This window comes from Schistocerca nitens, chromosome 1 (assembly GCF_023898315.1).
Source record: "Schistocerca nitens isolate TAMUIC-IGC-003100 chromosome 1, iqSchNite1.1, whole genome shotgun sequence".
NCBI classification, from domain to species: domain Eukaryota; kingdom Metazoa; phylum Arthropoda; class Insecta; order Orthoptera; family Acrididae; genus Schistocerca; species Schistocerca nitens.
The window spans coordinates 1,247,405,407-1,247,477,495 of record NC_064614.1 but is presented as its reverse complement, the minus strand read 5'-3'; positions in this window follow the sequence as shown (position 1 = coordinate 1,247,477,495).

The window sequence follows — 72,089 nt, the reverse complement described above, 5'->3', positions numbered from 1 at the left end:
AGGCAGAAGGGATAGATAACATTCCATCAGAATTTCTAAAATCATTGGGGGAAGTGACAACAAAACGACTATTCACGTTGGTGTGTAGAATATATGAGTCTGGCGACATACCATCTGACTTTCGCAAAAGCATCATCCACACAATTCCGAAGACGGCAAGAGCTGACAATTGCGACAATTATCGCACAATCAGCGTAACAGCTCATGCATCGAAGCTGCTTACAAGAATAATATACAGAAGAATGGAAAAGAAAATTGAGAATGCGCTAGGTGACTATCAGTTTGGCTTTAGGAAAAGTAAAGGGACGAGAGCGGCAATTCTGACGTTACGGCTAATAATGGAAGCAAGGCTAAAGAAAAATCAAGACACTTTCATAGGATTTGTCGACCTGGAAAAAGCGTTCGACAATACAAAATGGTGCAAGGTGTTCGAGATTCTGAAAAAAGTAGGGGCAAGCTATAGGGAGAGACGGGTCATATACAATATGTACAACAACCAAGAGGGAATAATAAGAGTGGACGATCAAGAGCGAAGTGCTCGTATTAGGAAGGGTGTAAGACAAGGCTGTAGCCTTTCGCCCCTACTCTTCAATCTGTACATCGAGGAAGCAATGATGGAAGTAAAAGAAAGGTTCAGGAGTGGAATTAAAATACAAGGTGAAAGGATATCAATGATACGATTCGCTGATGACATTGCTATCCTGAGTGAAAGTGAAGAAGAATTAAATGATCTGCTGAACGGAATGAATAGTCTAATGAGTACACAGTATGGTTTGAGAGTAAATCGGAGAAAGACGAAGGTAATGAGAAGTAATAGAAATGAGAACAGCGAGAAACTTAACATCAGGATTGATGGTCACGAAGTCAATGAAGTTAAGGAATTCTGCTACCTAGGCAGTAAAATAACCAATGACGGACGGAGCAAGGAGGACATCAAAAGCAGACTCGCTATGGCAAAAAAGGCATTTCTGGCCAAGAGAAGTCTACTAATATCAAATACCGGCCTTAATTTGAGGAAGAAATTTCTGAGGATGTACGTCTGGAGTACAGCATTGTATGGTAGTCAAACATGGACTGTGGAAAAACCGGAACAGAAGAGAATCGAAGCATTTGAGATGTGGTGCTATAGACGAATTTTGAAAATTAGGTGGACTGATGAGGTAAGGAATGAGGATGTTCTACGCAGAATCGGAGAGGAAAGGAATATGTGGAAAACACTGATAAGGAGAAGGGACAGGATGATAGGACATCTGCTAAGACATGAGGGAATGACTTCCATGGTACTGGAGGGAGCTGTAGAGATCAAAAACTGTAGAGGAAGACAGAGATTGGAATACGTCAAGCAAATAATTCAGGACGTAGGTTGCAAGTGCTACTCTGAGATGAAGAGGTTAGCACAGGAAAGGAATTCGTGGCGGGCCGCATCAAACCAGTCGGTAGACTGATGACAAAAAAAAAAAAACTTAAGTAATTCGAAGTGTACTGTAGCATTTGGCTTGTAAAGCGGTGGAATCTTTGTGTCAAGTGAATGACACGAGATATCAGTAGGCTAATATGATTTCGTACGTCTACATACTGAGTCATCAATAGTAGTTTCATTTACGGAAGCTGTTTCTGTTCCATTTACAATATTCTGCCTGTAGTTCTTCAGTGTGCCACGGCGGACTTTACTGCTTGGTTTGCATCAGACTGGTAACGTTTGTTGGTTTAATATCCAATACATGGTCCTTATGTAATCTGTTTCTAGTAGCAGCGGAGCTGGCTGGAGCAGTTGCACTTTATCTGCAACAGATTCACAGAAAGTGGAAACTGTTGGCATGCACATGCCAATATGTAATGTTTACCTGATACGTACAGTCTGACATAAAAGTGACCGCCGGCCGGCTGCCACAGAGACTAAGTCCGAGTCGTTCACTTAAGGTGGCCAATAAAACTGACCGCCCCTGACAACTGTCCGGCCATCTGCACAATCTGGCAACACTGTAAGATGTGGAAGTGTTAGGAGAAAGTGTTGTCTACTTCCGAGATGTTGTCAGAACCACTAGCCCGTGGTCTAGTGGTAATCGTCATGCATTCTAAACTTATAGTCGCCTGTTTGCGTCCAACTGTCTGTTTTCCGCCCTCGTCTAAAGTTATGAGTCTGAACATAAAAGATAATTCGCTTCACATTCTACCCACCAGCAATGTACTTCCAGAAACAATTCCGCAGGACAGCTTGTGGCTGCGTCGCGATCATAACAGCTTACGCTCGAGCGTTTCCCCGCGCTGCAGCGGCTCCCGGACACAGACCAAACGCCACCCGCAGCCTGAAATCCGGCGCCTCATGAAAATCGTGAACTACGGTTAAACGTTGTAAAATTGAGTCGCAAGTGGAAAACGGTTTAACATCTGCAACACAATGTTTACTTTTGGTATAACAGAGGGGTAAATGCAGAGGAGGCAGCTGGAAAGATTTGAACTGTGTGTGGAGCGAGTGCTTTTGGGAAAAATACGCCAGAAATAGATATTCTTGTTCCAACAAAGGTCGTTCTGGCATGAATGATTTTCCACGTTAAGGAAGTCTCGACTACTGATATATGTGACGGATTACCATTTAACCATCGTGCGACATTTGCATTCAACAGGCAAAGTCGAGAAGTCTGGTGTAGGAGTACTTCATGCTCTAATTCAAAACAACAAAAATTTACGGAATGACTATTATTGAACGTCATCAGGTCGCTCATTGAGCATTCGTATGTAGTACTGTTACTGGTGACTAGTCATGCCGCCTTTATCATAAACTTCCTAAGTAGAAATGAAAGGCTGAGCCCCACCAAAAGAAGTAAACTCGAGCAAAGAGTTGAGTGAACATAATATTTCACATCTTATAGCTCCAAAAGTGTGATTTGGGCTACGAATTCTGCCCCAAGGGGTGTGTGCATCACAGCTGGAATTTTTTGCCAGAAACTGAGACACCTTTCAGTCGCAGCGTAAGAAAATCGAGCGACAAAACTACTTCACCTGTGCTACTGCATGATAACGCACTCTGTTGATTTGAGAAACAAAACTATCCAGGATATTGATAGGAAAGTCGTCTCTCAGGCACTTGTATTGATAGGGAAGCCCTCTCAAGCACTTGTCCCTCTCGTCATATACTCGTAAAATTTTACCTTTCCCGCCCTTGATCGATCAACCGTCAAGACATTGGAATGCGATGGAGGCCTATTATGTTTCGGTGAGGTTAATAGTTGCGGCTAAGTCTTCTTAGTTCAAATGGTTCAAATGGCTCTGAGCACTATGGGACTCAACTGCTGAGGTCATTAGTCCCCTAGAACTTAGAACTAGTTAAACCTAACTAACCTAAGGACATCACAAACATCCATGCCCGAGGCAGGATTCGAACCTGCGACCGTAGCGGTCTTGCGGTTCCAGACTGCAGCGCCTTTAACCGCACGGCCACTTCGGCCGGCAAGTCTTCTTAGTATTTTTGGTTTCGAGTGAGGTTCGAGGAGACTTGGTACTAAAAGCAAATACGAAATGGGGTGGTTTCACTGCACTAGACATCGTTAAAGAAAACAGCAAGTGTTTCTTGACGTATTCCCGTCGCTCTGTGGTGTATGAGGGGGCGGGAGGTTTAAATTACACGTATTCGAGTGATAATCATCACGTGCAGTACAAAATTGTGATCCGGGAACATCCAGTAATACTAATAAGCTTACTGAGATACTATGGAAAGAACTTTTTGAAGGGATTTTTGCTGCCGAATTTGTCCGATAATGTATGTGTAGAGCATGAGTGTGTCTGAAATAGTGTGTGTTGTTAGCGTATCTGCCTTGTGAAGTTACTATTTAGATTAGTTTTATTGGTAGAGGGGGGGTTGGTTGTTGATACCTTAGTATGTCATAGGGGCGGGGATGTGAAAAGGGGGTGGAAGTGAGGTGATGTTTTATTATTTTGGGCTCATTGCGCGAAGGGGTAAGGATAGTGCAGTTGAAGGAAAGTTCACTGGATTGCACTGCTCATTAAGAATATTAATTTTAGGTTGCACTCTGCAGGACTTATGGAGATTAATTCATTACACTTTGCACATGGATGTTAGTCCCGTCCTCCTAAAACCCACTTTTCACTGTGTTCCTTACATTCAGGTCTTTAATTAAACTGAGTAACTTTATTAGGAAGCTACAGTGTCGTCGTATGTGCCGTATTGTGGTCATTGTCACAGCCATGTTGGGTTTAAATGACGTGTTTGCATTCGCCGTTTTCAAGACGTAAAGGGTAAAACTGACCCCTGTTATTAAGAAGTTCTGTACTTCTGCAGTGTTAATTATTACTGTGGTGTCACCGCCAGACACCACACTTGCTAGGTGGTAGCCTTTAAATCGGCCGCGGTCCGTTAGTATACGTCGGACCCGCGTGTCGCCACTATCAGTGATTGCAGACCGAGCGCCGCCACACGGCAGGTCTAGAGAGACTTCCTAGCACTCGCCCCAGTTGTACAGCCGACTTTGCTAGCGATGGTTCACTGACAAATTACGCTCTCATTTGCCGAGACGATAGTTAGCATAACCTTCAGCTACATCATTTGCTACGACCGAGCAAGGCGCCATTATCATTTGCTATTTATCTTGTGATGCATGTACCGTCAGACCGATGTTCACCAATTATGGATTAAAGTTAAGTATTCCAGAAGCTACGTACCTTTTTTGCTAGTCTCTATTCCTCTAACTGTTCCAGACCTCACGCCAGCCTGCGTGAGCTTAAACGCGTGCCTTTCGTCTTCCTCTCATAGTGGCTTGGCTGTCTTGCCAAGTCACAACAATTACAAAGCTGATTTCTGACGCTCTGTAATATATAAATGTTATCCTTATACTCACCTAGCATTGTTGGTGAAAATAATGCAGGTAAGTATTTAAAAAATCGCAAGTGCATGTTAAGACTTATATAGCATTAGTAATGCAAATGCATATTTGAAAGATAACATTCACGACACTGAATTATAATTACTTCACAAATCATTAGTTATATCGAAGCATATGGAAAAACCGACAATTGTACGATCAGTCACACAATTTTTTTGTATATGTGGCAATAATTCACTGCTCCCAGTGGTAGGCGATTATATACTTTGGGGGTTGAAAAATCCCATTCTTGCAAAATCAGCAGTAGGACAGTGACTTAGCCATAAACTACCAGTATTTACGTATATTTATTCGTGTCTTGTAACTAATCGTTGGTTACTTGTCTGGTGGTAACCTGAGGTGTAAAACTGTCACCGTGCACTGCACCAAAGTTGGCTTGTTCAGAATGCGGTTCCAAGTCCTCTATCCGGTAGCTAAACGCGTCCCGCACCACTCTGTACAGACAGGGTCCAGGGTTCGCACCCAGTCCAGCGGCAGGCAGCAACTTGCCGTCGGCACCTCGGGGCGTCCAGCTCCACGTGTTCTGACGTGGGTCCCGCACAAACGTGAGGCAACAGGTGTGACTGAGTGCTTAATATTGCTCAGTGTTCATTTAAAAATTACGTCCAGGAAAGATTATCCAACCAAAAAGATAAATCTACTTAACTATTGGTTTAGGACGTTCTTGTACTGACATCAAAATTTGATTGGCAAATTCCCGTCTTACTCGTTACGTATTCGAATAAAAATTATGTAACCAAAGCGCCATGTAAGACACGATACTTCCCTAAGAAACATAAAATCAGAGAAATCGTAAAATCCAGTCTCATCCACACTGCACATCTCATACACGTAACGTTTATAGAAATACCTAAATGGGACGTATTAGGTCGTTTTTCTGCTATTGCACAAACTGAAAGAAAGGCGAAGTAAATCATGGATGCGGGAAGAATTCGTTGTTCCAAGTGATAAATATTAATACTGTTGTGACTTGGCAAGACAGCCAAGACACTATGAGGTAGCCGAAAGGCACGCGTTTAAGCTCACGCAGGCTGGCGTGAGGTCTGGAACAGTTAGAGGAATAGAGACTAGCAAAAAAGGTACGTAGCTTCTGGAATACTTAACTTTAATCCATAATTGGTGAACATCGGTCTGACGGTACATGCATCACAAGATAAATAGCAATTGATAATGTCGCCTTGCTAGGTCGTAGCAAATGACGTAGCCGAAGGCTATGCTAACTATCGTCTCGGCAAATGAGAGCGTAATTTGTCAGTGAACCATCGCTAGCAAAGTCGGCTGTACAACTGGGGCGAGTGCTAGGAAGTCTCTCTAGACCTGCCGTGTGGCGGCGCTCGGTCTGCAATCACTGATAGTGGCGACACGCGGGTCCGACGTAAACTACCGGACCGCGGCCGATTTGAAGGCTACCACCTAGCAAGTGTGGTGTCTGGCGGTGACACCACATATACTCTGACCAGTACCATACCATGAGCGGATATTTCTCAATGACGCCTTTGGATGCTTATGTCAGAACCCGACTTTAAAATCTAAAATACTGGTTAGCATATATTTCAGTAAAAGGCGCCCTATAGAAATTTTCTCGTGTTTGAGTGTGATGTAAGTTGTCACACGTATTATTCCGAAAGTAGGATTAAGTTCTATTCCTTGTCCCACCCAGTGTCGCCTTCTGTATATTAAGCAGTTACGTACTGCATAAGGTCTGCCACACATCTTTCACTATTATCCCGATAGCTAAAGTCTATAACTACGACTGGAGAGAACGTTAATTGTATCAGTGACTCTTCTTTCTGGTACGTGAGCGCCCATTCCACATTGACAGCATATGCCACATTCCGTGTCATTTAACAAGTCACTGCGTGATCACTGTCTCAACTTAAACAATTTAGCAATAAGTTAAGTGGAATGACACCACCATAGCGCATACTGTAGTGAATCATATGAGCAGTTTCTTAAAGGTTTGTGACGTACAAAGCTGATTAAATATGTCTGATCATAGCTTAAAATCACACTTTCAAAGCAAATGCCAAAGCTGTGAATTTCACTAGGCTCAACACAACAGATTGGTAATATTTAAGCTTGAAATAATCTGCTAAAATAATCCCATTTTATATAGCGTCGTTGTCACATTATTTAGCAGCCGTTTTGATGGTATACAGTGGATACATGTTGTATCTTCACAGATAGGCATTGTCAGGTCTTACACACTAAAGGTGGTGATAGATTAAGGTTTTGCGTATATAATTGCCAATTAATACTAATGTACAGATAAATCATCATACATGTTAAAATCACATACGTTTTTAATCATGTTAGTCTATAATCATAAAAGTTTATAATTATACACTCATTTATTCATAACTTTGCTGTCATCAATAAGTTCCTGCAGTGAATAAAATGGATTTTCTGTCAATATTGTCGAATACATTCTTTAAATTCATTTACAGTCCCTATTTGCGTAATGAGATTCGGAAAACAGAGGTGCATTCCTACAAGTATGCATGTAATCCCTGGCTGGTTCAATGCTGAATTGCCCTTAGTTTTCCAGCAATATCTGGTTTCATATTGGTGTACTTCTTCATTTATTTACTATGTTCTTTTGTTAGTATTAGTTATGTAGATGTAGACATTGGCGCTAGTATGTCCAGTTCTTTGAATTTTGGTCTAAAAGTTGTAAAACTCTTTTGCCTCATCACTATGTGGATGGCCTCTTCCCGTATAACAGGGATTTTATTCATATTTAATGCACTCCCCCAAAATCCACAATTTAATTCTAACGTTTTTCGGCCTCGTAATTTTAAAACAGATGAAATAGATTTCCTTGTAATTTCATACTAACGTTGTTGCAAAACCATTTACCATAACAAAACCACTTCAGCATTTCGAGCATGTTCTTCTAAATTTCCACTGCAACAGAATATTAGCATCAGCATAAATGATGGTTTCATTTTGGATGCCATTAGGAAGATAGTTTACATAAATCAAGAGAAAAAATGGCTAAAGAGCACTTGGTTCTGGTACACCATGTATACATTTATTTGTATCTGAATAAAAATTTATTTTATTTTTTATCTTACATTTCCACTTTTTGATGCCTGTTTGTCAAACAGGATATCAACAAGTCACGTGCAGTACCTCTTACCCCATAGAATTCTAATTCCTCCAAAAGTGTTTCAGACAGGTCGCAGTGTGTCCCTATTGTAGTTTCCTCCTTTTCAAAAGCATCTAGCACATATTCGGTGACATCCTGCGCACCAGTGGTGGTGGACTTAGTTTTTGATAACCACACTGACTTCTGGATAATTTGTGTGTTGTGAAAAATTTATCAATCTGTTGTAGGTTTTGATAACCATACCGACTTCTGGATAATTTGTGTGTTTTGAAAAAATTTATCAATCTGTTGTACAGAACACATTCAAAGGTTTTGTCTATTGTGGGTAAAATACTCAGGTTTGTAATTTTTTGGTTCTCTTGTATCACTCTTTCTAAATAAAGGTATTAACTTTGCTATTTTTAGGATTTCTGGAAACACCCCCCACCCCTCTGTCATTGGCTCATTCTATACTTCAGCCAGTGGCATACTTATAAAAATGGAAGACAGTTACAGGAGCATATTTGATATCGCATAAACATCCTGAGACTTACTGTTTTCCATGCTGTTTACAAGTCCAATTACTTGATGTTTGTTTCTTCAGCTTTAACCCATTTAAAGCATTAGTTGCTGAGATTGACACTATCTTATGTTCGCAGATATTTATAGTTATTAAAGACATTTGCTATTGATTCAGGACTTTTTATTAAGGTGTTACTCCAAGAAATTTCTTCGGGACAGTCCTTTTTATACCATTCATGACCTGTTTCTCCATTTAAGATCTGCCATGCTGTCCTTGCCTTTTCTTCCGAAAGGCCAATAGGCTTCTCAATAGCCATCTTCTTAGCAAACATAATTACTTTGTTATATATCTTCTTATACCTAGTATATATGTCGATATTTGAGCACTCTCTTCAGCATTTAACATATGCAGCTCCTTGAGTCTGCTACTAGATACCTTAATGCCCCTACTTATCCAGTTATTTTTGTCTTAGCAGACCCACATTTGTTTTTATATGGAAAAGCCTCACTGATATGTTACGAAGTGTTAGTTGTAGAGATACTAGCATTTTCCCATTGTTTTTATCTAGTAGTTCGATCCAACTTTTCTAAGCAAGAGTGTTAGTGAACTTATTTTTTTTTATTTTTTTTTTGTGTAGAGGTTGGTACTTAACATTACATTTCTTGTGCTTTTAGCTCATAGTAATTGTTCTGTACAGTTAGATAAATAGTTTGCAGCAGTGTTTACTGTGTACTTCTGACTGAATATTTGTGACAATATAATCAACTGCAGTGGCATTTTTTCTAGAAACACTAGTTTTGACTCATTGTATTGTGCATGGTGAGGTGAATCATGATTGAAGTTATGTTCAGAATCGTTGAGGTAATCATCGAAGTCTCCAGAGTACTAATTTGCATTTAAATTCAATAGTCTTGTTTAATGCTATATGTAAAGTGAGGAATATGATTACTATCAGGTTGTCTGTAGACAATAATGATTACATATCGTAGATTAGCAAGTACAGTTTCGATGGCAGAGCACTCACATTCTTTTTCTATAAGTAATTTACGTAAATCTGATCTATTTCTTACACACCCATTAGTCTATTTTGCACATAGATGCAGCGAATTTCATTTTTATGGATTGTTTTACTAAAATATGAAGCTAATGTATATTTGAAACGCGTTTTTCAGTACCATTAGCGAAACTCGTTTGTATGGTGTTGACAAAAAGTGGATGTATAGTTACGGATAGAATTTCTGTTTTTGAGTTAGTTACACGTGTGATCCTGAGTAATGAAGGTTATTAATTGCCATGAGCAATGCCTAACTGAACGACTTTCGTTTTGGTGACTTTGACCTCTACGCAGTTTCTTCTATAGTTTCACCCTCCTTGGAGTATGCTGAATCATTTCTTTGTGAGCTGTTCTTTTCTTAGGGTCCAGGATTTCTTCATTCTTTCTGATCTTCTTTTCCTCTCTTCTTCCGAGATGAAGGATTTGGACTTTCGTGTAGATTTGTCTTGGAACCTTACGTTTACCTCTTTAGCAATTTAGCTGTTCGATCGACAAGTGAATTTTCAGAAATTTTTAATTCTACTAGGTCTTCCTCAGTTTCTTTAAACCAGTTGGGTTTCATTTTGCGGTTACGGAAAAAGCAAAGATTTGTTTGTTTAATCTGTTAGAATTCATTATGAAAAGATGATAAAAATTTATCCTTTTTCGCATTGTATTTGAAAGATTTCAGTTTTCTTACAGCGTTTAATTTTTTATGTATATGATCTTATTGTCTTGAAATTTTGGTCCTATGGTTTTTCTTAAAATTATACTCTTTTAACTCAAGTTCCTCCATTTGGCCTTTGAAATTCATGTTTAGTATTCCTGCTGCATACAGTGCTTCTGGCTTTATGACTGTCTTGTATTGTGTAATTTTGGCCCCCCATGAAAGGTGTTTTTTGTTTTATTTTTGTTAGTTGGAAGGCCAATTCAAGTTTATGTTTTCTGGATTCCATTGCTATTTCTTCCCAGCATTCCAACTAATCTGTTCTCAGAGATATTTGAATTCTTTTACTATTTAAATATTTTGTTCTTGAAATTTTAGGTACTTACATGAGCGCTTGATGTTTGTCAATATGTTATTTATTTCAAAGGAGATGTAAGGACCTATTTTAGCTGCTTGTTTCTTTCGTTCACGGATTTGGTCCTGTGCTTCTTCCATTGTTTTCAGTAAACAGGTCCATATCGTCTGCAAAAGCAGTGCAATTTACTTTAAGGTTCTTCCTTAAGAAACCCAGTCTTATATCACTCTTGATGATAGTTCCATTCTCTGACTACTTTTTCTTTCGTGTCAACTAAAGTGATAGCCGATTTCGTGCATACTGTGTCAGTAAGCAAGAATAACCGGTTTTGAGCATTAAGGTACAGGCATCACTTTTAGTGGAATTTACTCAATGCCTTATAGTTGTTAGGGCAACGGCCTTGCCACAGTGGATACGGCGGTTCCCGTGAGATCACCGAAGTTCAGCGCTGTCGGGCGTGGCCGGCTCTTGGATGGGTGACCATCCAGACGTCATGCGCTGTTGCCATTTTTAGGGGTGCACTCAGCCTCGTGATGCCAATTGAGGAGCTACTCGACCAAATAGTAGCGGCTCCGGGCAAAGTAAACCATCTTAACGACCGGGAGAGCGGTATGCTGACCACACGCACCTTCTATCCGCATCTTCAACTTGGGGACGACACGGCGGTCGGATGGTCCCGCTGGGCCACTTGTGGCCTGAAGAAGGAGTGCTTGTGCTTTATAGTTGTTAGGTGTATGTAACAGCTGTTTAGGTTGCTTAGTGTTAAACTGGTCCCATTTTTTATTCGACAGAGGGCAATAGGCCCACAACCGGATAAGACTGCCATCAGCAACTGATTCGCGAGGAAGGTGACCAAGCGGCGTCACAGTGCAGAGTCCTCCGAGGGTGAAAGGTTGGAGAGGAACACCGTCTGCCTGAGAGTCGCTCGGAGGGAGGGCAAGCGGCCACGATCTCGAGTCGTCAGGGGGGCGAGGAACAGATGCAGGACAGTGAGTACGACCCGCGCACGAGGTCGTTTGGGAGTACGTGCGGAGGACATGCCCTGTTGGTGGCACTGGGAGTTCCTCACGCACTGGGCCGACGGCGAAGGGGTCAGTGGGGCCGTGGGGGCACCTGGCCAGCGAGTGCCGCAGTGGTGACTGTCCGGTAGTGGTCAGCCTGCCCAGCGACGAAGGCGAACCCATCGTGTCCCTCGTCAGCAGGTGGCGAGCGAGTGCCCAGGCGGCGGCGACTGCTGCTGCGTCCCCGTCTTGCTGTCCGACGAAGGAGCGGCCAGCGAGTCTGCCGGCTGGCGATACCAGACGCCAGGGCACTCCTCCCCGAGAGAAGGCGACGGCAGCTGAGAGCGGAGACCACTGCGACTGTACAAACGCACCAGGTGAGGCTCTCATGGCTTTTGGCTCTTCTGCTAGCGTATCACCACATCAACTTCCTCGGGTAATGTTCTGTGTTTGCACTGCTATGGTCTTCACGCAGTGCTGCTTGTCTGTTAACACTGACAGCTTTGTGCAAACGCCGCTGCTCTGGGTCGTTAAGTGAAAGTCTTCGGGCACTGCATTGTGCTTTGTGAGAGGTACTGTCAAATTCGGTATTCTCGGCGAACCATTGACACTGTATATCTCTAAATATTGATTTCATAGATTTGCGAAATCTAATGTTCCATGTGTCAAGCTCCAACTACCATTCCGCGATTAGAATGTGTTAATTTCCGTCGTGCGGTCATAATCGTGTGTGAAATCTTTTTCACATGACTCACCTGTGTACAAACTACAGCTCCGTCAATGTATTGCCATTTTCTACCACGTGTACGCGATATACCGCAATCTATGTACGTGCATATCGCTATCCCGTGACTTTTGTCATATCACTGTGACAGTGACTGCATAACAGCCAAGGTGAGAAGCAGAAGTGTCTGAAGTTTTTAGCAACAGGTGGCTGATGGCTGTACTACAAGTAAAACGAAGAGGTGTCTTGCATAATGTTACAGTAATATGTGATCTTTGCGACTGAGCAGAGCACTTTGTTGTCCACAGTGAACCGACGAGGGCTCAGGTTCGTGGGAGTAGAACAAGCGGCAATAGCAGGACTGTTGCACCTCGAGCGGCAGGCGCTGCTGCGGTTTGCCATCCCCAACAGCGCGGGTGAACGCGCCGCACGCTACTAGCACGTCCTCGGTAACAGCCCGGGCTTCTTCAGCAGCCAGCCGTCTGCAGAGGTGCCCGCAGTTGCCGCCGCTGCACATGCGCCTGTCGCTGTAACTGGGCCGTCGTGGCGGTGGGATGACGCCGTGGAGGACCTCTTCAAGCTAACCGTCGAAGACCGAGGAGCAGTGACAGCGCTGTAGAGCTCGCCAAGTAGTTTCGGACGGAGACACTAGCCCAGACAGCGATTCCTCAGACAGCAGCTCGGACAGCGAGGCCTCTCACAGTGACTCAGACGACAGTGAGGACTTCTGCAGCTCCTCTGACAGTAGGTCAGACGACTGTGTCCTCAACGAGATGTCTTTCGAAGTTCCCAGAGCCATCAATAGGATGCGTCTGGAGTAAATTTCGTCGGAGGTAGGTGTTATTTCTCTCAGTAACTTTCCTCATCTTCATATCCTTCCATCATCACACAGCTTTTCATTTTTGTCCTGTATTATTAGCATCTGTTTCGATAGCTTAAACTTAAATTCGATAATCTAACCATGCAGGTTCAAAAAACTCATCTGTGTAAAAAAATTTCTTAGATCGTTGCTGAGCAGCGACCACCTGATATTTCAAAGAATACTTCACACGATATGGCGCAGAATACGAATTGTTCATAATTTGTATCGTTAGATAGTTTGTTTATTTTTTGACAGCTGAAGAATTGTAATTCTCTTCTGTTAAGTCATGATATTTTTTAAAGGCGATGGACGAATATATGGCGTGGTCCGCAATCACTAATTAGTTATTATAAAATATTGTGCAGTGCTATGTAAGAATATATCGCTGCGGCTAAGATGAAATGTTAAAGGACTTTATTTAAAGAAACAGCCAGAAAGAAAGAAAATTGAGATTGTACGGAACCTGTTGTTAGCAATACTAAGGTAACTAACTTATTGTGCTCTCAAATGCATTAGTGCCTATTTATTACTTAAAGTATTTCTATGCTATCCATCTCATATTAATAGCAATAGAAATAACGGTGTTCTTATAGTTTTCATACAGCTACCAGGAACGGACTGCATGTCGGCTAACTTCATACTTAAGGCAGAAGGCTCATTGCTATTTACCTTGTTTGTGATTCAAATCCAACTTCTTTTAATGTGTGATGTAGTATAGCAAAGAATTTCCAGCTCTGTCTGGTCCCTTAGGTTTCTCTGTTCGTAGTTGCTGTCTCATATCCGGACGTGATCGATCATCACGACACACACAAATTAAGTGGCAATGCGAACTCTGTTCTTAATCTTGAGAACGCTACGCCTTCTGCAAACGTTTTCAGGTGAAATATAAACTATAACCTACAGTACTAAAGTTTTTTGGAAAGTCTTTGCTCTTCCCGCCAGGAAGTGGTTCAAAACTCAAAAGATTCCTGAGTCTTCACAAGAGAATAGTAATTTGATCAATATATATTTTTAAAAAAAGTCCCCCGTCTCTCCTGTGGATTTCTACAGCTGTCGCTAAATCCCAGATACCTGTCGCTATCGTTTTCTATCTTCATATTCTTCCCTGTCTCTTCCCTTATTTCTTTTTAAGACCTCCTTTAATCCAGGTCTGGACAATCTTCGGTCTTCCTCTCGTTTCCTGAGGTTACCTAGTAATATTACATTAGTATCACACACGTTAAACTTCTATGTAGTACATATAGCAAAGTCTAACAGTTCACGTGGCGACCGTAATTCCTCAGCAGAGCACTAGCAACGCGCTCCTCTTATCTTCCGCGCTGTTCCATCTCCTTAACGTTCTCAGTACCCGGACCGCAGCCCCACACACGCTCCGATAATACACTGGGCACCTCGTGGGTTGTGTTGTCAAGTGCTATAGTTACTGTGTGTTGGAGACAAACGCATATAAACGTCAGATTCTGATAAATTTGACTGTCACCGTGAGCTGCTTCCTTTCGGTCATTGTGGTCCCCAAAACATTAAAAATTTTTCAGTGTACTTCAATAGATTAGTATTATTACTTTTCGTGAGGAACTTTATTTCTCATTCGCCAAAGGACCCGGATAACTTCTACGAGGGCCATCTTCTGTTGCTCGACATAGGCTGACTGGAACATTTTTATCGGAAAAATAGATTGTTCATGATTTTAACACAAATCAGACCCATTTTTGGCATTTGTTCCAACAATTTCCCTTAACTGAAAATTCATAGTACAATTCTCACATATTTCCCGTACATGAACATCGTAGGCACATGAATCATTATTATTTTTTTCATTGTCACTTTTCTTTTTGTCGACAATATTTGTTTATCACTCGACAGTGATCGTTTTTTACTTTTACGAGGTAATGGTACAGAAGTATAATAGCATCCTCTAAGCCAAAGAAAAGACACATGCAGAAATATGTAGGTCGAGACCAACCGTCTGCAAGAAACGTTAACATTTCACGCACTGTTGACGGCGGGGTCGTTATATGCAGAGCACAAACGCGGACTGGACAAAGACTCAATAAATCAGCCGTGGTTCTTTTAAGAGGAACGAGGGAAGACGCAAGTCTGGGTGGCCGGAACAGTCATGCTTAAGTGAAGCCTGTTTGTGATCTATAAAAATAGAAATGTAGAGACATACTGTGTGTCCCTACATCCGCAACCACCACAGTAGATATTCATAAATGAAAACTCTGATCGAAAACTATGCTTCAACTGCAGTAAACTTAAGACGGAAAAACCAATAACAAATGGTGATAACAGCTGTCGCAGATGAGGATGCTTAGAAACGTATTGTGTACCTCCTCTTTATAGCTTGGTGGTTATGTTATTTAACTGGCTCGTCTTTCGTTTACCGCCATTACCAGATCTATCTACACCAATGGTTCCCAACCCCAGTATACCTCAAGCTTTCCTATATTGCCTTTATTTATTTTCGTTTTTTCCAAAACTTTTGACCATAATCTGCCATATTTTGGTAAAAGAGGGTTATCAAATGTAGAGTAATACAAAGCTACAGTGCTTCAAAGAACTTGGTGCACATGACAGAAATGCTATTAATGTTACTGGTACTCAAAAGTGATGTCAGTTCTATTTTCATTCGATGTGTTAAATTTCACATGGGTATAGTAGATTTTTCAAACAGTAATTGGTGTTACGCCAGAGACGTTCAAAATGGTTCAAATGGATCTGAGCACTATGAGACTTAACTTCTGAGGTCATCAGTCCCCTAGAACTTTGAACTAGTTAAACCTAACTAACCTAAGGACATCACACACATCCATGCCCGAGGCAGGATTCGCACCTGCGACCGTAGCGGTTACAGACTGTTGCACCTAGAACCGCTCGGCCACCCCGGCCGGCCCAGAGACTTTCTCACATACAAGCACATAAGAACCGTGATCATTGGGTGCTAGTAGCATTGCCGTTGCAGTAAGCATTCCAATCGTAAGATCAGTAAGTGTCGGGTGTTAAGTAAGCTACTGAGTCGGTGGAAATGGCTTGCAGAGCAGAGAGGGAGATATACAGAGAAGGCTGAATTTTCAGTAGTTAACAAATACCTCTACTATGGTACAAGTAATCTTTATCATGGCTAGTCCCCTAATTCTGATACTATAGTTCACACTTTCTATCAGGTTTGACATGGCATTACTTCAGTATCACCTTTCAGCACTGCGGTAAGTGGCGTCGCCCTGCCGTTGCGTTTACTGTGAACACACCGCTATCTGACAGTTAAACCTTGTTGCGTTCCGTTCCGTTGACGTCCGCCTTGAAGCGGCCCTTAACAGTCCCACGTCTTTTGGGCGATCTTGTTGCGAAGTCTACTACTTTACATAGGTCGTCGAACGAAATATCAGCTTAACAGAGATATTTGAATGAATACATATTGAAAATCACTAATTTCCAACGTGTTCTGTGTCACCGCTTTGTCATCAAGACGATGGTCAGTAACTGGATGTAGCTCCCCATTAGCGTTCACTTCACATAATTTAACAGACGCTTGGGATGCTGGCTATAAATAGATTAACTCAGCCTGTTGCATCAAACATGCGATACATTCTCGCTAAACTGTAGTTGAGGTGTTTGTGGTACGAACAAATAACTCTCGCTAGGAAGTTCCCTTAGCTGTCAATGACTTGCCATTGCTAGCACGACTAACGCACTCTGCCGCGGTTTTCACTACCGACCTGGTCTCTCGAAATCAGGTGTACTGGTTGCATTGCGATGCTCACCACCATTCTTTCTTGTATGAATAAAGTGTCCCCGTAAATTGAGCATGAAGTTCCTGTTTCACGTCTTTCTTTCCATTATGTTTAGAGTCGCTATTTGGAGTTTATTAAACGTAAACATCGTCCGCAGTAGACTGTAGTGCGATACTTGTTTAAACGTGCGATTAGCTGATTTCGAGTAACCGTAATTGTCAGTTACCTGTAAAACCAACATTAAAAAGCACAGAATTTTTATTTTGGCGCCTGACAATGATTTAGTCCAAATCAGCTGATCGCACGATTAAATGAACATCGCATTACAACCTACTACAGACAATGCCTCAACTGACCTCCTTAGAAGCTCCAGTCCCTTACATTTGGAGCTTCCGATCCACGTACTTAATTTAAACAACTTGTGGTTCACTAGCATACATGGTTTATGGAATGAGTCAGCCTTTTCCTTTGTGGATATGATACGTAGTGTGTTGCTCAGCAGGCACGATTAAGTTTAATGATGAGCTATAGTAATAAAATTAATCGTATGTCGCCCTTTCCATTTTACAGGTGTCTGGCATTCCCCAGATTGACTGAGCCACCCAGAAATTTGGCAAACGGACTGAAGATTTCCATCTGTGCTGTCTGTTCCACTATACATTATATAATTTCACTGACTTCCGAGACGTCATGTCGGTAGCGGCGGCAGAGTGTACTAGTACTGCAACCCAAGGCCAGTTATTGACAGCCAAGGGAACTTACTAGCGAGAGTTCGCATCTTATGCACGTTTCTTTAATTTTAATAAAAAAAATTCATCTAACTTTGTCTCTTATTTGGAATTACACATTTTCACCTCCGATCGTTACGTCTGTACACTATAACCTGAAGATAACCTACGTGACCTTACAACGCGCCCAAGGACCTGACCACAGAGCGAAACAGTCCATGACAAATTTCTGTCGACTGTAGATTTTATTTCTATGTAAAGTAGAACAGTTTCAACATCTGTCTTTCCAAGTTATTACTTACCTGTCAAACACGTATCGGTTAGTAAGTATTTTAATGGTACTTGAGAATACACTATGCACTAATAAATGCATACAGTTATCGACAAGGTCAGTCATGTAGAAATATCAGGTGTATTGCGTATCGTAATTATGACAAAGCTGGAAAAGATAGATCAAATAATGTTTCCCACGATATTGAGTATGAATATACATATATTGACTGTATTGTGAACATTGACATTCTCGGATGGTATTTACCACAGGGTACCAAAACCGAAGGAAACTATCTTATTATAAGTACTATTTGTCCTGCATCATTCCAATGCCTACAGATTACTTTTAGTTGCCGAAAAACTTACTCACAGGACATTTTCGTGTCAGATGTGAGGATATCTGCCACACAGCTGTGTGTCTTATTGACGAGGCAATAATTTCCACCGTATTTCTGTTGTTGGCTGACATGCTTTGTTTTCCACCAACTAACTCGCTTTTTCATGCTATGGCTGCAGGCAAACATAATTGCCACGCATTTCCAACAAATTACTGCACCGTGTGTGGCACAGCTTTCTTAGAATACTTAGTTGGTAATATCATGGAAGAACCCATGTCATCGCAGAGACGCCATCAACACTACACAACAGTTCTGAGGGAATCTGCTGGACGAAATCTGCTGAAGTTATTTGTAATTGTAGAATTATGGTACACTGAACTCTTCCAACCTATCCACAAGCAAGGTTTGAAGACAGGCCCCAACAGTTACAGAGGAATATCACTGCTGGATACAACATAAAAGATTCTTTCTATAATCCTTTTGAACAGGGAAGAGCCGCAGTTGGACCAGCAAATCGAGGAATAGCGTGGAGGTTTTAGTAAGGGTAGATCAGTTCGGAACAACTATTAAACCTCAAAAGCACCATGGCATACCGATAATAAAGGGCAAAGACATAAGTTATCTCCTTCATTGATTTTAAAAAAAGCCAATGGTTCGATTGATAGAGAATGCTTATCAGTCCTGTAAGAAATGAGTTTCGATAAGAAAACAAACATTATAAAAGCTACCCTTACAAATATATTTTTCGAATGTTAAATTTATGAGCGAATTATCGGAACCCTTTGAAATGAAAACGGGAGTGCGACAGGGGGATGGGATCTCACTAGTCATTGTAGATTAGTGATACCATTCACCTTAACGTATGAGTTCGTTCGCAGGCATACATGTGGAGTCGTCGCAAACATGTGAATCTCAGAGTACGACAGTACACCGCTGCAGGAGCCAAAACTGTATAGAGCAGCCCAATCTTAAACTGGGGATTGACAGCGCCATTTTTTTGGCTCCCATAACGGCGTGCTGCGATGCTATCACTCGACAGTAAAACATGCAATAGGGGGCACTACAGTCGAGATGACATTAATAAATGGATGTCCAAAAACTGAAAACCCCTCACAGACCGCAAATTCTACAAAATAATTACATTTTCCATAATAATGTCCTAATATTTAACAGTCTTTGAAAAACAAATCCACTTCATGTTAAGTAAAATATATTATACCACATCCAGCAAGCAGTAGTACCAGACATTGATCGTCAGCCAAGACATAAAGAATTCTTCAAAGTAAAGGCAAAACCTATTCTCACATACAAAAGTGAGTCCTGGACAGTAACTAACAAACGCCAGAGAAGAATGAAGTCGGCTGAAATGAAATGTTAAAGCAAAAGCATGTAATCATAGATCAAATAAAGTATTCTGTAATATAGAAAGAATTAAATATATTTTGGATGGAGGATAAATAAGATTGTTTACAAAATGGAAGAAGCATATTGAAAGAATGGGGGCAGAAGGAAGAGACGCATTCAGAAGAGTATATAGACCTAAAGGGAAGACATACTGGAAGACAAGTAGAATGTGGATTTCATGAAGACGGAACAGACTATAAGCTTACTCTACAAAGTTAGGCATAACAGACCAGCCAGCAGCTTGTAACATTAAATTTGTGCACTCTGATTCAGTATCCATGCAGCGTAACACCTCACGTAGATAAAAATTGTTGTAATGATTTATTCCTTGACTTCTGTTTAATTGCATTTTCCATTGAGGCGCCTTCAGTTGACTTATTCCGGAATAATAGAGGTCCGTTTCTACATGCTATACTCAGATTAGAAAACTGGCTGCGCCATCATTTTTACATAAGTAAATCATTACTTATTCGTTTTTACGGTCGAAATTTAAGTTTTCAACTTATGTGGTCATAGGCTGGATGTCATAGTCTCAGTTAACTTACGAAACGTCGACACATTTTCACGACACGATCTTTTTCTTAATATGTTATGACATTTGGGAGGGTGTGACAGTAGCTAGACATGGAGGGATGGCAGAAAGATTGTGGACCAAATAGCTTCCAGAGATCGGAACGGTTACCTGAAGGGATCATGGAAGATGATGTGAAAGGGGTGAGTGATATTCTAAAGATCATCTGTTGGGTGTCATACTATTTTTGTCTACTAATGTAAGTAAAGTGATCTTTTTTTCATCTCCACAAGAGTTAAGCAGTTTCTTGAGTAAAGTTGATTTTCAAAGTGAAGAGTAAGATTTTGTGCTAAGTGTTCCTCAGTGGCTGTGTCCAGTGTTTGTTAGATAGTTCATTGTGCAAATGAACGTTAATGAATATGTGGTAAATTGTCGAGGCTGATGTTTTTGGGACTCATATTGTTTCTATGGTAGCTTCTAAGGTAAAAGTTGGGAAGCTCAATAAATCTCGTTTGTTTCGATTATTTTACAAATACTACATACAAGTCATCAAATTGAATTAATCTTCTATTTCTATGCATTAGTCTTGCGATGACTCAGTCTAATCTTTTCAGAAAGTTGTTGGTATCACTAGTTGGTGCTCTGTACAAACAAATCACATCTATTCTAACATCTAATATTTCAACTTCTCTTATCTCCTCATCTTTATCTTTAACGACTTTTTTAGGGAAATGTATTGTTGCAGAATGTGTGTTTTTCTTATAGCTAGAACTACCACCATGTCTGTAATTTCTCGACAAAAATGAGCACCTGGTGCATGATTTGGAAAACCCACCCTCTAAAACATTTACTCATCAAGGCAGTGTTCTGTTAGACATAATAATGCATTTTTATAATTCATTTTCCAACAAGCCTTGAATATCACCTACTTCACTTTGTAGTGGCTGCATATTCTGATGAAATTAAACCAGATTGGAATTTAATGTTCAACTCTGAAACTTGTTTGTATTTATTTCGGGTTAAGCATTTCCTTGATAATTTATCTGCGGGTTTTCGTCATGTGTCGCCACTGAAAACCCTTAGTGCGTGCTGCGGGCGTAGATTAATTGTGCGATGATTTCGTAGTCTTGTGGATGATGGGAGTTGTCATCCCATATGGAAGGTGGTCTCCTGTTGCTGGAACAGGACGCCATAACCAACGTACAGCGGTAGGTGGACACTTGGCAAAAATCGAAGCGCCTCTTCAAGACCTGACGCCCAGGAATGCTGACAGAAGGCTTCCTTCTACCGCAGGGTAATGCACGCCCACGTGATGCCAAGGCTCTATTGACTATGCTGCAGAAGTTTGGCTGGGAAGCCCTTACCTACTGTCTATACATCCCGGACCCATCCACATACGATATCCATATTTTTGGAGCTCTGAAGAAACGCATTAGTGGCAGTCGATTTGCTTCGGACGAAGAGGTGCGCGCTTGGGCACGTTCATGGTTCCGTAGGCAGCCGCAAACATTTTCAATAAAGGCACTGACCGCCTTGTGTCACAGTGGGATAAATGTTTTAACTGCTATGACAATTATTTTTGAACAGTTTACTTTCCTTTTGTCCATCCGTGTCGTTTTCTTTTGATGACTTTAGCTGATGGGTCCTGCAATTACTCGTCAGATTCTTATCTCCTGCGTTCAGAAACCAAGGGCGTGAGGGAAGCTGACTGAACAAACGGCAAACGCCCACGAAATAGACCCGTGTCTGCTCAATCGACAAGGCAATCTGCGAAAATTATTGGAGAGACTGGCTGCTGCAGGCACCGGTATTTGTCTCTACTTGAAGGAGACTGCTAAGGGTGTCGGGCATAATATTTTTTATTCGCTCTATTTAGGGGTTTAAAACCTTCTATTGCAGCTTGTGGTCTTGCGGTAGCGTTCTCGCTTCCCGAGCACGGGGCCCCGGGTTCGATTCCCAGCGGGGTCAGGGCTTTTTCCTGCCTGGAGATGACTGGGTGTTACTGTGTCATCATAATTCATCCCGATCACCGCCGGAGGAATGCAATGGCAAACCACCTCCACTAGAACCTCGCCTAGTACAGCGGTGCGGGTCTCCCGCATCGTACCCTACGCTCCTCGGAGGATGGGGCCTCACATAAACTCGGTATTCGGGGGTGCGTCTGAAATCGCTGTTTGCGTAACTGAGTCCCTGTGTCTCAGGTTTCTACGGCTTGCTAATGGCAAGTGACACGCAGAAGTTCATCGCTGTTGCCAGAATGAGCGAACACCATTTGCAGCGAAGCATCTCGTAACGAACTATTCTCACGCGGCAGCTGTCAAATTCCGGTGCGAGGTGTGTCCTTTCATCTCTGCCGCGGGATCCAGCGAGATATGGAGGGGGATAGTCTTAAATAAACAACAGCCTCTCCACTGGCAGAGGTCAGGTTTCCCTGGCGCTATAGTCTTTCATTGTGTTGCTGTTAGTGTTCATTATGATACTACTTTGTTGTTGTTCAGGGACGGTGAAATCTCACTATTTTATGCAGTGCAAAAATTCAGACATTCTTGAAAGGAAAACTGTGTGGCCAACAGAGGAGAGAAACAAAACAAAAGCATGCAGTTTGGGCTGCTAAACTCGTAGTTATTCCACTTCAGATAACCCAAGTAAACAGGCATTACAGGACAACAGTGAAGGCAGAAAACTGAATCTCTTACACAGCCTGTGTGTCTATCCTGGTTGCAATGATTACAACTGTGGAAACAGAATATGAAGCTGCAAAATGGAATGGATTAACTAGCTTGGCTTTTTCACTAGAGTAATGAGTAAATACAATAAAATGGAAAATCATAGTCTTGGGTTCACCTTTTGTCACCTGAATTTTTTAGTATTCATGACCAACACTTCTAAAATGCCTGGTTTAGTACATAATTGTAAAATGTTGCTGCTCCGACATAGCATGGATATTTTACAGACTTAGTTATCTGTCAATAATAGGATTATATGAAGGGCATATTTCAATAGTGGTACCTCCACTTTTCTGCCTATGATGCTTCTGCAATTAATGATCCAAACAAATAGAAAGGTTCATCTCTAGCAAGAAGTCATATGCTTGGATATTTCTGGTAATTCAACTGCAGATTTTTCAGCGCTCATTTAACTTTAGGATTCTGTATCTCACAATGAACAAAAATGGACTTGTACCACTACTGAAATAAGCCCTTCGTATAGGTGATTACCGTTGTTTGTAACACAGAACATATAGAGAGCTTATGTACGCTATTCTTAACTACACGAGCGACATATCTTCAGAAGCACTGTTCCCTACTGTGTCGCACAAACGTATTGCTTCGGCAAAGCTTTGTGGCGAAAGTTAACGCTTAGCAGCAGTTATGCTGAAGGCCAACACTCAATTTGGAGTCGCAACACATGGGAATAGGGTGTTAATGATCCTGTAACACAAAGATTTATACATATTAGGAAGTCCTGCAAATGTCAGCCATTCTGGGAAGGGAGGGGGAGGGAAAGAAGAGGAGAATTTCACTGCACGTCGACATAGTGGGAAGAAGGGGGTGGGGGGGGGGGCGGGGAGGCTTGGGGAAGCAAACACTCGCTTTATCCGATTCGTGAAACCATACGGGACATCGGCCGCGATGCATTGGTGGGAAATTCGGGTTTGTCTATCTGGAAAAGGAGTCCAGCATCCTAAACCACTGAGACACCTCGGCCAGTAATTTGTTCGAGGCACACCGGAACTCCAGTATTAGCAATGAAAAGAAATAAGTTCTCCACGTGTTGTGGTCAAAGAGGGTGTGGCGCGATGCGTTAAGAATTTGATGCGATTGGGGAGTGGGGACGCCGTGTCGAGGAAAATATAGGTGGACACGGGGATTTGCGGTCGCAGCCGGTTCACGGAAGACGCTGCCAGGGTGCGTCTCCTCTGTTGCGCGTCATGTCCAGTACATCCCGCCCTCCCCCAGCACTCTGTAGCTGCGTCAACGTCGCGCTGGGGGGGGGGGGGGGGAGGCGGGGGAGATACTAATTCCTGTGCTTACTTTGCTTCCGGATCCACAGCGCGGCATGGTGGTGTTTAAAATGGAAAACGCAAATTGTTCATGTATTAGTCAACGTTTTCTAGTCTCTGAATAAGCAGAAAGCAGATTTGGGCCTCGGAATGTGTTTGAAATCGCAGTACATGAATCTATGCATAATTTCTTGCTACATATTTAAAACGAAACAAAAAGAGTTTCTCATATTAAATTGTCTTGAATAACATATCGATTCAAAATTCTTAGTTAGCGCACGTTTATACAATAATAATTATTTTTAACACTTTGGAGCGCAGTTTGCATATGATTATGAGGGAAACTTTTTATTTTAGATACTTATTCAGAGTTTTAGCTTATCGAATTAAATCTCAACAGTATTTTAGAAACCTTGTTCCTGTCGTACAATAAGACATTATAGATGAATAAGTTTACTACTGTCAGACACTCCAGTTTAGTGAACAGAGGTTTACAATTTTCTGCTTATCGGAATCAGTTATATTTTTATTTTCTTCTGCAAAAGTAAAATATCATTTACACAACTACTATTCACCAGCAATAAAATTACATATAGTATGATACTCCGGAAGAAAGCAAAATATGCTAACATGGTTATTTCGAAAAAACTTTAAATTTATAATTAAATAAATAACACTTGAAAGCCTAGCAGACAAATTTTTGTCTGGTTCCCAGGTAAGTTTATTACCTACAAGAATACCTAATAATTTATGTTTCAAATTCATAATGGTTAGGAATCCATTTGAGGCTGAAGTAAAGTACTTGTGTTTTACTTTCATTTAGTAGGAAACTATTCACTCCAAACCATAATGAACAACGAGCAAGGGTATTTTCGGTTAATGTTTTCATTGTGCTTGGATCTGAGCTTCTATTTAGAAAACTTATGTCGTCAGCATACCATTTTGTGTCAGAATTTATTAATAAAGACAGGTCATTAATCACTAATAAAAACAGAGGTATGAGCATCGATCCTTGGGTACTCCCATCCTGACTTAAACCAAATTTGACTTCTTGCTGCCAATGCACGCAACTTGATGGCGCTTCCCTAGGAAACATTTAAACATATTTTTGCTGTTACACTCAAAACCATAATAGAAAAACTTATTCAACAATGTATCGTGGTCTACGCAGTCAAAAGCTCTGCTCTGGTCACAGAACGTAACATACGCGTAGCCCCTAGCCATGAAAAAATCTAAAACAAATTTTACTAGGGAATCCATTGCATCAGTTGTGAATTTACGTTTTCTACCTCAATATTATCACTAGTTGTATTTAATTTATCCAAACATACGCTAACTTGATAATAAATAATTGTTTCAAAAATTTCAGGTAGTACAGGGGTTGTGGATATAGGACTGTAACTAGTGAAGTTGTTCTTTTTCCTTTTTTTATATGCACGGACAACTCTAGAAATTTTTAGTATGTCAGGCAATTTTCTATCAACAAGCTATTTACCTCATTGGAAGCTTAAATTATATACTGATCCAATGGACCAATTGACATAAATTTCAGCTTGATACCTCTACCCCTTCCTGAACAGACAGACGGATAAAAATGTGATATAAATACAAACTAACGATTTTAGGATTTGTCCTTTATTTTTGCAGTGAAAACTCGCTTCTTGTCAAATTTCATGATTCTAGATCAAGGGGAAGTACCCTATAGGTTTTTATTACGTCATAAAGTCAAGCGTAGGAACGCCAGTCGGAAACGATTGAGGGGAAAACGCCGTGACGTCAATCAATTCCAGAGGTTGAATTTGTCCAGAGGTTCCATGTGGTATGGCTTGCAATGTCACACTTAAAAGACGTGACATATTTCTCTAAAGGAGTTACATTTTTATACACAGACCAGGAATCATGCAAAAGCAAGTTATTTTGACCATCTACTGGCCAAAAGCAGTGGTCATACTGTAGTTATTTCCTTATGCCCATTTTCCCACTCTTGCTTGGTGTGACGTAAATATTCCCTACTGCCATTACAAGATCACGCACACGAGAAAGAATCTTAGGTGGCAGAGCAGCTCCATCCAGATTAACAGTCGGCGTAATTGTATACGAATGCGTTAAGGCACTGACGCCACTTGATAAATCTCTCTTGGTACCACCAATTTGCAGGGATGCTTTAATATACGTTTCCTCTTCAGATCCCCATTGCTCGGAGTTGAAAATAAATTCCTTACGGGACAATGGGAAAGGTTTCCATCTACTAATTTTCGGTCCGACTCCGCAGTTTCCCATGCATCGTGAAGTTGATGAATTGCCTGAAATTTAATTAACTTACGTCTTCCAATTCTGTAGCAATGTTTGAAGTTCCGCAACCATCCACTGGTTCTCTTTAAATCACTGTAATCTATATCGTGCGCAATTTGATGTTGATAACGTAGTAGGCCGTTATCACGCATATCCAGTAAACTGCATCGACCATCCTTCAAATTCCCAAACACGAGTTTTTGTAAAAAGTGCACCCTGACTTTGGTTTTCCTTACGCACAACACGGTCATACTCCTGCTGTCTTAACTGTCCTTAATTGCTTTTTTTTTACTACGCTGCGGATGATTTGCATATCAGTAATTATGTTTAGCACCTGCTCCCTGGACAAGTATTGACCTTTACTACGTTTCACTGGGGGTGGAATTTGTGGCTCCCTCTCTCACATCGATAATTGACTACGTGGCTCGACACCTGTTTCAATATCACTTTCACAGGTTATGTACGAATCGTCATAACTGTAGTGATCATGTACATGGACCAAACCGTCGAAAGTATTAAGACACAACCCATTCCACTGACCCGTCTTACAGAAATGCTGATATTTCATCTTTCACGTCACTACTATGAGAAATTTCGTGGCTTCTTTTGACGAAATGTCAATTTCGGCAACTGTTGTAGATTTAACACAATATTTGCTTTGTTTACCGTTGCCATAGCCCTGCTTTTTATCAACAACACTAGCGTTGTAGCAGTGTTGTGAGTCACTCGTCGACTAAACAATTCACTACGCTCTAGAGCATCATGCTGTGCTCACCATTGGGTACCTACATTCCCGCCCCCCTCTTGCCATAAGCTGCCAGTCTTGTGGTTGCATAACAGTCAATATGTAGGGCGCCGAATGCCGTAAACGTCATCGGCCTTTTGCGACCTCGCTGTCAAGCGGTTTCTTGCTAGGAGCTTAAACTTACACAGCCGAGGAACCGTAGACCTTAGTATGTGACATAAATCTCAGCTTGATACCTCTATTAGTTCCTAGGAAAAAGGGCTCTTAAGTGCCAGACAGAGGGGATTATATTTTTATCGACTGAGCTACGCAGCCGTAAAACCCGACTACTACAATGAGTATCTCAGAAACGAAGAAGCTGACAGCCTACTTGTGTGCTGCTGTCGTTAGAATCCGTGGAAAAGTGGTTGAAAGACTATGTATCCACGAATACGCGACAAAATGGGCTCTCGCGTCTCATCTCAAATCGGAGGTTTACTCGGTCTGTAAAGCAGGATAGGCGGCGATCTGTGGCAGATCTGGCAACAGAGCGCAATGCTGATGCAGGTACAACAGTGTCTCGGATCAGCCGATTGGCGCACGTTGTCAAACTTAGGGATCTGCAGCAATTCTAATGTGAATCGGACAATGTAGTCAACTGCGATAGCAGTGGGCACGGCATCATCGAATTAGACCATGGATAAGTGGAAACGCGTCACCTGGTCTGATGAAATTCATTTGTTACTCCACATCGATGGCTGTGTCTGGATAAGCCATCATACAAACGAACAACTGCTCCAAGTATGTATCGCGCCACCCACGCAGGACTGTGGGTGCGTGTTACGCTGAAGGGGGATGTGGGGATGGGGGCACATTCGTCTGGGGTTTCACGGGACCATCGGTAGTAATCGACGGCATCTTGACGTCTCTGGGCTACGTGATCTTAACAACATACCATTTGAATTTCTTTTTGCTTATGTTCCCGACACGATGACATTTTCCAGCAGGACAACAGCCCCTGTCGTAAGGTACGAATCATGGAACAGTGGTTAGAGGAGCGCGATAGCGAAGTCATCAAATTCTCGGTATCGTATGTGCGACGCTATCGTGGGGCGAGCTCCGCTCCCATATTACACCGGCCGAAAACTGATGCAAATTACGTGACCTGTGCATAGGCGTCTGGCGCTATGTAACTCCGCAAACGTACCAGGGTTTGGGCGAATCCAGATCACACGGAATAGCTTATGTATTTCGTTCTAAGGCAATATTAAGCAACTGGTCGTAATTTTTCGGCTCGCCAGTACCTGTGCAGATGGTTCCAGCAACGCAGTTGACATACGCAGTTAAATGCGCAAAAAATGAAACCACCCCACTGTTTCTTTGTTGACGTGCATATTTAAACTCGTCTCACGTGAAATACAGTACTGCACTAGAAACTGCAGAAAACTGTGATGTGGTAGGTGCTCACCAGAGTCCAACTTAAAGTGAAAAATATTTTTGGTCCCCAGTAATTGACGTGATTAGGAAATATTGATCTGGAAAACCAAATGACCACAGCCTTAGAAAAAATGAAGTAGAGTAGTTGATGCAGACCAGTTGTAAATGCAGTTTGTATTCAGTAACTTGATACATTGCGAGTACAAATGCGCACGGAAATCCCGCCACTGACTTGACACCAAAAGAGGTATCAAGCCTACTGATTTCCGCCTGTCTGTGGAGCTAAATGTCAGTAAAACAGTCTGTATACACTGGTTTTACTTTTGAATTCCCTTTCAATTTCAAAATCACAAAACTTTTCAGTATTTCTCCTTTTCGTACCACAGATAATACCTAGTTATTGCCTGAAAAGAAATCTGCAGCTGTCCAAAATTACTCAGTGATAGCAGCACCTCTTGCAGTAGTTTGTTTTTAATGTCACACATTAGTAAAGATATTGGTGCTGGTGTCTATTCGTTAATTCAACATAAAATATACCACTTTCTCTCTTGTCTTAAGAATTCCAATCACACCTTTGATATGTTTCCGTAACTTTAGGACCCAAGAAAATTGCTGCATTCGAAGTATATCTATCTACATTAAACCGAGAGTTCATCATTCCTGTGTTTGCCATCTTTGTGTTTTTATGAACCTTACTAACAAAGTTAATATATGGCTTTCAATCGCTACGAGGAAAAGTTCAAATTTCGTTCAGTCTTACGCAAATGAACTCTCAAATTCAACAAGGCAGGAAATAATTTCCGCTCTTACTTCCAGTGAAATCATTTAAATAAAGTGGAATTCACCAATACAAAATAAAATCTACACATTCTGTCTGCGCTGCTGTTAGTTTGAGACGTAAAGAGCGCCAAATAAAGTGATAGCCACACCTCCATTAATATGGAGACCCCTGCCCCCTGGACTTTTCAGGTTCGAACATCGATTTATTTCTACGTAGTACGGTAGTTCATCAGATTCCACAAATTACGAGAGAAATTGTCACCAGACCCCACATGGAGAGGTCAGACCTCGCAATCCATCGATCTACACGAGCGTCGGCGTGCTGCACGGGGGCTGCTCGTAAGTCAGTCATGTGTCGTTTTTCGAATAATTGGAGATCAAAGTTAGCGACGCAAAATCTCCTCCACACCTGCCGAATCGTTACAAAACTCTAAAATAATAAAATATCTGAAGGTATTTAAATCCGTTTTCGCAGCTACGAGGAAACGCGTATCACTTTCGTTTTATTCAAGTAAGACATCATTGCTCTGTAATGAAAGTTGTCTATGTCGAATTTGGCTTGCTTTCTAAATCGGTATTTCGATATTCCTTGTGCGATTTTTGTTCACATCAGGAACGCCGTCTGCTTGCAGTTTTCTTTATATGTTTCCTCATTTGGCATTGCTGTTTTCATCAAATCCCATATTCCAGTGCGGAGCTATATATTTCTTGATGTGAAAAACGGCGTTGTGAAGCACCACTACCGTTTCTTTATATCTTTCTGGCTGAACATGTTTGTGTGTTCTGTGAGTAGCGTTGCCAACCTAACCAATATGTTTCCTTTTGATCTAAAACCTTGCAGTGCGTCAGGGGAAACTGCCATACCAGGTACCATTTTTTAAATTTCTTTTACGGGTTGGCCTACAAGGCGACTCACTCCGTACGTCGCGGTAAGAGGACAAAATAAATTTTTATATTGTCAACACTTTCATTGTCGAGTACTGCAAAATAGGTTTGTATCGCAATTACTGACCTTCATGTGGCTGATATTTACTGTTCTACAGTACAGTCGTTAAACATATCCGATATGGAATCCCACGCTACTGAGAAGCTCGAAAACTTCATGCCCAGTGTGTTCTGTACTCGGTTGCTACTGCACACTTTTACTCCACTGGCCTTTGTTTGTGGTTTCCTCGTAAGTTCTAGGCATCGTCTGCAAATAAATAAACGTAAAAAATGTACTACGAGTGTCCGTGTTACCCCAAAGAAAAAAGGCAACTTTCCTGGATGTCGGGGTGAGACATGTTAAAATTTGTCTTCCAGTACGGCAGCAAACGAGATGTAACTGGACTTATACATCCTCATACAGAATACAAGATAAACAGACGATTAAAGCTAGTAAAAATGCACAAGTCACTATTTTTGTTTTTAAATACATCTGCGAGTATTTTGCAGGGTCAGTTTTAATACCTACCACAATTTCTTTCTTCAAAAAGACGAAAAATATTTTTACGACTGCCCCTACCGCTTGCCGCTCGAGACTTTGACAATACGAAGCAGTGAACAACTGAGTACTGTACTCTCTTGACACAGTGAAGTAGCACGTGGAATTAGAGACCATTGACCAATAACTATCTACCCCCATTTCACCCTGTCTTCAGTTGCGATTCGTCATACATGGTATCAGGTCGTTGAATGATGTTATATACTTATTCAATGTGTAATGAAGCTGAATTGTGACACAGTTGATCAAATTGGTGTATTGCTTGGGATAGGGCCAAACACCAGTGACGAGTGAACGCAGGGGAATGGAGAGTGAGTTTGTAATGGGACGAAGAAAAGGGTGAGTTAGAAGAGGTGAAAGGAAAGGGGGAGTGATGCGTAGAGTGAGAGACTGGGAGAGGTAAAGCATTTTTTCCATTTCGTTACTTTTTCCAGTAATTTTAATTACTATTTACCAGCATTTATATGGCCATTAAGAGAGTATTTATTGTATAACAGTGCTTCGCGTGTTGGAAGATTTTTTTGAAACTGCAGGTGGTTTGCAAATGTTAAGCGGTTTCTGTTGCATTTCCGTGTCCTGGTATGTTCTTTACAGAGGTGACAAGTCATTTGTAGCTATATGCACGTATACAGACGGCTATAGAATCGTGTACACAAGCTATAAAAGGGGAGCGAATTGGCGAAAATGTCATTTGTACTCCGTTGATTCATTTTAAACGGTTTCCAACGTGATTATTCCCGCATGGCGGGAAATAACGGGCCTTGAACGCGGAATGTTACTTGGAGCCAGACGCCTGCGACATTTCATTTTGGAAGTTAGAGGATTCAATATTCCGGGTTCCATAACGTCAAGTGTGTGCCGAGAATATCACAATGCATGCATTACTTCTCACCGCGGACAACGCAACGCCCGACGCCATTTACTCAACGGCTGGGAGCAGTGGCGTTTGCGTAGAGTCAGCACTACATGAAATAACTACAAAAACCAAAGTGAGACATACACCAAACTTATCCGTTAGTACAGTGCTGCGAAATTTGGCGTTACTGTACTATGGGACGACGCTAGTGCCCTCACTGACAGCGCGACGTCGCTTGCAGCGCCTCTTCTGGACTTGTGACCATATCGGTTGGATCCTAGACGATTGGCAAACAGTGCCCTGGTCAAATGAGTCCCGATTTCAGCTGGTGGGAGCTGATGGTAGCGTTCGCGCGTGGCACAGACCCCAAGAAGCCATGGCCACAGGTTGACAACAAGGCAGTATGCAACCTGCCAGTGGCTCCATAAATGAGTGGCCTGTTTCTACACGGAATGGACTGGTCCAACTGAATAGATAATTGACTGGAAATAGTTACGTTTGCCTATTTGAAGGACCGTTTGCAGCCGTTCATGGATAATGAAGGAATTTTTGTGTATGGCAATGCGCCCTGACACCGGGCCACAGTTCTTCGCGACCGGTTTGAAGAAAATTCTGGACTGTTTGAGCGAATGATGTGTCGACATAGATGGCCCAACATGAATCACATTGAACATTTATGCGGCGTAATCGAGACGTTAGTTCGTGCACAAAATCCACACTGGCAGCACCTTCCCGATTACGGACGGCTATAGAGACAGCATGGCTCATTATTTCTGCAGGGGACTTCCAACGAATTGTTCAGTGCAAGCCACGTCGAGTTGTATACTACGCCGGACAAAAGGTGGTCTGACACGATGTTAGAACACATTGTGTAGACTGTTTCAGATATCCTGCCTACTATTCCGCAGTAGTTCTGTCTCAACAAAACGAAACGCTTTCAGTCACAAATTCACGTTTTCTTGTAGTTGCAAAAACGGATTTCAAAATAAGATTTTAAACCATTACGTAGTTATAAAGCAGCTACGGGCAGTAAGGTCATAAATGTGAAAAATATGTCTATGATAACACGTCCGCAACCTAATAGTTGCCGAGAAATGGTTAGTGATTTCTGTCTTTGCAGGTACTAGTGACGAGGAAAGAAGTTGCTGCAGCGGTGGCCACTCCTGAAAAGTCTGCATCAAGATCACAGCAATCTTCACTGGGCTTGCGTTCGAATTACACGGGTTGCAGTTCTTTTTATTTCTTTGTAAGAGAATGTAACATGTCGCTAAGCTTTTGAATAATACTTTTCTTCTGAAAAATCAAGCGTTGTGCGTTTTTGCTGACCCCGGACTGTGCATGCGCACCCAGATATTTATCTCATTTACAAGTTACTTGATGCCGTTGAAACTTTTAAATTCTTAGGTATTTTGTTTGAGAACCAGCTAGCTTGGATGGCACACCTGCGCCGGCTCAAGGCACCTTACGTGAAGAAACTAAATTCTCTCCACTCCTTAGTAACTCGTGGCCGTGGATTGCGTAGTTCTTTTGAGATTTCACAATGTGCTGATTCTGTTCAGCTTGGACTACGGCAGTGTTGCCTACGGGTCGGCGGCACCGTCCACGCTGTGCTTGCTGGACTCTGTTCACCAGACCGGCGTGCGGCTGGCAACGGCGGCCTTCTGTACGAGCCCTGATGACAGCCTCCTGGCGGAAGCCGGGACCCACCACTGCGGGTTAGACGACACACCAGCTTCTGGCTAGTTACGCAGTCACACTCTGTCAGTTGCCTGTCGACTCATGGCACTCAGCTCTGTTCCATAACCATCAATTCAGACTGATACTTTCTCGAGTTCGAGTCTCGGTCTGGCACACAGTTTTAATCTGCGAGGAAGTTTCATATCAGCGCACACTCCGTTGCAGAGTGAAAATCTCATCATTTCAGACTGTTACCGCATCGCCAAAAACAGGGTAAACAAGCTGGGATTCGACTTAATATTCTGCTGCAGGACCACCAACAGCCTCCTTTAGTCAGTGTTCCTAGGGCTCCCTCTCGACATACCCCGTGGTGTGTACCCTGTCCTCTGATGAGAATGGACCTCTTTCGCGCCCCCAAGAAGGACGCTCACCTTCCCCTCCTCCTACACATGTTTCGTTTAATAGTCCACAATTATTCTAATGCGGAATCCGTCTATATGGGTGGATCGAAAGTCCGACATGATTGGTTACGGTTTTGCACATGCAGAGGGGCTTCGGAAGCAGTCTCTGAAGAGTGGCGGCAGTATATACATTGCAGAGTTGCTTGTCGTATCTCAGGCTTTGCGGTGCGTCAAATCACTGGCCGCGACGAACTTTGGTATGTAGAGTGTCTCTGAGTTGTTTAAAGGGCGTATCCCTGTGTTGCCCAAAATTCTTTTGGTGGCCAACATCGAGGACCTACTGCCAGGCCTCTACAGTCCTGGAAAGCTAACAACCACTCATCTGGTCACCAAGCCACGTAAGCGTTCCTGGAAATGAACTCGCCGACTGTCTAGCCGAAGACGCAAGTACAGGAGATCACCTTTACGTCGGAATACTGGGTTCAAACTGAACGATTGCAACTTTGGTGGAATATTTTCAGCCTCTGGAAATCGGAATGGCAGGCTACTGCGATCCAAAACAAGTGCTATTAAGGTGTGGCATACATCTTTCCAGGCATCTTGGGAAGATGTAATTGTTTTGAGTCGACTACGCATTGGCCACACGTGCTCCTGCGTCGAGAGGATCCTCCTCACTGCAGCTGCGGTAGCCAATTCATGTTCTTATTGAGTGCGTCCTGCTGACCGACCTGTGGTACGCCCTCTGCTTACCTACCTTACCACCTTAGATGCTTGCGGATGACGAAACAGCCACTAATGAGAGTGAGAGAGAGAGAGAGAGAGAGAGAGAGAGAGAGAGAGAGAGGGAGAGAGAGAGAGAGAGAGGGGGTGGGAGTGGGAGCGAAACGTTTTTCTCTCACGAAGTGGACAATACACCATCGTCATCGTCGTGAAATATCACGATAGAAACTATGGATATGCCGACTGCAGCGCCCTCACTCCCAAATGCAACAACAATATTGTGATCGAGTAACACACGCCTACGGATTTTGATGACTCATGTCCGATCTCTGCCATAGACTACATGTGTTCCGTTTTTACCACTAATATAATAATAAGCTGACAAGTAGCGAAAAGTGTTTCGTTTATTTTATTCTTGTCTCTGTAATACGTCATCACAGCAGGAGTGAAAGTCGGAAAACGTATACGCACCTGTCTGTCTGGATGAAAGCCGTTTTCCAACGCGCAAATTTTTCCGTCAAAAATTAAATGAGAAAAAAAATTGCTTTGTCTTACAAAAACACTTCTCGGGATTGTACCATGAACTGTAGCACGATGCTGACGACTGATTATGTACAACACTAAGAACCTGCACTCTATCGACTCACTGAAAGTTCTCGATATGTTTTGAGCATTGAGTGGCACTTTTACAACTTCGTAATCATATTGTAGCACACAATACAGATAGATACTGGATAGTTAACTTGTTTTATAGAAGCAAATGCAAGATAGCGCAGTATAAGATTACAGGCAAGCGACAGACGGAGAGTAGCAACGTTTTAGCCCAGAATAGCGTTGCAGATCCCTATCGTAACGAACAGTGAAGTCCATATAGCGTAGAGGATCGATATCTCGCGTGTGGCCCGGTATGATGATAGGGAGCAGCGCTATGGACACTTATTATTCCACCCATAGTTTAATAATATGTTTATTGCAGAACTGAAATTGTTCAAATTGCACTGTGCACTATGGGACTGAGGTCATCAGTCGCCTAGAACTTAGAACTAACTAAACTTAACTAACCTAAGGACATCACACACATCCATGCCCGAGGCAGGATTCGAACCTGCGACCGCAGCGGTCGCTCGGTTCCAGACTGTAGCGCCTAGAACCGCACGGCCAGTCCGGCCGGCTGCAGAATTGACACAGAAGCGTTAATCCCACATAAGACGATGGCAACGGTACTAATCTTCCTTGATAAGAGGTAAGTAGAAATCAAAGCTCAAAGGAACGTCGGTCCAATAATTGTCGTAGCACTATACACAGTAGCACTGACGGCAACATGCCAAGGTTCATAATTCGACTTCCCAGAAACTCCTGAGTGAAAGAGGAGCCAAACAAAACGAACGCATGTCTCGACTTACCTGTAGATGCTCGACAGTTTCTGACAAAAAGGCAATCAAATTTTTGGACGCAAATTAGATGTCTCATTGCGCGCGATAAGCTCAGTCCAACTGGTGTCACGATGGCCAGCGTCACGGGCCGTATTCTAAATCCGGTTAATGTATATATTTTATTTTTAGTTTATTTACCCACGTCCGTAGAACTTCACTACACAAATAATTTTTGTAAAGTTAAAGGATACAAGAACGTTATATTAACTGTAAAAGCCATAAGTGTCATACATTTATTATACATGTGCATATCATTTTCAGGCGCTTGAGTCCGGAACCTCGTGACTGCTACGGTCGCAGGTTCGAATCCTGCCGCGGGCATGGCTGTGTGTGATGTCCTTAGGTTGGTTAGTTTAAAGTTCTAGGGGACTGATGACCTCCGATGTTAAGTCCCATAGTGCTCAGAACCATCATTTTCACGAGTTATCTTTTTAAATTGCCATATTCTTAGTTATTATTATGTTTTAATGCAATTTGTGTTTTCTTGGCTGGGAGATTTGGTGCTTTCTTATGGATAATACCGATTGTAGAAACATTTGTAACGTGAAAATTCCGAACACCACGAGCGTCCCGCAATGGCAGGTATACCACAGCGACGTTTCTTCGTATGAAACTCCATCGGGAACGAGACATCGTTAACATTGCTCAAGATCTCACGTGTTGGCAACAATTGAGCGGCAAACCACACATAATGGACTACTTTTCCGAAACTGCCGTTTGCACTCATTATGCTACAGGAATTTCACCGCAAACAGTTTCAAATAATTTTTTTCATTGATTCATTTTTTAAATTCATACACCGGACGTACCATTACACGAATAAGAACTTTGTTTCAACATACATTGGAAAGTATTCGAGCAGTAATCTTTTACAGAGATCGGTAGATAACTGAAAAACATGATGGGGTTTCGAACATGGGGTGCGAAAGTGTGAAGCCGCGATGCTATTCACTGTGCCCAAGCTTGGGCTGAACTAGTTACTCGGTAAGGGCGCGGTCGTCGGAAACGATCAGTAAACTGCGGATAAGCCCAGATACGTGTTCACTTGTTTTGACTCCTCCCGCTGAACGATGTTTCTGGGAGTTCAGGTTATGGCACTTCCGTGTTCTCCTCGCGAATCCCCCGTAAAACGCATGGGAGCTGCTTGGCGGCTTGCGAGTGGCCTGGAGTGGAGCTGCGAATGGAACCGGCTGCTGGAGATCGCGGAGGACTATCCACGGCCTCTTGATGTGCACTTGACCAGCGAATGCAAGCTAGGCTCAAGACAGCAGCTCCGTCTACGGACGATGACGGTGTTAATGACCGTGATGGTGGCTTCTGGTCTCACCTGACACCGTTAAGCCCGCAAACAGAATGCTTGTAATGAGCGCTGAATCCAAACACACGTTTTGCCAGCGAGACGCGTGAACTCTTTAGGGGGAGCGCCTGTGGGCTTGGGGCCGGCAACCCGCATAGCTATGTGATGGGCCGGAAACAGGAGTAGCCGACGACGTAGGGGCCCAGACCAGCATGCGCTACCCATGTCCTTAATTCAGCGACACAGGGTGTATACGCGGACAAGGAAAAAAAAAATTCCGAATTTTTTCCGGATTTCCCGGTTAAAAATACCTTCTCCCGGGTGAAAACACACTTTTTCTGTGTTAAATGACAGTATATTTTCCACCGGAACTGCAGAATTTATCAATCCTTTGAATTGTTATGGTTTTATACACGGGCACAGAATTTCACGGCAGTTTGGAAAACGAAACTCAGGGAAAAGACACATTTTGGAAATATCTTTGATGTGCAGGAACATGTACGCTGCGTATTTTCGTATTACGAAAATATACATTGGAATTCCCTCAAACGCCGCAAGTTACTTTCCGAATCATTGAAATCGAGATTGCGATGCGCTTCTGTAACCCAGTCATAGCTCACATCACGTGATCTCGCCAGCCGATGACAGCGGATATTCAGAGCATAGGACATGTGATGTAGTCAGTCAACAGCAACATCAGTGTTAAGTAGCACGAACACACAAACTGGGAAAGTTAATAGTTTAAATTAATATACATAGTGTTGCTACAAGAAAAGCTAAGCTTTCCCATATAATATTGGTCTCCAAGGTTAGTAAGCTGCAAGAGAAGCTAAGCTTTCGCATGTAATGTTGACCTTTTTTGCGCGTGTTACACTTTCAGACATATCACACAAATGTGCCAGTTTTTATTAATGACATAAATGTCTGATCTTTAGGGTTCGAAATTCTTCCAAATGGCTCGTCATCAAAGAGTTTATTTGTAAATGAGAGTCAAACGCTCTGTAATTTAAAAAATTCATGGTACATTATCGCACATAGTTCAAACTACCATTCGGAATATTTTCCCGCGACCTGTTAGAATTTGGCTCGTTTCAGCGCTTGCCAGAGATTGCAGATAAGAAGCGACACGACCCTTGCGCAGCTGTCATGACGTAGGAAGCCCGTATGTACGTACGTGTAAAACATTGAAAGATCATACATTATGTCATAAATGAAACAAGACACGATACTCCAAGAGCATCGGAATTTCGTGAACCATACTAAAACGTGCACATTTAAAGTGCACATTCGTATGTCCAGATTCCCAACGAAGAAGACCTCGAGCTGATATTAAGCTTTTCAGTGTGGTTTTCGGGATGTAAATTTTCTTGGAGTATCAGTACTGTATTATATCACGTTTGGTTCTATATTATGGCACAATGCCATACTTGCTAGAAGATGAAAACGTACACTTGAAATGCAGCGAACAGTTGAAGCTAGCCAGTACTGTGGAATTAAACGTTTCGTTTCAAATACATTCACTGTCTAAAAAAGTTAATAAAAGTCAAATTTCTTTAGGAAACAGACCAATATAACTTCATTGCTCTGCAAGGCGAGTAATGCTTGGCTGTCAGAAAGGTGGAAATAAAATAAAATCTGAAACTAAAAATATATGTTGGCCTTCTCTAATTATGTGAATGCATGTTAATTCTCTTGATAGCTCTCGGCCACAGATATCCGTTTTGCTTTCATTTGACGTGAGAGTAAACGAAAGGTAAACAGCAAAATCGCTAAATGTAAACACGGGTCACGTGGAGACTACCCACTGTAACTCAAGAGTGCTCTGCGCACCAGCCCCAGATCTACTATATTTGCTAACCGGGTCAATACTAAAATCCATAGAATTTTAGAATATATGTTCATCTTGTAGTGCACATCTTTCTGAGAAGACTGAAACATAAAACATATGTGCTCGAGGAAATTTAAGACACGTTATTTGGTCTTAAGTGTGCCAAAGTGCAGGGCCACGCCTCTTCATACAACGTTCTTCTATCGCACATCACTGTTCAAAAATGGTTCAAATGGCTCTGAGCTCTATGGGACAACTTCTGAGGTCATCAGTCCCCTAGAACTTAGAACTACTTAAACCTAACTAACCTAAGGACATCACACACATCCATGTCCGGGGCAGGATTCGAACCTGCGACCGTAGCTGTCACACGGTTCCAGACTGAAGCGCCTAGAACCGCACGGCCACACCGGCCGGCCACACATTCATGCCCGAGGCAGGATTCGAGCCTGCGACCGCAGCAGTCGCGCGGTTCCAGAATGAAGAACCTATAACCGCTCGGCCACCCCGTCCGGCGTGCACGTCACTCTATTTCGTGAAGTGGAATTGAAGCATGTATATTTTGTAATGGATGCCATCAAACTATATTCAGGACAGTGGAATCTGAAATGTCCTTTGGTGCCTCTCTTGCTCCCAGTCGGCTGGTTTGACAGCCTGACCATCTTAAAAGAAAAATCTCGCAGTTAATAGCGGATGGGATTATTTGTAATCGGGAGAACAAGATCTCTTCAGAAAATTTGCGCTCTTTATTGCCTGTTAGCTAATAACTTGCTGTTTCGCGTGACATACAATTACATACAGGATACATAAAACCAATAAAGACAAGAGAAAATCAAGGAAGTACATATTTCTTCAATCCTTAGCTCCTAGCATTTTTTTTCTCTCTAATCTTGCTGCAGCTTTACATAGCGCGCTTTCCTTTCTGCGAATGAATCTATTACCTCACCAAAATTCTTCAAACGTTTTGCTACATGAAAAGTCAAAATGTCGTTATCTAATACTGAAAAAGCCGTTAATTCAAATAATACCCAAGACTGGAGTGGTTTCTCGCTCTGATTACGTCTATTTTGTCACTGTCTGCTAGATAAAACAAAATAGGCCTTTCTAATATTGCAGAAATTTTGTAACGCACACTAAATAAACGAGACTGTTTTGGCACAAATGGTCATTATTATAACACGACAGAATATAATTCACGAAGTACCAATATCAAATGCCTGTCAGGCCTCCTACAAGCAAAAAAGCTTTATGTTAGGAAACAGTTTCACATTTCATTCATACGCATCAGTTTCTCAAGCATGAGGTCGAAAAGTAGTATTACGAATTTTTTATATAAATTTGGAATCGTCTTATTCTTCCGTAATTTGTGTGACGTCCCCGTTTCTTCTCCTTCCTCGTTCTAACAAACAATTTTGTCATCACCAATTCTGTTGCTATTCCTGCAATTGTCAAAATTTGTTCGCCGATTAACTTCACTAACCCTGCCAGAATCATAGGTTTAGTTACCTCGCGATTATTCTCCGGTTAGGCGTTGTTACATGCTCGTACAACACGTTTCCCGAGTTACTTCCAGAAAAGAACTTAAGCGGCTGCTAGCCGGCGACTGCACAACTGGTCTTTACTAGTGTAGCGATCTGGCCAAAAAATTTCTGTAAAAATTTCATTTTCTTGGATAAACCGAGAAGATAATACGTAATCTTTCTCACATGTTATTGCTGTTAGTCGTTTATTTCCATTCTGGTAGTCTGAATCTATGGATTTCCCTAGCAATTGTAACAACGCCGATCATTCGCAAACCCAGTCAGCCACATAGACAGCTATTGGCATTCATCCGTTCGGCTTTACTCCGCTCTGCTCGTGTAACCCCGTCCCCTTTTGTCTGCGGAAAGTTTATTTCTAGGTGCGACGAAGATTCTCCTGACAGAGACACCAGGTACACTACGCACACATTCAAAAATCAACTTCTGATTCATTCAAAAATCATCTTAAAATGTGTTCAAAAACCAATAGGGATGCGTTTCTAAATCATATGAATAATCGACAGACCATCGTGCGATGAATGCTAGGCGTTTTGTGAAACAATTTTTTTTTCCCAAGAATATGAATTTGGCGCCCTCTTTTCCCGGTAGCACCTAGATGCTTGCTGCGACTGTTTGCACAGCCAATAGCCACATTCCTGTAGCCAGAAGCGGGAGAATCAACTACTCAAACGCGACTCAACTGCGCATGCGCAGGCAATTTTTTGTTATGAAGTATTGCATAGTCTTTCTAATGCCTTCGACACATTTTGCTGTTGGCAGTCGTTTGCATGAGCACTGTGTCGTTGTTGTATGTGGCACATTTCCTTTGCAATTAAGGTTATTTTCATTTTTTTCTCTCGTTTGTTTTATTGTTGAAGTATTATTCTGCAGTAGCGGGATACAGTAATACACTTTGTTAGAGTATCGGTTCTTACCAGTCAAAATTACAAAAACTTAACAGAAAACTAGAACAATGAAAAATTCCCGCGTTTTTCCCGGTTTTCTCCCGGATGAAAAAATTCCCGGGTTTTTGCCGGATCTCACGGTTGTCCCGGGTCGCATACACCCCGGCGACAGAAATCAGTATCATCAGACACATATGCTCGTTCATCACATTTTTTCATATTTTTCATATTGATTTTCTTCCCAGACGTGAGACACGCAGCGTGGTACAGATGGGCCCAACAACATGCCGAATTGACTGATCACATTCTGTTCACCGATGAGTGTCGCATATGCATTCAACCAGACAATTGCTGGGACCGTTTTTGGAGGCAACCCGGTCAGGTTAAACGCTTTAGACGCACTGTCCAGGGAGTGTAGCAAGGTGGAGGTTCTCTGCTGTTTTTGGCTGGCATTATGTGGGGCCGACGTACGCCTCTGGTGGTCGTGGAAGGCGCCTAACGGCTGTACAATACGTGAATGCCATCCTCCGACCGATAGTGCAACCATATCGGCAGCATATTGCCCACGCATTCGTCTTCATGGACAACAATTCGCGTCCCCATCGTGCACATCTTGCGAATGATTTCCTTCAGGATAACGACATTACTCGATTAGAGTGGCCAGCTTTTTCTACAGACATGAACCGTGTCGAACATGCCTGGGGTAGATTGAAAAGGGCTGTATATGGACGACGTGACCCACCAACCACTCTGAGGGATCGACGCCGAATCGCCGTTGAGTAGTGGGACAATCTGGACCAACAGTGCCTTGATGAACGTTTGGATAGTATACCGCGATGAATACAGGCATGCATCAACGCAGGAGGACGTGCTACTAGGTATTAGAGGTACCGGTGTGTACAGCAATCTGCACCACCACCTCGGAACGTCTCGCTGTATGGTGGTACAACATACAATGCGTGGTTTTCGTGAGCAATAAAAATGACGTAAATGATGTTCGTTTTGATCTCTATTCCAATTTTACGTTCAGGTTCCGGAACTCTAGGAACCGAGGTAACGCAAAACTTTTTTTGATGTTTGCATTAAGTCGCCTGTAAGATGATCCTGCGTCATGGCTCTCTAAAACGCTATTCTGATTACCTACACCCTTTCACAGGAATTATGATGGAGTGCGCCGCTTCGCTCCCCCCACCCCTCCTTTCTAAACTATTGTGTCAAACGTTACATGGGCTGGCTTCTCCTAGAGGCAGACGAAAGTTTCAGGAATTTATTATGCTTTTAAAGGTCTCTCAACAAATACCCTAACTCCAAATGTTACATAGTAAAATAAAATCCACCAAATGCATAGTTTTAAAGAGCCTGTTACACTTAGAACACAGATATTAGTTTAACAGAAAGTTGTTCCAAGACGGACATCTTGATCGGGAAACTAGTACTATGATGTAAACGACTTTACATAGTTGTCTCACTACCTACAACTTAGTAACACACACAGGATGAGAGATTTTCGTAAGTACTACACAGCCGAACAGCCTGACGCAATAACTTCGTGCTCAACTGTGGATAAGTGTCGAGTGCTTCCACAGGTTCTCACATAACTCGCCGTGGTTTCCAGTTGCTGCATGGAGCCGTGGCGTGAATTCTGTGCAGGGACATCACCTGGAAAATTGAACAGAGCATGTCGGTACCAGATAGTACATACGTTTTGAAGAACGTATAAACACATGTTCCAGAAGCTATTCAAGCACTGCAATATCTGAACTCGGATGACTGTTTACTTGTTTTCGTCATTTCAAACGCGGGGACACACCTGATCGCTCTGCAGCGCACCGAGATACTGTACAGTGATGCTTATTCGGCAACACTCAAAGCAAGAACGTTAGTCAGCCGTAGAAGCAAGTTTTCCAAGGGGTTCAGTACGTATTACTCGCAACTCATTTCTTCATAATGAAGCGAGGTACTACATTTATCAAGGACACTCAACAGGCATTATAGCTAGGTGCCGTTGTGAACAGACATTGGAGGGGTTATCGGCCGACAACCTTTATTTCTGACGGTCGTAGATGTTTATAAAAATTTAGCACTGAAGTAAATTCTAATCTGATTCTTACTTTAGTGAGAGTTGCCTACTACGACAATCAAGGATCCGCTACCGGCAGTATCTTGCAAATGTATACTAATTTTAAGTTTGGTCACGTAAAAGTGATTTTACATTTGAGAGTGAATAGGTTCCCTGTTTCTAAATAACAAAACTTCTAGCGTTATCCGTTAGGAGTGATTTTATCACCCTACATCCTGCTGTAACTACGACTGGTGCTTCTGACGATTAATCCGCTGCTGCAGTTCGTTTCTTCACCTCATAAAATCGATACTACTTGCATACGAGTTCTGTATGTGCAATAACTCCTGCTGCAGAAGCAAATGTTTCAATACAATTCTCTTTCATGTTCCAGATTTACGCACGTGGGTACAGAATACGGAGGTCTGTTTTTGAACAGTTTGTCTTGATCAAACTCTATTCTTTCTTCTTTCGTACCCAAGGCGAAACCTATCAAGTAACGAGTTTTATGTGTAAGTAAACTCTGTCCCAAGAGTGAGCCTCAACCTCATGGTGAGTACAGCAGGCTGGCAGCTGGTACCGCCGGACTCCTGGTCTGGCAGACTGGAACGACATGAAAAATAACCTGCTCCTCGAAGTTACAGCCACTCAGGTCTCACCTCCTTAAAAGACACGTACAGTCTACATTATGAAGGCCGAGCGTCTAAAGTTCTGTCATTTTTCAAACGTTACGGTAATATGAACAGATGGAAGAGGCATAGTTGGATGATATTAATCTACACAAACGTTTGAATGTATTGAACCACATACTACCAAAAAATAGTCTATGGCGAACACTGTCTCAAGAAGAACGTAACATATACAGAGATCCCTTAAGTCCCTAGAAGCTTGAAACTGGCATTGCTTGTCAATGCAATGTCCCAAAACGAAAGTGACCACGTAAAATCTGCCGTTCCAGATCTCAATGCGTTGTGGTAATTTAATTCTGAAGGGGAAACCTAGAGCTGGATGGGTGAACGCGGATTTGAACTGTCGTCCTCGTGAATACGCGTCCTATGTGCAAACCACTGCGCCACCACTACAAGCACCACTTCCCTACATGTTGTGGTCGTATTCATGCTACAGCTGCAGTCACTCATTTATCACGATTTTATGAGTTTACAATTGACGAGTCCTTCCTGTACGATTCCCTTTCCATTATGTAACAACTCTGCATATACTGAATTAATTCTAGCCTTCACAGTTCTCACTTGGCTCTACACATACGTGTCCCAGTCACGTGGTGTCTCTGGCGCAACTCTGCATAATTTTTCTACAAATTACTTCACTTTTACGCGCGAACGCGACAAACAGAGGCACTCGGGTCTGCACTGTACACACGCTTCGGTTCGACTGACGTTTTCTCGCCAAAACATCTCCAGGCGCCAATCTGTCTCCCACAGGCCTATGGGGCATCCCTGTCAGCGATGCCGCTGCGCTGTTGCAAAGAAGCGTAGGTGTAGCTTTGATCCTTCAAGTGTAACATCAATATCTGCAGACTTACAACTTGTAAGAAGTACTGCGATATTATAGTTATTGGCTTGACGCATGTTGGAAAGGTATGAATTTGTGCTCTGTGATTTCTCACACGAAACAACTGTTATTCTCTACAGACGTGATAGCAGAAGTCGAATTTATCAGTGATGTCCAAAGCACTCCAAGCTACCATGCCAATCCACACTGCACACGGAAACGATAAAAGTAATAATAATACCTAAACTCATAAGTTTCCATTCTATGGCGAACTACCTACCAGCAATCTCTGTATAAACAACGCAACATGCTCTTCAATCACCGCCATTAACTGTGCTCACGCCACCGTCGTAAGAGAGGAAACTCGTAATAACGGTCACTCAGTAGGTTAACATGCCTTTATTTGCAGATATGTTCTAGAAGTTCTGTGTCTCTACTCCTTTGAAAGAGCCCCTTTGGTTGGTACCTAGGAACCACCAGACTGGTTTTCATCAAGTATTTGGTGTGTTTTAGATTATGACTTCAGTCCCATGAATACATACTGTCTTCCAAAACACTCCCATATTAAGGATCTCTCAAAATCTACAATTTGTTTCAATGAAATGAGCTGGTGGAGTTTGTACCTTTGTAATGATTTATGACACAGAGAGTCACCACTTGCACTTGGACATTGTGGCGTAGTGGATATAGGCATGGGGTTACGAATTCGAATACTCTGGTTGATTTCCTGTCATTTGTTAAAATTTTATTATTCACTTCCGAATTTCTGAAACATTCTGGGACTTTTCTTTCTAATGTCATAGATCAAAATCTTAATAATGTCACAGACCTATGTTCTGTAATATTCTACATTACGTACACAAGAACACTATCTCACGAATGAGTTACCAGTGTCAATAATTAATAAATTAAGCATGCAATATGGAAATAGGAGTAGCTAAATATTGAAAACATGGCAAGCCTTTGGAATCCTCTTTTTTAGGCGAAAAAATACTAAATATCACCATAAAAAAACGGCTACAATGAACTGAAGATAACTCAATTTTCTTCAAAAAATCATTAAAATCGGATGAAAATTGTAGCTTGGGTGACGACAAACTTGCCGAGAAACATGCTTATCAGAGAAACACATTTAAATTTGAGAAGTAATTATCATGTAAAAATAAAGACAAAGCCTGAAACTTACGGGGTATCAACGATTCATAGTCCATAATTACTATGACCCCAGCTAGTGAATGGCCGCTTTCTGTTACTACGACCTGATAAGCCTTCCCCATTTTCGTTGTCGAAGCCCTTTTTGTTGTTGAGCACGTCGCCGCTGGCATTTCTATCTTCACATAATCCGAGAATATCAACGCCAATTTTGATTTCAAGTTAACGTGCCACGTGCATTAATGTAATATGGTCTACATTGAATGGACATTTCGCTTCGTCTGGATATCAGTTATGGAGCGTATCCTCAAATAAGGCTATTGAAACTTTCGTTCACATTTTGAGTAAAACCACAAAAACGACGACTCAGGTAGGTATAAATAGGGCGATGACATCGATAACGACTTCTGGGAATGGTTCTCTAACGCCGAGGCATGCCGTGCACGATCAGCTTCAAACTCTCGCAGAATCGTCACTTTTTGGAGTTTGTGAATAATATTTTGGGGAATAATTCTTCAATGTATAGAAATTCGAATTTCACATTTAAAAATCGATTTTTCCAACCGTCACGCTGTCGTTTCCAGTTAAGTCACAAAGTAGGTACAGGGTGTTTCAAAAATGACCGGTATATTTGAAACGGCAATAAAAACTAAACGAGCAGCGATAGAAATACACCGTTTGTTGCAATATGCTTGGGACAACAGTACATTTTCAGGCAGACAAACTTTCGAAATTACAGTAGTTACAATTTTCAACAACAGATGGCGCTGCAAGTGATGTGAAAGATATAGAAAACAACGCAGTCTGTGGGTGCGCCATTCTGTACGTCGTCTATCTGCTGTAAGCGTGTGCTGTTCACAACGTGCAAGTGTGCTGTAGACAACATGGTTTATTCCTTAGAACAGAGGATTTTTCTGGTGTTGGAATTCCACAGCCTAGAACACAGTGTTGTTGCAAGACGAAGTTTTCAACGGAGGTTTAATGTAACCAAAGGACCGAAAAGCGATACAATAAAGGATCTGTTTGAAAAATTTCAACGGACTGGGAACGTGACGGATGAACGTGCTGGAAAGGTAGGGCGACCGTGTAAGGCAACCACAGAGGGCAACGCGAAGCTAGTGCAGCAGGTGATCCAACAGCGGCCTCGGGTTTCCGTTCGCCGTGTTGCAGCTGCGGTCCAAATGACGCCAACGTCCACGTATCATCTCATGCGCCAGAGTTTACACCTCTATCCATACAAAATTCAAACGCGGCAACCCCTCAGCGCCGCTACCATTGCTGCACGAGAGACATTCGCTAACGATATAGTGCACAGGATTGATGACGGCGATATGCATGTGGGCAGCATTTGGTTTACTGACGAAGCTTATTTTTACCTGGACGGCTTCGTCAATAAACAGAACTGGCGCATATGGGGAACCGAAAAGCCCCATGTTGCAGTCCCATCGTCCCTGCATCCTCAAAAAGTACTGGTCTGGGCCGCCATTTCTTCCAAAGGAATCATTGGCCCATTTTTCAGATCCGAAACGATTACTGCATCACGCTATCTGGACATTCTTCGTGAATTTGTGGCGGTACAAACTGCCTTAGACGACACTGCGAACACCTCGTGGTTTATGCAAGATGGTGCCCGGCCACATCGCACGGCCGACGTCTTTAATTTCCTGAATGAATATTTCGATGATCGTGTGATTGCTTTGGGCTATCCGAAACATACAGGAGGCGGCATGGATTGGCCTCCCTATTCGCCAGACATGAACCCCTGTGACTTCTTTCTGTGGGGACACTTGAAAGACCAGGTGTACCGCCAGAGTCCAGAAACAATTGAACAGCTGAAGCAGTACATCTCATCTGCATGTGAAGCCATTCCGCCAGACACGTTGTCAAAGGTTTCGGGTAATTTCATTCAGAGACTACGCCATATTATTGCTACGCATGGTGGATATGTGGAAAATATCGTACTATAGAGTTTCCCAGACCGCAGCGCCATCTGTTGTTGAAAATTGTAACTACTGTAATTTCGAAAGTTTGTCTGCCTGAAAAGGTACTGTTGTCCCAAGCATATTGCAACAAACGGTGTATTTCTATCGCTGCTCGTTTAGTTTTTATTGCCGTTTCAAATATACCGGTCATTTTTGAAACACCCTGTAGATTCCCATCAATAAAACACGAGCCAATAATGCGGGTCCTGAAAAACGCGTACCAAACGTCGACGGACTAAGAGGGTTGTTTTTATCAATTCTGGGTTTTCTTCTTTTTAATTCCCGTTTCTAGAACTTTTCTATAAAGTTTGCAAAACCAGATCGTGAGTGTTTGTCGCGATCTGGATCCTCTTTGGCCTACAGCCGCACCGCTGCTCTATTATTTTGACGGTATCTCGTTAAGGATATTCACTTTTTCGACTATCATATATATTGTGAATGTCTGAATAGCCTTATCAGCAAAAGCAGAACACAGAATGATTGGCTTCAAGCGAACAGGTAAACACAGGAGCTATACATGAATTACGTGTTTGGTTACATTTAGTAGAACAGGGCAGACGTCTGTAGAACCTCTTGTCCTAACGTGGGAACAGTGGTTTGCGGCGGTGAGCTTTGACACTGAATTTTCGTAGGAGCTCTTTACAAATGTCATAGAAAAAAATGTATATTGTTCCATTAGAAGAAACATTCGACGACTATAAACGTTAAAATTCACTCGCGAACATCAGGCTATAACTCGGTGAAAACTGCACCTCAGTAACGTACTGTTCCATTCTGCACCCAGTAAACAGAATCAAAAGGATGTAAGTTTCAGTAATTATTCGAAGATGATAACGCTTGCACAGGACAGAGATGCATAGAGAGCTGAAACCAGTTTTCGGACTGAAGAAAACAATATATTTGGAGTGGCCTGACTTAGCCCCCTTACCCTGTATACCTACTGATCTGGTGTCATTTATCGGGAGTCTTTCCGATAGCTTACGAATTCGCTGAAGCCCGAGACATGGGTCTATTAAAACAAAAACCTAGCAAATGTACCGCTAGGTTAAGAATTTTCCTTTTCACCTGTTGTTGGTACAACGAATCTGAAAATGTCCACTGTCCACTTCATTTTCCCATCAACACCCTCAGATGCAAGTCAATATTTATGGTAAAGGAGAGGAAAGGGAACGGAGATTATAAGTTAACGTTCCGTCAACATCCAGATCCTTACACACGCAGCACACGCGCCAAACAGCCAATGGTAGGGTATCAACATGTCACTGTCCGTTCCGGCCGGCCGGCGTGGCAGAGCAGTTCTAGGCGTTTCAGTCTGGAACCGCGCGAGCGCTATGGTCGCACGGTGGAATCCTGCCTCGGGCATGGATGTGTGTGATGTTCTTAGGTTAGTTAGGTTTAAGTAGTTCTAAGTTCTAGGGGACTGATGACCTCACATGTTAAGTCCTATAGTGCTCATAGCCATTTGAACCAGTGTCCGTTTCAAAGGCACCACACTTGAAATCGCCATAAATGATTCAGGCAAGCAGAACTGTGGATGGTCGGATTGAGGTTTTCACGCCACTCCTCTCGAATACCGGTATGAGTAATGAATTAACAACGTATCCCCTCCGCCCGGCCACACTAGGTGTTTGACGTATCCTATATTTCGACATGTTTACAAATTTGAGGTGGACTCTGCGCCAGCAAAACCAGCTTCTACTGCACTCGCCACGGATGCGACAAGTTCTGAGATGAGTACTCCTTATCCTCTGTTCAGTAAACAACGTGCTCTTCTGTACGGAGTTGATGCCACTGAAGAAGTCATGGGAATTGAAACATATGTCACACAACGAGACTGGACATATCTGGGAGAACAATATACTTCACTCAAATCTGTTGATTTGTTACTGTCAAATATCTGATTTGAATTGTAATATTTAGCTTTCTTCCGGTATGGTATTTTTCGTTGAACATTACCAAAATGGCGAAACTCTGAAGTTAGGAAGGACGCCAGAGAAATAAGTGAAAAGTTGGGGGTTGGAGTCGTTCATTTGGAAGAAAACTACTTGTGAAAGGTTGGAGACTTGCACGAGTTCCGGTCCTTCACGCTACTTCAGTTTGTCTCTGATGGTGTGTTAGCTATTAAGCCATAACTAATTTAGCATCATGTAGAACACACTTAAAAACAAGTCAGCTGATGAATTATAATAGTAAAGTTAAAGCATTTTAGTTCTCTCAAGAGCACAACGTGGAACAGACCGCTATTTAGAATGTGTCTTGTCTTCATTACTCTATAATATTCTTGAACGTTGGAGAAACCTAACGTGGATGACTCAGTGATGAATCATCCTTCCATCTTCCTTGTGAAATTCCCTGCCTGCTGAGTGGTTGCTGCCTGCTGCTACTGTAGTCACATCCCACTGAACAGCCGCTATTTTGTTTCCATGAGGCAAGCTTTGACTGGAAGTTTTACTGGTGGTCGCAAGCAAGAGCAGACAATTCCTGACGCAGAACTACTGTCGATCGTTTTGCATTACCAGTGCTAGTAATGTAATGACAGGAGTAAAGTCTTAATTACTTGCACAGTAGCTACGTAACATTGTATACTTACTTAACGCAACTGATGAACCACGTAATTAGATTAACTACGCAACTGTAGGCCGTAAATTGATAGAAGTTATTTGTTTATTTGCCCAGTGACTATAAATGCACCGCAACCTGAGATCACAGAGACAAGAGCGAAAAACTGAATTCGATCTTGCGAAACTGTTTCTCAGCAAAATTCTTAAAGTCTATTTTCAATTGCTAAATAAACGCCAAAGTGCCACATATTTACGTAAGTGATCTAGGAATAGAAAATTAACCAAAATCAGTCAGCAGCGTAGAATAATCAGCACCTAGTAGGATACCTGTAAGATTCTAACTGAAATTGTGCGAAACAACTTGCTCCTTTAACTATGAGTAAAATGTTCCGGGATATTATGTCGTGTTCCAATGGATTTCACCTCAAACCCCGTTGAAAAACACCACAGGAATTTCAGCAGGAAGGACGGCGGGGTGAAAGTGAGTGACATTTGCAAATTTGGATTCCGGTGCTGGAGAAGATGTGTACCAGTCTTCCACCACGGGATGACAGCATGGCGTGTGAGACCACCAGACTTTAGTTCCGACGTACGAACGGTTTCGCTTTTGTCTCTGAAAGGGAACGTCGATATCCACAATGACTAGTGCAGTGAATTCAGAACCAAACGCGTGATGAACCAAACAACGTGGCTTCGCAACAAGATCACTTTGCATACTCTGAAATGAATAAATAAATAAATAAGCACTTATGAAAAAGTAATGACTTAATCCCTTTATTCGATGTTTCCAGCACGTTAATTATTTAGAAAGCGCTTGCTCCGTACAAGTATGAAAAATGGTACAGTAATGGAAAGGTTATATGAGACGCACTTGGTTAACTTCTAAGATCTAATTACATCAGTACTGTCTTCGTAATAGTTTAACTGCACCGGGACATTATATTAACGAAAAGTTAAGCTGTTTACTACTTTATTCACGAACTTGAATTTTACTTTCTTTTGAATCTTACTGATTTTGGTAGAAAAACATTCTACGATGCGACTGCAACACAGATTCCGCAAAAGCAGCCGGACTGCCCACCCACCAGGCTTCAGGACTTAACTCCCTCAGATAATTGTCTCATCTGAGCACTTTTACCATGCTGGTACTGGTGCTAGCTTTTGTTATGGAAGTATCTGGCAAGTTATTTAGGGAGATAGCAGCTAACTGTCGTGTGGGCAGATCGTCAGAAGAAACCGACTCTTGCAAACAAATGCAGTTCATCTGCAAGATATAATAGGAAAACTGATATCAATCCCACATATGTGCAATATATTCTGTGCAAGCAGTCATCCGGATTTTCGTTAGTCATGTGTCTATGGAACTTTACGTCACCTGCCACACAATACTTGACTCTGAAAACAGTATTTTTTTTATTGATAGTTACAAGAATGGGATTGCAAGTCCCTGATTACTTTGTCTGGTAAAGACTACAGCTGGTCCACAAATTTTGTATCTACATCTACGGCACGCAGCGTGCGGCGCGCGGCGAAGGGTACATTGTACCGCTATTTGTCATTTACTTTCCTGTTCCACACACCGAGCGAGCGAAAAAAGGTCTGTATACCTCAGTACGAGCCCTAATTTCTCATCCCACCATCGTTTTCCTTACGTGTACTGTATGTTGACAGCAATAGAATCGTTCTCCAGTCAGCTTAAAATGCCGTTTTTCTCAATTTTGACAATAGTGTTCCTCGAAAAGAAGGTCGCCTTCCCACCAGTAATTCCAATTTGAATTCCCGAGACATATCCGTAGTTCTTGCGTGTTTTTCTGATCTACTAGTATAGAATACAATAGACCACTGAATTGCTTCGATGTACTTCTACAATCCGAGGCGGTGGGGATCCCAAACACACCAGCATTAGTGTTACATACCCTATCTCCTGTACAGATGACCCACATTTTCCTGAACTTCCCCCCAATAAACGGAAGTCCACCATTCACATTCCCTACTGCAATCATTACATTTTCCTTCCATTCCGTACCGCTTTACTCCCAGATATTTGATCTAAGCAGCTGTGTCAAGCAGCATACTGGTAACGCACTATTCGAATATTACGGGCTTGTTTTCCCTACTCATCTGCAATAACTTCCGTTTTCCTACATTCATCACAACAACTGGAAATTTTGTTTAAATCATTTTGTACCCTCTACAGTCGCTCAATGACGGCTCCTTCCCGTACAACACAGCTTCATCGTTAAACCCCCACAGACAGCTGCTCACCCTGCACGTCATACCATTTATATACTGTGTATACAGGGAATAAGAGCGGTCCTGTCACACTCCTGTGAGGCACCCCAGACGATAGCCTCGTCTCTGATGAACACTCGCCGTCCAGGACAACGCACTACATTCTGTTACATAAGACGTGTTAGAGCCATTCACTTATCTGGCGACCTTTCCTGTATGCTGTTATCTTGGTCTGCAGTGGGGCGCATTGTCAACTGTTTTTCTGGTGTCTAGGAATGCCGAATAGGACTGCTGTCCATCTGTGGTTCGCAGGAAGTCACGTGAGAAAAGGGCAAGGTGAGTTTCGTAGGAGCGATGCTTTCTAAAGCAGTACTGATTTGTGGACCTAAGTTGTTCCGTTGGAATATAAAAAAATTTCTTGAAACGGAACCTGGCGGGTTATTTGTTTTCAACTCTTCTCTACTCCACGGCTGCCCGTTACTATGTCCTCTATGTGGTGTCACTGCCAGACACCACACTTGCTAGGTGGTAGCTTAAATCGGCCGCGGTCCATTAGTACATGTCGGACCCGCGTGTCGCCACTGTGTGATCGCAGACCGAGCGCCACCACACGGCAGGTCTCGAGAGACGTACGAGAACTCGCCCCAGTTGTACGACGACGTTGCTAGCGACTATACTGACGAAGCCTTTGCTCTCATTTGCCGAGAGACAGTAGAATAGCCTTCAGCTAAGTTCATGTCTACGACCTAGCAAGGCGCCATTAGCCTTAGATAGCTTGTATCTAAAGAGTCGCACTTGTATCGCCACCATCTCCAGATGTCTCATCGAGAACGATGTATACAAAGGAAGGATTAAAAGTTAAGTAGTCCAGAAGCTATGTACTTTTCTTTATAGCATTCATTAAGTCTCCTGTTTCAGACCTCACTCCATCCTTCGTGAGTTAGCGCATGCATCTTGGCCGCCTCTTTCAATTAGTGTACGTAGTGTTGGCAAGTCTGCCGACACTACACTCTATGTGGGAGTCAGTGTGATGTTCAAACGATAGTATGTTTTTAGTGTCCTCCTGAGTGAACGATTTACAAATGCGAAAATTAAAACTTCAGGTTTCCTGTTGCTGTCTTCTGTTGCCACACCAGCCCGGTGGTTGAGTCTTCATTGCATTTCCTTATCAGCTGGCGCGATCAGTTGTTTACAGATGACAGACAATGCGCCGACCAGCCGCATACCTGGCGCACACACTGCGTGGCCCAGATCGCTTACGCAAGAGATAACGAGGTGAGCTTGTCGCCGCCGCTAATGCGATGACTCATCTTTCGACATGTGTTACTGGAAACTGTTGCTGTGCAGGAATGGTGTAACTGTGAAGTAAATGTGTTTTGTCTGTTACGCTTTGCACATTGAGCATGGTATCCTTCCACTCCTTGCCGGCCGGTGTGGCCGTGCGGTTAAAGGCGCTTCAGTCTGGAACCGCGTGACCGCTACGGTCGCAGGTTCGAATCCTGCCTCGGGCATGGATGTGATGTCCTTAGGTTAGTTAGGTTTAATTAGTTCTAAGTTCTAGGCGACTGATGACCTCAGAAGTTAAGTCGCATAGTGCTCAGAGCCATTTGAACCACTTGAACCTTCCACTCCTTGTGGAAGCCCGCACTGAATACTGAAGAAGGGTAGTTGTTGAAACGTATTGGTTGCGCTTCCAGTAGTTCCCCTGTATGCATGTATGATTCTTGAACATTTGATAATCTTTATAGAAGAAGTATACGTCTTTTATACTGTCATAAATTTTTCTCTATAAAATATAGTTTGTGATTACATTCCTATCGTGCAGAACTATGTGTCGCACATTAATCAAGAGAGGAAAACATTTCTCTGTACGATAAAAACAGTTCATTTTCACCAATGCTGAACTGAAGAATGTTTCCCACTGATTGGAATTTTGCCATTGCGCACTAGAGCAGGAGAAAGTGCCGAGAAGGGCACTTTACACCTCTCGTGGTATTTTCGGCTTTTTTTCTTGAGGAAACGAGAAATTTTAAGAGTTTGTGATAACAAGAACGTGGGTGGAGGTAGGCTGGTTATTAAACAGCATCAAGCACGCCTCATTTAAGTTATGAGACACCGAAATGCCAATTTAATGTGACTTGAGAAAACAAGCGGAATATTTCATTTATGCACGAACTAGCTACGTGTGTCGGGTGTCTTTGTGGTACCCTAAGAGAACAATTTCTTTGTCATTTCATTAGAGTATACGTACAGTATATTTTCTTAGTGATAAATAAAAGTGATAGATGGAAGGGTACCAAATTAGTCAAGATAAGCAATGGGATTATCCTTTATGGCGACTGTGGTGAGTGCCATCAATTAGACACTGGCATTTATGACATGACTCAGCAGTGAAATCGGTAGGAGTGTTTAAATCTGTTAACAACCAAATCCGCTAAATTACCATCGCTTTCCACAAAAGTGGCGTAACGTTGATATAACGTAAACGCTATCTGCGAAAAAAGAAACAGGAAATTAGTAAAGTGGAATTTTACGCCGAATTGGACTGCGTGCATCACTCGTTGTCAAACCATAAAGTTAAAATAGTACTGGGTGATTTTAACCCCAAACTGGGTCAGGAAGGCATGTATAAACCGATGATCGGCAATACCAAGCATCATAAAGAGAGCAGTGACAATGTCACCCATACGAGCAATTTCGCACTCGCCAATGAATATCTGCATCGTGGTTACATTGCTTCAATATAAAAAATGCATAAAGGAATATGTATGGTACCAGACAGGCAAACCCTATATCAGATGGACCATCTGTATATCCAGAAGTGCTACGCAAACAGCATCACATATACGTAAATCTATAGAGCAACAAATAGGACACTGATTTCTTCCTGCTGATAAGTAAGATAGACATTAAATTTTATGGTGGGTGGAATAGCTAGGCACGCCTCATTATCATGTAAATAGATTAAAATAGGGAGAGATTATAAGAAAATAAGACGCAACAGTGGCAGAAAACTAAAGTAACTGAGAGGAAAAGGGCAGGAGACTGTGATATCAAACGCGACTGGTCTCAAATTAAAGAAACAGTAAACAGGGTACAATCCGAAATTCTAGGCAAACGCAGGAGGTCACATAAGGTGTGTTTCAGTGAAGGCAGCCAGCAAAGCACTGAAGAGAAAACGTTTGCGGGGAAGAGAAAACGTTTGCGGGGAAGAGGTGGTTAGAAAATATGAAGGGTCAGGAGTTAAAACACAGGCATATCACTATAATGAAGGAAATGGTAACTATACGGACGCAGGAGAAACGGAAACATGACAAGGAAGTAATAGAAGAAGCAGAAAAAGTCTTCATCCATCACAGGGCAAGACAAACGTACCAAAAGTAAAGAAAGTGGCCCAAAAATACGAGAAAAAAGGATAATTTGTTAAAGATACATAGAAGAAGATTCTAACGAATGAAACTGAAACAGAATATCGATGAACAGAGCTCGTCGCAGTATTACTTAACCGTTATGATCCCATGACAGTGAATTAGAGGCCTTCGACGAAGAAGTAGTACGACAAATAATAAAAAAAAACCAAAGCGCAATAAGGCTTTCGGTGAAGATCAAATTGCAGGAGAGCTAATAAACAATGCGGCACTCGTAGTTACAAAAATAACTACCAAACTGCTAAAGAATGTTTGGGAATGTCGGAATTTGCCTGACGACTCTAAACTGGCCATAATCTGCCCTGGAATACGGTAATATTCGAGGGATTGCATTCTTTAATGTATGCTACAGAATTCTATCTCAGTGTCTACTAAAGACAATCACCCCAACTGCAAAAGCAATTATGTGGAAGTAGCAATGTGGTTTCAGAAGGAACAGATCGACTACAGACCAGATTTTTGCGTTCAGACAGGTAACCGAGAAAGATCGGGAACATTGGTATTCACATGGTATTTGTTGACTTCAAAAAAAGCTTATGACAACATACGTAGAGAAATAATAACCTCTGTTTTGAAAGAATTTCAGTTTCCACAAAAGTTGATACGTCTAGTACAGACGTGTTTAGCGGAAACCTTTTGCAGAGTAAAGATCGCTACGGGAATGTCGGAGCATTTTCATCTCAGAACTGGTTTTGTACAGAGAGAAGCATTAGCTCCAACACTTTTTAGTTTAATTTTAGAAAAGGCAGACAGAGAACTCCAAACATTAAACCATGCTGAAATATAACTGGATCATAAAAACAATACGCCGACTTGCCTATTTGGAAGATGGCTAATGGCTCTGAGCACTATAGGACTTAACATCTATGGTCATCAGTCCCCTAGAACTTACAACTACTTAAACCTAGCTAACCTAAGGACATCACACACATCCATGCCCGAGGCAGGATTCGAACCTGCGACCGTAGCGGTCACGCGGTTCCAGACTGAGGCGCCCAGAACCGCACGGCCACACCGGCCGGCATATTTGGAAGATGTTCTTCTAATAAATAGTAGTAAAAGAGAGTTGCGACTCCTGACAACTCATTACAGAGATATTGCAAGTAAATCAAGGTTACAAATTAATGAGGACAAAACTGAGTACATGGTCGTGTGCAGGGCAGCCAATAATGGTACCCTATTGACAGCTGGCGAGATCACTTATAAAAGAATAGACTTATTTAAACATTTGGGAAGCATAATTAGCGTGTAGAACAGAATGGAAACTGAGAGTAAGGCAAGGATCGCAGCGCCAAACAGAGCATATTTTGACTGACGGGACGTGCTGTGCAGTAGAGCTGTTTCGATAATTTTTAAAATCCGACTGTGCCGGAGTGTCATACTCCCTGGAGCTCTGTGTGGCTGTGAAACGTTTAGTCTCCTTTACGGAAAACAAATGAACAAAACCTGCTACTCTTCTAAGAAAGATATTAAGAAATATATTTGGCCCCAAGAGGGACACCCGGCCACAGGAATGGGCGATATTAAAAAACCAGAAACTGGGAGACCTAATGCTGAAGTGCGAAGGATGAAGGAAAGAAGACTTATGAGAGCTGGACGCCTAGTTAGGATGGAAGAGGCAAGACTTTTGGGGGTATCATTCTCAGGTTCCGTGAATAGTAGAAGTAGCGCAGGATTGTCGCGGAAGAGATGGAAGGATGATATCAACAGTTACACGGAAGAGATGGGTCTGAGAAAAGCCCAAGCCCAAGCCCAGCACTTTGTGTCTGGTATATCCAGTGTGTGTGTGTGTGTGTGTGTGTGTACCAGTTATTTATTGAAATAAATCAAATTTGTTTGTAAGTTCTTTGAAACATTTTGGATTTCGTTTCATGTTTGCCCTGTGTAAAAGGCAGACAGATGTTCGCAGGGCAACTTAGGACACACTGTCTGTCTGTTCGTTAGTGTTCAGGTGCAGCAGTTGTTCGCTTGTAGAAAATGCAGTACGTTCGTTAGTTCCCTTGATTAATGTGCTTGTTTGGGAGGTATTTAGTCACGGCTCAGAGGGCTGACGTATTTAATGGATATTCAATTTGCAGCATGTGGCTCGTGATTCCAAAGGAAACCAAAGAAAATATTTTTATTGGAATTCGTTCAATCGTGTAGCGTGATTGTTTTATAGGTGACAGACATTGATTTAACCATCGTCAATTTAATCAGTGGAATCAGCTATAATCACGTAATTTTTTTGTTTCTTTTTTGTTTGGGGTTTAAGGGCGCTCAGCTACTGAGGTCATTAGCGCCCAGTCACAATTGTTAGAGCACATAGAATCTAGTAAAACTGAAGGGGGGGGACACCAGATAAATTAAGTGAAAGAGTTACATGTCTTTGGACAATCCAGTCAAAGTAATGAAACGAAGAACACAAGCAGCTGCTCGAGCGTCATCCGCTAAAATATCCTGTAAAGTAGATGGCAGGCTCAGGACAACACGAGATTGACTAAAACGGGGACACGACAATAAAACATGGCGCACTGTTAATGCATGACCACAAGGGCACTATGGGGCTGGGTCACCGGAGAGCAGGTAGCGGTGGCTAAACCGGCAATGCCCATTCCGCAACCTGGTCAGAAGGACCTCTTCTCGCCAAGATGGTCGGGAGGAGGTTGTCCAAGCAGTTGGGAACGGTTTTACTGCCCGGAGCTTGTTTCCTTGAAGTGAGGACCAAGTATCCCACCACAAGGACACAAGCCTCTTACAAACAACCCCACTAACGTCAGATGATGGGACACAATGGGAGGCTGGCCGAGGCAGGAGGACTGCAGCCTTGGCCACAGCGTCAGCAGCCTCATTCCCAGGCACTCCTACATGGCCGGGAACCCACAGAAAGCTGACAGGAGAGCCACCCTCAGCAAAAGAATGGAGGGACTACTGGTTCCGTTGCACCAAGGGATGGACCGGATATGGAGCTCCAAGGCTCTGAAGAGCACTGAGTGAATCAGAGCAGAGTACATACGATGAATGGAGGTGGCGGCGGGCATACTGAACGGCCTGATGGAGAGCAAAAAGCTCGGCCGTAAAGCTGGAACACTGGTCGAGGAGCCGGTATTTAAAGGTGATGGCCCCGATGACAAAGGCACAGCCGACACCATCGTCAGCTTTGGAGCCATCAGTGAAAATAAAGGTGTGACTGGCAAGTCGCGCACAAAGTTCGACAAACCGTGAGCAATACAATGCAGCCAGAGTACCCTCCTTCGGGAGCGAGCTGAGGTCGAGATAAACATGAACCGGAGTCTGGAGCCAAGGTGCTGTCGGGCTCTCACCCTCTCCGAAGGTGGTAGGGAGGGCAAAATCCAATTGTCGAAGCAGGCGACGAAAGCGGACTCCAGGGGGCAGCAGGGCAGACACATACAACCCATACTGACGGTCGACAGAATCGGCGAAGAAGGACTGATAAGAGGGGTGGTCGGGCATTGACAACAGCTGGCAGGCATACTGACACAGCAGTACGTCGCGCCGGTAGGTCAATGGTAATTTGGCAGCTTCAGCATAAAGACTCTCGACGGGACTAGTGTAGAAAGCTCCAGTCGCAAGACGTAACCCCCTATGGTGGATGGAGACGGCGTAAGAGGGATGGCCGAGCAGATGAGTAGACGAGGCTCCCATAATCCAGGACAGTGTGATCCGCTCCCAAAGATGAACCACTAAGAACTCTGAGGACATTAAGGGAACGTGTACAACGGGCAGCAAAATAAGATACGTGCGGAGACCAACAAAGTTTCCTGTCCAGTGTGAGCCCTAGAAACTTAGTTGTTTCCACAAATGGGAGAACAACGGGACCGAGATGTAAGGATGGCGGAAGGAACGTTTTATATCGCCAAAAGTTGATGCAAACCGTCTTCTCTTCAGAGAACCGGAAGCCATTTGCCACACTCCACGAGTATAGGCTGTCTAGACAACGCTGAAGGCAGCGCTCCAGGAGGCATGTTCGCTGGGTACTGCATTAGATCGCGAAGTCATCGACAAAAAGAGAGCCTGAGACATTAGGTGGAATGCAATCCATAATTGGATTGATCGCTATGGCAAAAAGGGCTCCGCTCAAGATGGAGCCCTGAGGCACTCCGTTCTCCTGGAGGAAGACGTCAGACAATACGGAACCCACACGTACCCTAAACTTTCGATCTGTTAGAAGGGAATCAATAAAAAGGGGCAGGCGACCGCGTAGACCCCGCCTGTGCATAGTGTGGAGGATATCTCCTCTCCAACAGGTATCATAAGCCTTCTCCAAATTGAAGAACACGGCGACCGTTTGGCGCTTTCGCAAAAACTTGTTCATGATGAATGTCGACAAGGTCACAAGGTGGTCAACAGCGGAGCGGCGGCAACGAAAGCCGTATTGAACATTGGTAAGTAGCCGTGGCGATTCAAGAATCCAAACTAACCGAGCGTTAACCATGCGCTCCATCACCTTACAGACACAGCTTGTAAGAGAAATGGGGCGGTAACTAGAAGGAAGGTGTCTATTCTTCCAGGGTTTGGGTATAGCAACAACGATGGCGTCACGCCAACGCGTAGGGACTCGACCTTCGGTCCAGACGCGATTGTAGGTACGAAGAAGGAAGCTTTTGCCTGCCGGAGAAAGGTGTGCCAGCATCTGAACGTGAATGGCATCTGGCCCCGGAGCAGAGGACCGGGACAGTGCAAGTGCACGTTCGAGTTCCCGCATAGTAAGGGGCATTATAATTTTCCAGATTCAGCGAGTGGAAGGAAGGTCGCCGAATCTTTTCTGCCTCTTTCCTGGGAAGGAAGGCAGGGTGGTAATGGGCGGAGCTTGAAACCTCCTCGAAAAAGCGGCCGAAGGCGTTGGAGACATCCACAGGACCAACAAGGACCTCATTACCTGAGGTCAGGCCAGGTACCGAGGAGTGGGCCTTAATGCCCGACAGGCGGCGCAAGCCACCCCAGACGACAGAAGAGGGAGTAAAACTGTTAAAGGAGCTGGTGAAAGAGGCCCAACAAGCTTTTTTGCTGTCTTTGATGACTCTACGGCAGTGCGCTCGGAGTCGTTTGTATCCAATACAATTCGCCAACGTAGGATGGCGGCGAAAGGTTCGTAAAGCACGTCGTCGAGCACGGATAGCGTCCCTACAAGCCTCGTTCCACCAGGGGCCGGAAACGCGACGTGAAGAAGAGGTAGTACGAGGAATGGAACGTTCGGCAGCATTGATGATAACAGACGTGAGGTATTCGACCTGACTGTCACAACTGAGAAAATCGTGGTCCGGAAAGGTCGCCAGGGAGGAGTAAAGTTCCCAGTCAGCTTTCAGTATGTTCCAGCTCGAAGGACGTGGGGATGGGGTGTGGTGCAGGAGACGAACGACACAGGGGAAGTGGTCGCTCGAATAGGTGTCAGAAAGGACATACCACTCGAACCGACGGGCAAGAGTGGTAGAACAGATCGAGAGGTCCAAGTGGGAGTAGGTATGAGTAGAGTCCGAGAGGAAAGTCGGGGCGCCAGTATTGAGGCAGACAAGATTGAGATGGTTGAAGACATCCGCCAAGAGGGAGCCTCTCTGACAGGATGCAGGAGAGCCCCAAAGGGGATGATGGGCGTTGAAGTCGCCAAACAATAAAAACGGCGGAGGAAGCTGAACAATCAGGTGCATCATGTCAGCACGACTAACTGCAGATGACGATGGAGTGTAGATGGTACAAACTGAAAAAGTAAAAACAGAAAGAGTGATACGGACAGCTATTGCTTGGAGTGGGGTGGTCAACGGGATGGGATGATAATAGACATCGTCCCAAACGAGCAACATGATCCCACCATGAGCTGGAATACCGTCCACAGGGGGGAGATCAGACCGCTCCGATGTATAGTGGGTAAAAGCAATACGGTCAGTAGGGCGCAACTTGGTTTCCTGGAGACCAAGGACGAGCGGACAGTGCAGGCGGAGGAGCATTTGTAATTCCTCTCGATTAGATCGAATACCTCTTATATTCCAATGTAACAAAGCCATCGCTAGTTAGAAAAGAGGGGGAACGAAACGGGTGAAGAGCTGGTCACCTCGACGGCTGCAGAGGGCCAGGTTTCGAGGGAACAACGCTACAACCGGCGGGAGGCGGATCGTGTTCCACCGAGTCGTCGCCAGCGGTGGCCGCTTTCCCGGGTTGCGTAGGAGGGGCAGCATCATTCGCCGACGAGAGGCCAGCTGAGCGCCTGGCAGCAGAGCATCCCGGCGAAACTCAGGACGGATGGGAGCAGCGACTCACGGATGGAGCGTCAGACGAAACACGCCGGGATGGAGAGGGGGAAAAAGATTTCTTCTTGGAGGCCTTCTTGGAAGTCCGATGAGGCATGGGGATGGTGGGCTGGACCCGAAGAAGGTCCTCACGTGCGGGGTCCGTTTTGGAACGCCCGACCTCCGAAGCTGGGGTCCGGAACGTTTCCCCGATGGACACCTGAGAAGAGGATCGCTTCTCAGGCGGCGGAGGGGGAGGAGGAGGAAGGGTGGCCCCTGAGGCAGAGGGGGCAGGGGCCGCGAGGGAGGAGGATTTGGAAGGGAGGGATTTGGGAGGTGGAGGCATAGACCCCGGATGGGATGAGGAGTTGGGGGGGGGACAGGATAGGGGTGAGGATACTGTGGAAGGAGTGGACACGACTGAGGCAAACGAAGTTGTCAACATCACGGGATGGAGGCGGTCATACTTCTTCCTGGCCTCAGAATAAGAGAGACTATCCAAGGTTTTTAATTCTTGAATCCTCTTCTCCTTCTGATACGCGGGGCAGTCTAAAGATCTAGGCGAGTGGATGCCAGGACAATTGACGCACCGAGATGGTGGGGTGCATGTATGTTCCTCACGAAGAGGACGTCCGCAATCGCCACAAAGGGGCTCAGCCCCACACCGTGACGACATGTGCCCAAAGCGCAAACACCGAAAGCAGCACATAGGACGCGGCACGTAAGGCCGCACGCCGCACCGGTAGCACATCACCTTACCTTCTCCAGGAGAACGTCCCCCTCGAGGGCGAGCATAAAGGCTCTGGTGTCGATGTGACGGTCTTTGGGGCCGCGCTGAACTCGCCGGACGAAATGCACGCCTTGGCGCTCCAGGTTGGCCCTGAGCTCCTCGTCAGATTGCAGCAGGAGGTCCCGATGAAAAATAACCTCCTGCGTCCTATTCAGTGCCAGATGCGGGACAATGGACGCTGGGATGTTCCCTAGTCGGTCGCACGCCTGGAGCGCCGCCGACTGTGTGGCGGAGGCGGTCTTTATAAGAACGGACCCCAAACGCATTTTACTGAGAGCCTCGATTTCCCCAAAGATGTCCTCGATGTGCTGGAAAAAGAACATGGGCTTGGAGGTGGCGAACGTCCTCCCATCGGTCCGAGAACAGACTAAATAGCGGGGGAAGTACTTCGCCCCAAGCCGGCGGGCCTGTCCTTCCTCCCAGGGAGTGGCCAAGGGGGAAAGGGCAGGAGAACCAGAACCAGAAACAGTACCCTTCTTTTTAAAAGACTCGGCCGCAGAGCGACCTGATACATGTTGACGTTTCATCTACGAAACATCCGCCCCGATACCACCCACTCCAACCAGGGGCTCTCCCCACGGGCGCCACCCAGAGTCAGCAAGGGCCACCTGGCAGGATGACCGTTGCTGGGAGTCCCGATGCCCCAAGCAGACGGGCATCTACTATTTGGCCGATGTGGGGAGGGTGCAGCTCCTGTATCGGCAGTACGATCCCTGTGTTGTCAAGGGGCTACAACCTAGAGGGTACATGACGACCCCACCACAATGGGCTGGCTACCATGCTGGATTTCTGGTGCCATGGAAAGACCATCATGATCGTAGGTGCAGATGGGGACGCATGATGGGCGTAACTTGTGCAACCCATCAGGCGTTTAGGCCCAATTGGAGGAATAGTGGGTGTGGTTACAACGCCGTTACAATGCTGAGTGCCAAGGTCTTAGTGCACTGAGGACCAGTGATACACCACGTAAGGCATCCTTCTCCAAAAGGCTCGTACTTCTGTAGAATTTTGAAAAAAGGAGGTCAAACCCCAAGGGGGTAGAAAAGAAAACATAAAAAAGACCCCAAATAGCAAACATTTTGATGTAATAAGCCAAAGGACACTTAACATTTCAATACAGGTCTAAGAGTTTTTACTTTTATGAATGGTTCAAGCTAAAAGTTTTGAAACAGAAGGTGTTGAGGAATATCATCTGTATTCGAATGGTGCTGGAATAAGTAAACTTATAATAAAAAATGAACATCTAGTAAGCCTTGAAAAATGTAGAAAATGGAAAAAACTATAATACAGCTATAAAATTCCAGGTACTCTTTGGAGACATATCCGTTTTAGAGCTCGAATTAACGTAAATAGAACTAATGAAAAGCGAAGACTAACCTTCTGAGAGCGAAAGGACGGAAATGTAGCTACCTCAAACTTCCTGGCAGATTAAAACTGTGTGCTGGGCCGAGACTCGAACTCGGGACCTTTGCCTTTGCCGGCCGCGGTGGTCTAGCGGTTATAGGCGCTCACTCCGGAACCGCGAGGCTGTTACGGTTCAAAATGGTTCAAATGGCTCTGAGCACTATGGGACTCAACTGCTGAGGTCATTAGTCCCCTAGAACTTAGAACTAGTTAAACCTAACTAACCTAAGGACATCACAAACATCCATGCCCGAGGCAGGATTCGAACCTGCGACCGTAGCGGTCTTGCGGTTCCAGACTGCAGCGCCTTTAACCGCACGGCCACTTCGGCCGGCGCTGCTACGGTCGCAGGTTCGAATCCTGCCTCGGGCATGGATGTGTATGATGTCCCTAGGTTGGTTAGGTTTATGTAGTTATAAGTTCTAGGGGACTGATGACCACAGATGTTCAGTCCCATAGTGCTCAGAGCCATTTTAACCAACCTTTGCCTTTCGCGGGCAAGTGCTCTACTAACTGAGCTACCCAAGTACGACTCACGCCCCGTCCGCACATCTTTACTTCTGCCAATATCCTTTCTTTCAGGAGTGCTAGTTCTGCAAGGTTCGCAGGAGTGCTTCTGTAAAGTTTGGAAGGTAGGAGACGGGGTACTGGCAGAAGTAAAGCTGTGCGGACGGGGCGTGAGTCTTGCTTGGGTGGCTCAGTTGGTAGAGCACTTGCCCGCGAAAGGCAAAGGTCCCGAGTTCGAGTCTCGGTCCGGCACAGTTTTGATCTGCCAGGAAATTTCATATCAGCGCACACTCCGCTGCAGAGTGAAAATCTCATTATGTAGCTACCTGTTAAAAAGGCTCAGTACTAGCTTTAGGTCTCTGTGTAAATACGACGGTTGCTCATTAACTTTTAGTATCAGCTCTGAAAAATAAAGTTACATAGTTATTTTTTATGTATTTTCAGGTGCATGCATGCGGTCAGAGCACACGGTGAAGTCTGCGCTCCATGCTAAATGGACCTGAACGAAATGAGTCGCGTCATTGATGAAGTGCAGTATCGTGAGATAATTGATTTCTGATGTCGCCGAGAACGAGTTGCTGCATCAGTGGGCTAATGCTACGGCTTCTTATTTTGGCTCTTGTAGCGGCGTGCTAGGTTTCTGTGGTGCGGATATCTCAGAGTGCACACACAGCCTATTCCTGTCAGCAAACAAAAACTTTAAGAAAAAATTGAAGTATTTTAAGACGCACCTGATTACTTTCACACTGCAGGAGTATTTGAAACGTCATGTGGCTCTGATGAAGCGTATTTAGGCGAAACAAAAGGACGGTGAAACGCGAACGGCTGAGGCGCATAAAACAAAAGTGTGAAATGTGCTGCAATGAATCATCAGCAGGACTGCGGATAGGCTTCCAGGTTTGAGGCTTCCCGCCAGCAAACACCGACCAGGAAGCCACCTCTGCGTGGCGAGAGTAGCACTTTTCTCTGTTTCGTTACCTATCTTGTAGCGATGGCCCATTAAGAATCGCTGGAAAACTTTGACCGAATAGCCATATCTCTTCAGAATACTTGTCAAATAACACCGGAAGATCCGGAAAAAGGTACCAAGAGAGTGGTCGAAACGACGAGGCCTAACAGACTACAAGATTTTATCTCCAATGACAACGGGCACGAAACCCCGCAGATTGATTATTAGTTGCGTGGCATTATACTTCATATGTGATAATTTAGGTCTGCGGCAGGTGCTTAGATGGATTCGGAGGCTTTCCTTTCGCATCTCACGTGTCTTGCAAGGCCATTTGCGAATACGCGAAACACAAACGATGACGATACTACATCTCGTGAAAGCTCTTTGACCTTGTCGCAGGGTCCGCTTATTTATGTTACACTTTCAATATCGACGCACTCTCAAGAGCACTTGTGGCACACTGTGGTTAATTATTTTAGAGTTTTACTGTCAATGATCTGTCGAACAGTTCTTCAGCAGACTGATGGTCACAAAGCTGGGAGGCATTTAGTGTGGCTGTAGTTTCGTAGCTAAGACATACGGCACAACGTTATAGGCATTATGTGAACGCCGCCACAAGATATCCAACTGCAATTGCTTGAAGTTGAGAGTAGATATGGGAATCTGACTTGTTTACACGACCTCACCAACCGCAGGTTTTTTTTTTTTTTTTCCAGGACCTGTAGGTGGCAGATTAGCAGCTTATGAGCTTGTCTAGACGTATGAGTGTAAGCAGCTCTTGCGAGAGAGACAGAGTTTGATATGAAAGACTCCTGTCCACATACAGTCCGGAATACAAGCTTCAGTGTCAAACATTTTATCAAGACGACTGCAGAGGGTTTCTGCCCCTGCACCAGCAAGTACGATAACGATGAGCGAATGTGTGTTGCCTGCTTTTACGCAGCAGCAGTAATCACTTCATCTCCTGCACAGTCTTTTTTTTTTTCTTGCTTCTATTATCAACCGCAACGTCAGATCAGCGTCTCTCGTGCCTTTACCTTTTCTGAAGCCAAACTGATCGTTACCTAACATATCCTCAATTTTCTTTTCCAATTTTTCTGTATGTTATTCTTGTCAGCGACTTGGGTGCATGAACTGTGAAGCTGATTGTCCGATAATTATCGCGCTTGACAGTTCCTGTAGTCTTCGAAATTGTGTGGATTATATTTTTTCCGAAAGTCATATGGTGTACCGCCAGACATATTCTACACACCAACGTAAATAGTCCTTTTTGTGCCACTTCCCCTAATGATTTTAGAAATTCTGATACACTGTTATCTATGCATTAAGCTTTTTAATTCTGACACTGGATCCCCGAGCTCTTCTAAGTCGACTTCTGTTTTTTCTTCTACCACATCATCAGACAAATCTTCCCCCTCAAAAAGGCCTTCAATGTGCTCTTTCTACCTATCAGCTTTCTCCTCTGCATTTAACAGTGTACTTCCGTTGCACTCTTGATGTTATCGCCCTTGCTTTTAATTTTACCAAAACTTATTTCGATTTTCCTATATGTTTAGTCAGTCCTCCGCCGATCATTTATTTTTTCAATTTCATCGCTTTTTATTTAACCAATTCGTCTTAGCTTCCTTGCGCTTCCTGTTTATTTCATTCCTCACATACTTCTTTCTGTATTTCTGATTTTCCCTTAACATTTTTGTACTTCCTTGTTTCATCAATCAACTGAAGCATATCTTCTGTTACCTTTTGTTTCTTCGCAATTTCCTTTTTGTACCTATGCTTTTCTTTCCAACTTCTATGAACGTCCGATTAAGAAACGACGATTCCTCTTCGACTTTAATGGCTAGTGAGCTCTTTCTTATCGCAGTATCTATAGGCTTAGAGATCTTCAAGCGTATCTTCATTCCTTAGTGCTTCCGTCTCCCACTTCTTTGCATATTGATTCTCCCTTATTAATATCTTTGGTTTTGGTCTGGTTTTGTCTTGCTTTAGGGCGCAGAAAACCACTAGCGTCATATGCGCCCAAGACAAAACTATAGAACACGAAGACAGAGAGGAGTTGAAAAACAACTATATGTCATTTCCTATTGACATAATAGTACACAGCTAAAAACAGGCATGTTGGAAAAGGGCTAAAGAATACACCATACTGAGACGAGGTCCAAAAATGAAAGTTAAATGGCCTTCATCATATCGCTTTGGTGGATAAAAAGTAAAACGCGGTCGACAGCCCGTGCATCAGTTGTTACAACAGCTTGTAACACAGACGGCAAACCCAAGCGAGAACATAAACAGTTTAAAAATGAACATTCCATCAGGAAGTGGTGGACAGTTTAAACTTGTACGCAATGTGTACAAAGTGGTGGGGTAGCGCCACTTAGCAAATGAGCATGGCTAAAAAGCCAGTGCCCAATACTCAGCCTTAAAGTGACTCCTCCCTGCGGCAGGGCCGAGAGGAGGTCGTCCAAGCCACTGGGAGAGGCTTAATTAGCCAGAGCTTATTCCCATGAAGCGATGCCAAAGGGACATCACATCCTGACAGACGGCAACGCAGAAATAATCGGAGGGAATAAAGAAAATCGTGGGCTTTGGTATGACGACTGCAGCCTTGGCAGCAGCGTCAGCAGCCTCGTTTCCTGGCAGACCGACGTGAACAGGAACCCACAGAAGCAACACACTGGCTCCACCAAGAGTGAGCAAGTGACAGTTTTCCTGGACCCACTGCACTAAGGGATGGGCGGTGTACAGGAAACATAGATTTTGAAGGGCGCTGAGTGAGTCTGAGCAGGGGACACAATTGAAAAAGCTGTGTCGCCGAATGTATTCTGTGACCTGATACAGGATGAAGACCTCGGCTGTAAATACTGAGCAGTTTGCCAGAAGCCAATATAGAAAGACAAATGTGCCAATGACGAAGGCACACCTGACCCCACAGTCAGGCCAAGAGCCATCAGTGTATACAAAGGTATTATCACTAAGTTCCATACGAAGAACTTGAAACTGAAGGCGATAGACCGAGGCTGGAGTAGTGTCCTTAGGAAGCGAATCAAGGGCAAACTTAACACAGGCCACTTCATGAAGCCGAGGGAGGGAAGTGTTCACACACACTGGGTAAGTCGGTAGTGTGGAGCTAAGCAGCCGTATCAAGTGCAGTACGTAGACACCCAGAGGTAAGAGGGTTGAGTTGTTTGGGGAAGGAGACCAGACAGCGAGGTCGTCGGTCTCATCGGATTAGGGAAGGAGGGGGAAGGAATTCGGCTGTGCCCTTTGAAAGGAACCATCCCAGCATTTGCCTGGAGCGATTTAGGGAAATCACGGAAAACCTAAATCAGGATGGCCAGATGCGAGATTGAACTGTCGTCCTCCCGAATGCGAGTTCAGTGTCTACCAGAGGTAAGACAGAAGAGGGATGTGCCCCATACTGGTGATCAAAGGAATTGTTAAAGGAGGCGTCTTTGCAGGCGAATGGCATGCATACCTGCTGAGGAGAAAGTCACAGCAGTACGACAGTGGCAGTTCAGCAGCTTCAGCATACAGACTCTCGACCAGACTAGTCGAAAAGGGGCCCAAGGCAAAACAGGTACCATGATGGTGGATAGTGTTGAGACAATGTAAGAGGGATGAGGTGCAGACGCGTAAACAAAGCACCCATCGTCAAGTTCCGAATCGACAACGGCCAGTACACACTGAGGAGGGTGGTTCGACCAGCACCCCAGGACGTACCATCAAGGACATGTAGGACACTGAGGAAGTGAGTCCAGTGGGCTGCCGGGTAAGACACGGGGTGAGACCAACAGAGATTCCTATCGAGCATGAGCCCCAGGAATTTCGTAGTTCCAACGAATATAAGGACAGCAGGACCCAAAAGTAAAGATCATGGGAGAAACCATTGGCACTGCCAGAAATTCATACAGACAGTTTCATCAGTGGAAAAGTGAAAGGCACTGTCGATGCTCCAGCAGTAAAGACGATAAAGACATTGCTGAAGACGCCGCTCAGTAGGACAGGTCCATGGAGAACTACAATAGATGGCAAAATCGTCAACAAAAAGGAAGCCAGAGATCCCTGGCAGGAGACACGTCATTATAGGGTTAATGGCGATAGCAAAGAGGATGACGCTCAGGACAGAACCTTGAGGCACACTGTTTTCCTCGATTAAGGTATCCCACAAAGCAGAGCCCAAAAAGACCTTGAAAACTCGGTCTTTTAAAAATGCCTGAAGGAAACAGGGCACATGGCCATGGCAAGAGTGAGGAGGACACCAGATCTCCAGCAGGTGTTGTACGCCTTCTTCAAATCGGAAAACACCGCCACAGTCTCGGATTTCTGCAGAAAACCATTAATGACATGGATGGACAGAGTAACGAGATGGTCAACTGCAGAACACTGCACTCAAAATCCATGCTGTGCATTTGTCAGTAAATTGCTAGACTTGAGCCACCATAGCTGCTAGCATGAATCATAGGTTCCATCACCTTGCAAATGCAGCTGGTAAGAGAGATGGGGCGGTAGCTAGAAGCAAGGTTTTTGGTCCTTACTGGGCTTAGGTATGGGTATGACAGTGGTTTTACGACAGCGTCCGGCAAATGTTCCCTCTGCCCAGATGCGGTTGTATGTGGTAAACAGAAAGTGCTTGCCCACAAAAGAAAGGTGCTGCAACATCTGAATGTGGATGGAATCTGGCCCTGGAGTGGAGAATCGGGGTGAACTGAGAGCATGATCTAGCTCCCTCATAGTGAAGGCGGCATTGTAGCACTCACGATTTGGAGAAGAGAAGGGTATAGCTCGAACCTCTGACATTCGTTTCCGATGGAGGAAGACAGGGTGATAGTGGGAAAAGCTCTAAAATTCCTCAAAATGGCGGCCCAAGGCGTTGGAGATACCATTAGGGTCCATGATGACATCATCAGCTACTGTCACGCCAGAAATTGGGAAATGGATGTCGGTCCCAAAGAGGCGTCGGATGCTGGTCCACACAACAGAGGAAAGGGTGGAACTGTTAATAGACCTAGAGAATGAAATCCAGCTAGCTCTTTTGCTATCCTGAAGAAAGCGACGACACTTTCCATACATCTGTTTATAACGAATGCAGTTTTCCATCATGGATGGTGGTTAAAATGCGGAGATCACGGCTCCGCATCGTGGCACGCCTTACACCACCAAGGGACTGGGACACCTCGTGGTGAAGATGTATTGTAGGGAATGGAACATCCTGCAGCAGTAAGGATAACATTTGTGAAATGTTCCACCTGCTCATCACAACTGGGAATCTTGTTCTTCGAAGGTCGCCAGGGAGGAATACAGCTGCCAGTCCTCCTTAGGAAGCTGCCATTTGGGCGTGCTCACATATGAGGTAGGAGTCAGCCAACAGATAGCACATGGGAAATGATGGTCACTCAAGTAGATGTCAGAAAGAACTGACCATTCAAGATGATGGGCCGGCTAGGCAGTGCGCAAGGATAGGTCCAAATGGAAATAGGTGTGCATGGAGTCAGTAAGGAAAGTGGGTGCTCCGATGTTAAGGCGGAGGAGGATATGTTGGTTAAGAAGGTCAGCCAAGAGGGCAGCTCTCTGACAGGTCCTGGGAGATTATGCACATTAAAGTCACCGAGTAGCGAATGTGGGGGAAGTCTGCCCTGTTGACAGCAAGTGATGGAGGGACGTAAATGGTACAGAGAAAAATGTCAGGTGAGGAAGGTAAAGGCAAACTGCAACAGCTTGAAAATTGGTAATTAGGGAGATGGGTTGACTATGAATGTCATCCCGTATGAGCAGTGTGATGCCTGCATGAGATGGAATG